Source organism: Dendrobates tinctorius, unplaced genomic scaffold (genome assembly GCF_039654945.1).
Source record: "Dendrobates tinctorius isolate UK_male_01 unplaced genomic scaffold, ASM3965494v1 ptg000160l, whole genome shotgun sequence".
Classification (NCBI taxonomy): Eukaryota; Metazoa; Chordata; class Amphibia; order Anura; family Dendrobatidae; genus Dendrobates; species Dendrobates tinctorius.
In genome coordinates, this window is record NW_027361827.1 from 29,373,974 (window position 1) to 29,446,062 (window position 72,089).

Below are 72,089 nucleotides of genomic sequence, written 5' to 3' on the forward strand. Positions count from 1 at the left end.
GATACGGTACCCTTTCTCACCTTTGTGCAATCACGTGTAATCCATACTGGGCCTGACACCGTTTGAGCCTGCCTCCTGATCTATAGACATATATTTTGAATGTGTACACTATGCTATCCATACATGTTATCCGGTGATACGGTACCCTTTCTCACCTTTGTGCAATCACGTGTAATCCATACTGGGCCTGACACCGTCTGAGCCTGCCTCCTGATCTATAGACATATATTTTGAATGTGTACACTAACTATGCCATCCATACATGTTATCCGGGGATACGGTACCCTTTCTCACCTTTGTGCAATCACGTGTAATCCATACTGGGCCTGACACCGTTTGAGCCTGCCTCCTGATCTATAGACATATATTTTGAATGTGTACACTATGCTATCCATACATGTTATCCGGGGATACGGTACCCTTTCTCACCTCTGTGCAATCACGTGTAATCCATACTGGGCCTGACACCGTCTGAGCCTGCCTCCTGATCTATAGACATATATTTTGAATGTGTACACTATGCTATCCATACATGTTATCAGGGGATACGGTACCCTTTCTCACCTTTGTGCAATCACGTGTAATCCATACTGGGCCTGAGAACGGCTGGCGAGCTGTTAAGCAAGCTACAGCACCTGTGGTTTGCACACGTAAGTTTTTCATTTTTTCAGGAATGACGGTTAGGCCTAATTCCGGAACTGCGGTTGACCTGCACTTTCTGGAAATCATCGTTCGCGGGTAATAATTGTAATCCCAGATCCCCATCACTAACGTTGTTCAGCGGGTTATCTGCACCTGTAAGCGACAAACGCTGGCCTTTTCAGTGTAGTGCACATGCAGCCACGGACATGTAAGGGCATGACACACCAGTTATTGGCCAATCTCACGTGCCCCCCTCGCGTGGGGGCGACACAAGTGCACTGATGCCCAGCCACTGCTCGATGAATCTGCTGGTACATTGACCCAGACCACTACATTCCCCTTGCACGCTACACGGCCTGAATCTGACCCTGAGGAAACTCAGGTTACCCTTCCCATATACAGTTCCATCTTACACGGTGACAAAGAGGAAGCTGCAGATGAAAGTGCAGGTTCGGCCCACCCACCGTCAGACACACTACCGTACTATCAGGGGCCCTGTGCCAGTGCCGTCGCCAATGAGTGGGCCCCCCCTGCTTGCTCAGGATCACAGCACTTGCAAGGTTGAAATACTGTGCAGTGAGATGGAAGATGGGGAAGACGAGGAGTCCAGACTAGTACAGGGATTCCCTAGCGAGGAGACTTATTTCATTGTTTTCAATGTTGGGACAGCAATTTTTGGGGAGCACTATACTCTGGAGAATGATAGATGGGGCCCACCATACACTGGAACATTCCAAAGGTGGACATCAGACACTGGAGCAGCATATACAGGGCCCATTACACACTAGAGAATTAGAAATGGGGCCCGTTATGTTTGGAGCATTATTTGGGCCCATAAGACAGTGGAGCTTCATCCATGGGGACCAACATATACTGTAGCATTATGTGGAGCTCATCATATACTGTTTCAAACATTATATGGGACCAATGATTCTGTATGGAGAAATAGATGGGCCTCGTCTTGAGATGTAAAAAGTGATGTATTTTTCATTGTACTATACCGCTATTTCTCTGCCGTATCGGAGCATCATGAGTTGTGGTATGTGTTAAAGGGGCGCTCTTTCGTCCAGGGCACATGAAAACCTGGAGCCAGCCCTACCCCCCCACAACTTTAGCCAAATAACCCCCATTTTTCAGTGTGTAACTAGTATTATGAAGTAAATTAAGGTTGACAAGCTTAAGTAATAAGAATTGATGCTTTTGGCATTTAAATGGGCACTGTAGGTGTGTTTCCTGTCCTCCTCTCACTGCCGACTTTAATTCCCCATCGACTTTTCCCTATAGTCGGCCGATTTTGCTCGACCCGACTTTTGGAAAAGTCGGGTTTCATGAAACGAAACTCGACCCTAAAAAAGCAAAAGTCGCTCAAAACTAGTGTTCACTATTTTTTTTAAATGTGGAGACTCCAAGTTAGGTCTCCATCTGGTAGGTTGCCTGTAATGGAAGGGGTGCCAGAAGCCCCTTATACTATTTCTACTAAGGGAAAATTCGTGACACTATAGTGGTGTGTGACAATTTTTTTTTAAATATGGACACTCCAAGTTGGGTTTCCATCTCGTGGTTTGCTTGTGATGGAAGGGGTGTCAGAGGCCCATTACCCTATTTCTATTATGGGGAAATTGATGCCACTTTATTGATGTGTGGAAATATTTTATTTTAAATGTTTGCACTACAAGTTGGGTCTCCTTCATGTGTGTTGCATGTAGCAGTAGGGCTCCCAGACTGGCAGGCCTGCACTTACTTTCAGTCAACTACCTGTATTACTATCCTTAAATTCAAAGCTCTAAATGATGCCCCAGACCCTGACACCTCATGCATGGCCCATCGCTGACTGCTCCTGTGCCATTAACAAATTTTTATTGTGGGTCAATTGATGCCACTTTTCCTGGTGTCTGCCCCTAATTTATTTGGAAAGGTTTAGACTCCAAGTTGGGTCTCTTTCATGTGTGTTGCCTTAATTTGGCAGGGCTCTCAGAGCACCAGGCCTACACCTCTCATTTTACCTTTATATCCTTTATTATATTTTTGTGCCTATTGTCTTTTGCTCTATTTGAAACATTCTCTACAATTGAGTCCTTCTACAGATGAATCCCTGGTTAAAAAAGAGAATCCAGACGTCATCACAACTTCTTCTGCGTTCCACTATGCGTGTCACCGGTACTTCCGGCCGCGGCCATTTTACCATGACGCACTTCCGGTTGTGCGTTCCACCCTGCATTCCACAGGGATGCATCCATCACAAGCAGACACACTTCTGGGAAGCCGACACATGTGACCCTGGGCGCACACTCTATCCCTTACACACGACCGATATATAAGTCCGAACACTGGCACTTTCACTTTAGTGACCTCTATACCTGCAGCAGACACCCGCATTTCTGACAGGCTCCGTTATCACAGACACCCCGTTTCTTGCGCTTATATGGTAAGCTGAATATGTTTTTTCACAGGCACACTATGCTGGGCTCCTTTTGCCTATGTTAGTATTAAGCATGTCATTACCTCTTATCAGTGCCATGATAGGCGATTTCACCTACTAATTATACAAGGGAACACACGGGGCATCTCTGTAGGTTTATAAGGGTAAGAGGCATTAGAATTTTTTCGTCTTATTTTCCCCATTTTTATTTTCATTTTTTTATATATTTTTTTCTGGCTAGAAACGCCTCACTTTTTCTTTTTCTTTTCATCAGCCATACAATACTACATATCTTTGTGATTCTGATACATGCTGATGCTATATTTAATTTTTCCATACCCCTCTATTAGTATTACTCTATTAAATTTTAAGTCAAATTGTACATAGTGTTTATATTTAAACTAGATTATGGCCCGATGCTATCGCATCGGGAGGATGCGATAGCATCACACCTCTTGCCATGTTAACCCTCAACACACACACTCCTCAACACACACTCCTCTCACCTTTCACCATCTCCACTCACTCTTTCACTCCACATACGACCCCTTCTCTCACTCTGTCTCTCATACTCACGCCGTCATCGCCGCTGCTCCACGATCCCCGACATCATCTTCCGCCGGCGCCATCTTGAATCCAGACGTTGTCCACGCCGGCGACATGTTCTTGCGGCGACGCCATCTTGAGTATCGTGAAATCCCGCGATAGTCAAGATAGCGTCGCCGGAAGAACATGTCGCCGGCGTGGACGACGTCGGGATCCAAAATGGCGTCGGCGAAATCTCGCGAGTTTTCGCCGACGCCATTTTGGATCCCGACGTCGTCCTCGCCGGCGACATGTTCTTGCGGCGACGCCATCTTGACTATCGCGGGATTTCGCCGATCCAAAATGGCGTCGCCGCAAGAACATGTCGCCGGCGTGGACGACATCGGGATCCAAAATGGCGTCGGCGTAATCTCGCGAGATTTCACCGACGCCATCTTTTTGGATCCCGAGTCGTCCACGCCAGCGACATGTTCTTGCGGCGACGCCATCTTGAATCTCGCGGGATTTCACGAAATCCAAGATGGCGTCGCCGCAAGAACATGTCGGCGGCCTGGAGAACGTCTGGATCCAGGATCACGGCGGCGGAGGAAGATGTCGGGGCAGCGACGACGACGGTGTGAGTATGAGAAACGGAGTGAGAGAAAGGAACGTATGTGGAGTGAAAGAGTGAGTGGACGTGAGTGGAGGTGAAAGGTGAGAGGAGTGTGTGTTGAGGCGGTGTGGTGTGTTGAGGGTTAACATGTGCGTGTGTGTGGTGACGTCACCGGTTACAACTGAACGGAAGTTGTTACAACCGGAAGCTGCTTAGGGCATTTATTATTATAGATGATGAGGAAGAAGCCGTCTGTTGTTGGCGGTGATGGCGTGAAGAGGCTTCTTCAGCCAATGTAATAGATTTAGAGTTAGGGGATTCGTGTGTGAGACAACGGCGTTTATAAGCCTTAATCTTGTCAAGTCGATGCTGTTTTTCCTCAGGAGTCTCATTAGCACGGCGTTGTTTTTGTCGTAGTGCTAAAGCTGCTTTACTTTCACTGGCATTGGCATACTGTGCATCGGTATTGAATGGTGGTATTGATAGGGCAGAAACAGATTGCTGATTAGTTATGTCAGTGAACGGCATATGGGATGAAGTGTAGCAGTAAATTGTTCCACATGCTGATGTGGAAGCATCCTGTTGTGAGTCTAATAATAATGATGAAGAAGAGGCCGTCTGTTGTCGGCGGTGACGGCGTGCAGAGGCTTCTTCAGCCAATCTTATGGATTTAGAGTTAGGGGATTCGTGTGTGAGGCGACGGCGTTTAAAAGCCTTAATCTTCTCAAGGCGATGGTGTTTTTCCTCAGGAGTCTCATTAGCACGGCGTTGTTTTTGTCATAGTGCTAAAGCTGCTTTCCTTTCACTGGCATTGGCATACTTTTTGTTATGTCTCATGTTGGCACAGGTAAAGGAGTCTATTTGGCAGTTATCTGGCAGTGAAGAAGGCGTCCTGGAGTATTGTAGAGTAAACAGATACTAATTGACCCTGTAATTGCCCAGCAGTAGTTTATGAAGTGGTAGTGGCAAATTGGCCCTGTAGTTAGACACCGGCAGAGGAGCAAGGCAGCAGTAGTTATGGCGGTAGAGGCAAATTGGCCCTGTAATTAGACACCGGCAGAGGAGCAAGGCAGCAGTAGTTATGGCGGTAGAGGCAAATTGGCCCTGTAATTAGACCCCGGCAGAGGAGCAAGGCAGCAGTAGTTATGGCGGTAGAGGCAAATTGGCCCTGTAATTAGACACAGGCAGTGAACAGTCAGAGGAGCAAGGCAGCAGTACTTATGGCAGTAGAGGCAAATTGGCCCTGTAATTAGACACCGGCAGAGGAGCAAGGCAGCAGTAGTTATGGCGGTAGAGGCAAATTGATCCTGTAATTAGACACCAGCAGAGGAGCAAGGCAGCAGTAGTTATGGCGGTATTGGCAAATTGGCCCTGTAATTAGACACCAGCAGAGGAGCAATGCAGCAGTAGTTATGGCGGTAGAGGCAAATTGATCCTGTAATTAGACACCGGCAGAGGAGCAAGGCAGCAGTAGTTATGGCGGTAGAGGCAAATTAGCCCTGTAATTAGACACCGGCAGAGGAGCAAGGCAGCAGTAGTTATGGCGGTAGAGGCAAATTGATCCTGTAATTAGACACCGGCAGAGGAGCAATGCAGCAGTAGTTATGGCGGTAGAGGCAAATTAGCCCTGTAATTAGACACCGGCAGAGGAGCAAGGCAGCAGTAGTTATGGCGGTAGAGGCAAATTAGCCCTGTAATTAGACACCGGCAGAGGAGCAAGGCAGCAGTAGTTATGGCGGTATTGGCAAATTGGCCCTGTAATTAGACACCAGCAGAGGAGCAATGCAGCAGTAGTTATGGCGGTAGAGGCAAATTGATCCTGTAATTAGACACTGGCAGAGGAGCAAGGCAACAGTAGTTATGGCGGTAGAGGCAAATTGGCCCTGTAATTAGACACCGGCAGAGGAGCAAGGCAGCAGTAGTTATGGCGGTAGAGGCAAATTGATCCTGTAATTAGACACCGGCAGAGGAGCAATGCAGCAGTAGTTATGGCGGTAGAGGCAAATTAGCCCTGTAATTAGACACCGGCAGAGGAGCAAGGCAGCAGTAGTTATGGCGGTATAGGCAAATTGGCCCTGTAATTAGACACCGGCAGAGGAGCAATGCAGCAGTAGTTATGGCGGTAGAGGCAAATTAGCCCTGTAATTAGACACCGGCAGAGGAGCAAGGCAGCAGTAGTTATGGCGGTATAGGCAAATTGGCCCTGTAATTAGACACCGGCAGAGGAGCAATGCAGCAGTAGTTATGGCGGTAGAGGCAAATTAGCCCTGTAATTAGACACCGGCAGAGGAGCAAGGCAGCAGTAGTTATGGCGGTAGAGGCAAATTAGCCCTGTAATTAGACACCGGCAGAGGAGCAAGGCAGCAGTAGTTATGGCGGTATTGGCAAATTGGCCCTGTAATTAGACACCAGCAGAGGAGCAATGCAGCAGTAGTTATGGCGGTAGAGGCAAATTGATCCTGTAATTAGACACTGGCAGAGGAGCAAGGCAGCAGTAGTTATGGCGGTAGAGGCAAATTGGCCCTGCAATTAGACACCGGCAGAGGAGCAAGGCAGCAGTAGTTATGGCGGTAGAGGCAAATTGATCCTGTAATTAGACACCGGCAGAGGAGCAATACAGCAGTAGTTATGGCGGTAGAGGCAAATTAGCCCTGTAATTAGACACCGGCAGAGGAGCAAGGCAGCAGTAGTTATGGCGGTATAGGCAAATTGGCCCTGTAATTAGACACCGGCAGAGGAGCAATGCAGCAGTAGTTATGGCGGTAGAGGCAAATTAGCCCTGTAATTCGACACCGGCAGAGGAGCAAGGCAGCAGTAGTTATGGCGGTATAGGCAAATTAGCCCTGTAATTAGACACCGGCAGAGGAGCAATGCAGCAGTAGTTATGGCGGTAGAGGCAAATTAGCCCTGTAATTCGACACCGGCAGAGGAGCAAGGCAGCAGTAGTTATGGCGGTAGAGGCAAATTAGCCCTGTAATTAGACACCGGCAGAGGAGCAATGCAGCAGTAGTTATGGCGGTAGAGGCAAATTAGCCCTGTAATTAGACACCGGCAGAGGAGCAAGGCAGCAGTAGTTATGGCGGTATAGGCAAATTAGCCCTGTAATTAGACACCGGCAGAGGAGCAATGCAGCAGTAGTTATGGCGGTAGAGGCAAATTAGCCCTGTAATTAGACACCGGCAGAGGAGCAAGGCAGCAGTAGTTATGGCGGTAGAAGCAAATTAGCCCTGTAATTAGACACCGGCAGAGGAGCAAGGCAGCAGTAGTTATGGCGGTAGAGGCAAATTAGCCCTGTAATTAGACACCGGCAGAGTAGCAAGGTAGCAATAGTTATGGCAGTATAGGCAAATTGGTCCAGTAATTAGACACCGGCAGTAAACAGGCATAGGACCAAGGCAGCAGTAGTTATGGTGGTACAGGCAATGCCAAGCGTCCGCACAGCAAGTCTGCGTGAGGTAAATGACGCAATTTCACGAATGCAAGATGGCGTCGGCGAAATCTTGCGAGATTTTGCCGACGTCGTTAAGGCTGTGTGCACACGCTGCGGATTAGGTGCGGATTCATCCGCGCGGATTTTGTAAAATCCGCAGGTGAAACCGCAGGTCAAAAGACCTGCGGTTTTACCTGCGGACTGCTCTGCGGTTTTGCCCTGCGGTTTTTCATCTCCTCAATAGAGGAGATGGCAAACCGCAGGAGAATCCACAGAAAGAATTGACATGTCAATTATTTCTGCGGATTGAAAACCGCAGATAATTTGCGCGGAAAATTCCGCACCGTCTGCACTGTGGTTTTTGATTCCCATAGGGAATCATGGTACTGTACACCGCAGCAAAAACTGCTGCGGGTCCGCAGTGGCCAAAACCGCTGCGGAACCGCAGCAAAATCCGCAGCGTGTGCACACAGCCTCACACCTCTTGCCATGTTAACCCTCAACACACCACACCGCCTCAACACACACTCCTCTCACCTTTCACCTCCACTCATGTCCACTCACTCTTTCACTCCACATACGTTCCTTTCTCTCACTCCGTTTCTCATACTCACACCGTCATCGTCGCTGCCCCGACATCTTCCTCCGCCGCCGCGATCCAGGATCCAGACGTTCTCCAGGCCGCCGACATGTTCTTGCGGGACGCCATCTTGGATTTCGTGAAGTCCCGCGATATTCAAGATGGCGTTGCCGCAACAACATGTCGCTGACATGGGCGACATCGGGATCCAAAATGGCGTCGGCGTAATCTCGCGAGATTTCGCCGACGCCATCTTTTTGGATCCCGATGTCGGCGGCCTGGAGAACGTCTGGATCCTGGATCGCGGCGGCGGAGGAAGATGTCGGGGCAGCGACGATGACGGTGTGAGTATGAGAAACGGAGTGAGAGAAAGGAACGTATGTGGAGTGAAAGAGTGAGTGGACATGAGTGGAGGTGAAAGGTGAGAGGAGTGTGTGTTGAGGCGGTGTGGTGTGTTGAGGGTTAACGTGCGTGTGTGTGTGGTGACGTCACCGGTTACAACTGGACGGAAGTTGTTACAACCGGAAGCTGGTTAGGGCATTTATTATTATAGATTATGTAGTGCTATATCTCAGATTGATCATTTTTCCTTAATATGTACTATGCGTGAAAGGCTTATCATTTATTATATATTTTGTCTTGTGATATATTTGTTTTTTTTCTTTATGACATAGAGATACCTCTCTTTTTGGGTTTAGCAGCCATCTTTTCTGCTTCTATGTACTATAGTCTTTGATGCATTATGTGTATGTAAACCAGTTCACATTGACTGACTATGTACTTTGTTTTTTTTTTCTGTTTATTAAGTCTGAAGAAGGTCCTAATTGAGACCGAAACATTACATTATTATAAACCTTTCTGGATTCCTATCTTATGAATAAAGAAATAACTTTTCTCCTGCAAAGAGAGTGCCGGAATATTTTTTCTATACATACACCCAGGGGTGGGATTTGGCCGGTTCTCCCTGGTTCGATGGAACCGCTTGTTAAAAAAGCAGCCGATTCCCCGAACCGGGGAGATTCAGAGCTGCGATCTGGTACTGCCATGGGGGGCCCTGCAGGGCAGTGGGCAGGGAGCGATCAAAGTAGCTCTGCTGCCTGCAAAAGAAAATAGCAGCGGAGCTGCAAGGATCCATCCTGCTTCCTGCCCGCCGCCCGCACTTCCTGACACAGAGGAGCGCTGTGCCAGAGCGTGGATAGGAAGGGCGGGCGGCAGGCAGGCGAGAGGTGCTGCTGTGTGGGCGTGCGCACGCTCCCTTGGGAGAAGAATCATGCGAAACACGCGTCAGGGGTGCCATGGCTCATTGGAAGTATGACGTATTGCATTCAGCTGCCAATTTTTACTTATCTCTCAGACTGCTCTCTGTGCTTTTTCTTTACCGCATCACTTGAGTCTATTTTGGGACACTCGGATATTGAAGCAATTGTTTTTTAGGCAATAGAGCTGATTGCTCCTAATATGGTTCACATATGGATAATATATTTTTGCCACTACTATTGTATATAGTATGTGCCCTCTCTACATAATGAGCATTATAAAGTTGGTTACTGTTTTTTTAAGCACTGTGCACTTTGCTAGCAGGCCCTCTGGCTGCTTGATATGTATATATATGTGTATTACTCGCATTGTGAGATTAATTCATACAACCTATTATTTGCTTATTAGTGCATACCATCTTGCTTTTTCATTCCTCCAATAGCCGTACTTTTTTGCATTGTTTGTCCCCATTTTTTTAACTTTTTAGTAGGTTCATTGTATCATTTTAATACTACCTAATAAAAATTTATATTTTTATGGCAATATGACTTCCTGATTTTTCTTATATGATAATTTGATATTTGGAGGTTGCCACAGGACTTGGCATCTTGTTGTTTTTTTATAACTGCCACAATGTCCATCATTAAGAACCACGGCCTATACCATGGTTGCCCCCTGTCCACTGCTTTCCCTTGCACTCTCTATATCTCCATACTGTCCCCTGCTATGCTAACCTTTGTCCATACTGTGCACCATTTCACGCTGTCCCCTTTCCATATCCATTTTGTGCCTTCTCTTTACACTATGCCCTCATACTGCTCACCATTTTGTCCTCTCCAAACTGTACCACTACACAGCAAGATGGTCACCACAGCTACCCATACAGTATATACACAACAACTTCCAAATATACACTATGATGTCAACCACAGCCCCCTATGCAGTATGATGTGCACCACAGCCCCCATTATATAGTATGGTCACCAGCACAGCCCTTAACATACAGTATAATGCCCCCAACAGCCTCCCATATGATATGATGTCCCCCAGAGCCCCTCTTGTAATGTCCCCAAAGCCAGCCCCTTGTAATGTTCCCACAGTCAGCCCCTCTTGTAATGTGCCCACAACCAGACCCTCATAATGTCGCCAAATCCACATTATAATTCACTGCTTCATAGTCCTCCATGTAGTAAAATGGACCCCATAGTCCTACATACAGTATAATGCACTGCCTATAGTTGTCCATGTAGTATAATGCACCCCCATAGTTCTCCATACAGTATTCTGGCCACCATAAAGTTATGATTAAAAAAACAAACTCATTTATCCTTCTCATTCACCCACTGCTGTGGTCTCTGCAGTAAGCTCTCTTTTAATCAGTACAATTAGACCAGACTTATTATTATCAGACTTAATATCAGACTTATTATTCCCAGATCAGTAGATCTTGGAATAATAATAAGTTCTACAATTGGATGTCTTTTAAAAAAAATGTTTCTGTACCAAGATAATCTTATAAATGTGCCCCTGCTGTGTACTGTGTAATGGCCGTGTCTGACCATACAGGAACATGGTCTGATCATACCATAGCTCCTCGGCTGGGGGGGAAGCAAAAGAGAGTATACAGACATTACAGCATTGGATCAGAGATAAAGCATTTCCCTGCCTATTTTTTAAAAAAAATTTACCTCAAAGAAAGAATTTACAATCCTGTACTGTAAAGGCCCCGTCACACATAGCGATATCGCTAGCAATATCGCTATAACGTCACTGGTTTTGTGATGCAGCAGCGATATCGCTATGTGTGATACTTACCTCCAACCGGCTCCCCCGCTGATTTTCGCTGATCGCGCGAGAACGGCCTAAGCCATTTCTCGTCGTCAGCTTCCTGCTGTGGAGACGAGCGATGCGTCGACGCGGGCGGGAGGACGTCTTCATCGCCTCGTCTGACAGGTAAGTAGCGACCCCTGACCCCTGCTATGTCGCTGGTGAGATCTGCCTGTTTGGCAGCTCACTAGCGACCACTTAACGATGCACCAGCGATCCTGACCGGGTCATATCGTTGTCGGGATCACTGGTGCATCGCTAAGTGTGACGGTACCTTAATGTCTGTATACTCTCTTGGCTTCCTCCCTTGCCCAGGAGCTGTGGTATGATCAGACCATGTTCCTGCACGGTCAGACACAGCCATTACACAGTACACATCAGGGGCACATTTATAAGATTATCTCAGCACAGGAACATTTCATTTAAACACATCCAATTGTGGAAATTATTAATATTCCGAGATCTATTGATTAAAATGAACTTTGTTTGTGGGACAACCCCTTTAAGTAGAGTTCGCGATTTTAGATATTATCAGATTCAACAAGCGGTGAAGAGTATGAAGGAATCAAATAACTTTCACATGAACACTCAGAGGAATGGATTACTTATTGATCATTTGCCACACTAAAAAAATCTAATAATTATAACCTTGTATATAACATACAATATGCTATAATGTAATAAATACATTTATACACTAATAACTGGGGAGATTACATGCATAATTTTATCTTTGAGAGTTAGATTAATGTATGGAGAAAATATTAGAGTCATTATATATACATATATTTACATATAAGTGGGATGTCAATCAATAAATTCATAAATTGACCCAGTTGATCCATTGGTCCCATTATTTTCACCAAGCACTATACAGAATGCAGAAGAAAGCGGACAATACTTGTAAACTGTGTAAGGAACATGGGCAGATCTGATACATTTATCAGAGGGTATGAAGATATAGATTGGAAACTGGGGACTCAGATCTCCATTGAGATCAAGTCAACAATTGTAAAATGCTCTTTGGAGCGGAAGAGATGAAATGAGGAAGAAGAGTCTTAAGTAGGCGGCTTTATATAGGAAGAGTGGATTTCATTTGGAAATGGATAAGGAAAAAATGGAGTATTACACAAGAGAAGAAATTACTTAAGAGAGTTACAAAATATGACAGGGTCTGGTTTTGCTCCTCAGAGAATTTTGAAAATTGGGAGAACAATTGGAAAAAGATGTAGTGGAGAGCATTAAAACACGGAGAAAGGGATAATCAACAGCTTAAACATTAGTGGGGTTTCTTTATTTTTTTATGTTGATTTATGTGTTTTTTAATTATTATATATTTCTGAACAATTGGAAAAAGGTCGGGAGTGAAGGAATTAGGAAGATTGTTGTTTTTATCTGATTTCCTTTTTTTGTATTTGTACAGTATGTTTTGTACTTTTAATGCTGTAAAATACAAAAAAATGAGCAAACAATTGCAGCATTCTAATGATGTCACAATTGGCTGGAGGCTATAGAACGCTCCGTCATCCAGGATTCCGTTGAGGGTTTTTGTAGGCGTTTGTGGAGAGAGGAGTGTTGTGAGTGACTTGTGCTAATATGATGCGAAAAAAGCGATTTAAGCGAATTATAGTTCTCTCTGACAGTGAGGACAGCAGTGATGATGACAAGTTCCATCAGGTATCATTTTATATTCTTAAATTACTAAAATATATTTGGGACAAATGTTCCAGAAAAAGATGTTGGGACCAAAAATATAGCTTCAAGTAGATGGGGTGATACTTTGGATCATGTTTGCAGAGTAAAGACTGCCCTCACTTGTAATATTTGTGACAATATGTCCATGTACAGGATACATAATAATATTATATGAAGACACATAAATGTCACCATCGCCCCTATCCATAGCTAACCATAAGTGTACGGTACACCCTTTACACTCTGTATATGAAATAAGCACAGGCCAATGGAAACCAAATCCATATCTGTGTCTACCTGTAATCAGTGGAATATGGAGAAATATTATAGATTGGAGAAGTTCATGGTTATAGATTCTATCTGACATGTTTGCCATTTTTTCAGTATCATCCAAGAAAGAAGCCAATTCCTAGGTCTCAAGGCCAAGATAACATCACTGGCTTCAATTCGGGCCCGACTCCGAGTTTACCAGGTACTGTATCCCTAATCCAGAGTAAAGGCTCTGATACATATCGATGCCATATTGTAGTCATTGGGTGCAGATCACGTGCACATTGTGGTCAGGGCTTGGATTTATTTCTATTGGAAGCCTACAGTAAATGAGCTCATATTAACCATTTCTTTTCAGCATTTGGTCAGGAATATTCATGCAGGAGTTATGAAGTCAGACAGAAGTGGGATTTGGGGAATGCTTCTCATGGTGGCCATGTACAGGGCAGATTACTGCAGCTGAATGCATTTTTTGCCCCATGTACATATAGAAGTACACTGGATACTTTATTAGGATTTATTTCTTTTGATATTGAGCCTCAGTCATTGCTATTACAATATTCTAATAAGAGGTTTATGTTGTGTTGCCCCCACAGATCTGAGTTTACCACCATCAGATCATGGTCCGGACAGTACCACCTGGTAAGACACACGTCTCCTCCATTACTAAGTACATGATGGGGATTAATGATTAATGGTGGCTCATTACCTGTTACATTTATTTCACAGTTCCGATGACATCGATCTTAATGATGATGACAATGATTCCAATAGGGCAGGAACTTCCACGTATAATAGTAAGTTATCATTTCTAGATAACATCCGGGGTTATTGTAGAAAGAACACTGAACCTTCTGTACTGTCACAGATCAGTTTCCAAATGTAACAATTAAAGGTAAATTATAGAAGGGTCTGTGCATTTTTAAATTAAAGATACATTAAAGGGGTAATCCTATTTTAGTCAAGCTTTATTGGTGTAGGTCCACCACCACCATTTTCACAATGTTGTCAGGAACATTATTCATACATTCGCTCTTAAGTCAGCCAGAAATGAGATTTGGGGATTTCTTCTGATGGTGGCCATGCACAGTGTGAGTTACTGTAGCTGAATGTGATTTTTCGCCCCATGTACATATAGGAGTACACTGCATAATTTATTAGAATGTATTTATTTGATATTGAGCCTCAGTCGTTGCTATTACAATAGTCTAAAAAGGGATTTATGTTGTGTTGCCCCCACAGATCTGATTTCACCATCATCAGATGATACGGACAGTTCCACCTGGTAAGGCTTACACCTCCTCCATTACTAGATAGTCCATGATGGGGATTAATGACTAATGGTGGCTCATATTCTGTTACACTCATTTCACAGCTCCGATGACATCAGTAGTATTGATGATGACGAATCAAATACTAGAGGAACTTTCACATACAATAGTAAGTTATCATTTCTAGACACAATCCAGGTTTATGTTATTGTAGAAATAACAATGACTTTTTGGTACTATCACTGGTCAGTTTCCAAATCTAACAATTACAAGGGCACTGATCACGAGTTGGAACAGTGAGCCACTTGGGAAATGTGCTGTAAATGCCACTGTCAGAGAATGACTGTAGCATTTAACAGGTTAACAGAAGCAGGCAGAGCTCTAATCTACTCTCGACTGTCAGAGGCAGATGATGGCTGAATGACAAAACCATCATCTGCCGGGAAAGAGTCGGGCTCAACTCCAGAGACCTCTCCATTCATTCTCTACTGACGAGCGCCGTACATAGGTGTTAAGGGGTTAAATTAAAGATACCTTACAGAGGTAATCCTATTTTACACATGCTTGATTGGTGTGGGTCCTATATCTCAGACACTTCCATATTGGGAGAACAACTCACCGCCATGTTGACTTATGGCCATTGCTGTCCCTATAGAATTTATTACAGATGTGCAATACATTTGCTTTTCTCTTTTCATAAATCCAATATACATCAATAGAGAAAGCCCTGCACAAGGAATCCCACATCTCCATTAAACCCAATGGAGGCTACCATAAATCAGGAAATAAGGTGATAGGACATCTAGTCTTATTTTACATGAAGGCCCCAGAGAACAGACCCTTACCATTTGAGGGTCCACCCTCCAGTCATTGAGGACACGTTCACTTCTGATCTTTTACTGAACACATACAACATTAATAAGGATCGATTAGCTGAGCAATAGGTGGAATAGACGTCTGAGAGTTTATAGGCCCTGTTGTTGTTGAACCCCATTATAATTTCAGAACCTGATCCCAATGGATGATCCTGTGGACTTCTGGTGGTCTGGTCAGCTACGTGTTCTGCTTTGGTCAGATCCCATAATCATAGTCTTATCAGTGGTCTATACTCTATATAATCTATAGACCTCTCTCTGGTACGGACCTGCATACTAACATGTCTGATTTGAACCTTATAAAAAGTATTTTCACGCTTCAATATTTCTGTACAGATAATTCACCATCTGACAGCGAGGAGAGCTCTGATACAGAGGAGAGGTAAGTTATGCCAGGTGCATCTACCTCTATATAAAGCCATGAACTAGGCAAGATGTTTCCTGTGGATTTATATATGATTCCTTATCTTACCCAGGACACCACTATGTAACATCCCCAGCTGTTTCCTGGAAGAGATTATTTCTCCCACCTCCATCTATGTTACCAACTTCCAGGAAACAAAGAATGAGCTGGTGGAGCGACTGTACAATCTGTACAACAGGACAGTCTTCAGGAATAAGGTATCACATCTTTTCATCGGTTTCTGGGTGATACATGACTTCTCTATTATCTCCCCCATTAAACAACAAATTCCAAGAAAAATATCTATAACTTTCTGAAGGGTATCATAACCTCTTTGTCATGTTTCTGTAATATAGTTATGGAATATATCAGGTAAATCTCACTTAGTTTGGTAAATGTCATCACCTTCTTCTTATCTGTGGGATGAGAAGATACCTTAGATGATCCACCGCGCAGAGACAAAAAGATTAGCAACTTTTGGCTTGAAGTTCGCAGGATTTTTACATATATAAAAACCATTTAGTTGATATTTGGACATTTTCAAAAAAGTTTATTTTTATTTTTGTTCTCACATCTTGGATCTCTCGGTAGACCCCATGCCCCATACAAGTAGACCAGTGCTGTAAATCACACATGAGAGTTGGGGACTTTGTAAGACTGGGGTCAAAGAGTTTAATGATGTAATGGAATTTGTTTCCTCTATTTTAGCTCCCTATGAAAATGGACATTTCATGGAGCAAGAGGCTGACATCAACATCCGCTCAGTGCTGGAACAAGCTGGATAACAACCGCCGAGTCTCAGTTATTGAGCTTTCTGAGAAAGTCTTGGATTCTGCCGGTAGGTTTCACATCACATCCATCCTGCGGCTTCATAAGACAATCTGTATACAGAGCAAAAAACTGCTGCTTGTGATGTAATACATCTTATAAGATCACTGTACATACTGTCATAAGAAAAACTAAGTACACCCTCTATGAATTCTAATATTTTACATATCAGGAGAAAATAAAAAAAAAGTATCAGGTCCTTAGAAAGTCCTAAAAGTAGGAAAATTCAATCTCAGAAAACAACATGATAAATAAATAATGATGTAGTGGGTTTTTTTTTCTTTAAAAACTTAGTCAAAATTCCAGAGCAATGTGTGATAAATTAAGTACACCATTGATGCAACTTCAAATTATTGCTGCTAAAGATGATTCTAAAAGCTATTGATTCATGGGGTGTACTTATTTTTCACTCTCTGCTACTGCATTTGTAAGTATTTTTCTGTAACTAATGGCACGGTTGACTTGTCATGTGTTGCTCATATCAGGATGTATTTTGTCTTGCTATGTAAAACCAAACAGTTCAATCAGGGTGTACTCAGATTTTCTCATAACTGTATAACCTCTTGTTTTAGTGCGAGTACGATCCACACTTGTGCACGAGTTGTGCCATGCGGCCTGTTGGATAATCATCGGTGAACAAAGAGACAACCACGGCCCGTGGTGGCAGGCTCTCACCAGGAGGGTAAATCGTATCCATCCCGAGCTGCCAAAAGTGACAGAACATCACAGTTATACCATCCACTATAAGTACAAGTATAAATGCGACCTGTGTGATAAAGAGTAAGTGGATTTTATGATTTATCTCCTCATGACACACAATCACTGCGGAGACGTCCGTGCGGTTCTGTTGGTAGAATGCTTCTATACTTTACTACTATCAGAGTGGACTGACCTTGGAGCCGTAGGGTTTAGGATGTTACATGTTCTATTTTCTGTGCTGGGGCCAGATCTTAATATATTGGTTTCAATTTGTTCTTTTTAATTAAATCCATGGTATAAGTGAACATTCATTCCACTCCGGTAACCAATATTCCTCTTATCTTTGCAGAATTGGGCGTTTTCAAAAAATAGCCGACAACAAATGTTTCTGTCGCCGATGCGGAGGACGATTACGTCAACTGTCCATCAGCTAAACATGTAACTATTCTTCAGAATATTCAGTCTCTAATTTTGTTTCTTTATAATTTAAAGTTCAGACACTTTTATATATTTTCCCTGAGTAGTGAGACATTGAATATCTGTGTTCATCACCAGCAATTAGCAGTAAATATCCGGAATCCGTCCTCATAGGTTACCAGATAAACCCCGGTTACATTTTCCATAACTGGCTGGATATGGAATGATTGACAATTCCCAGCATCTATCTACAATGCTTTGGAAAAGCTTCTATGAGTTTAAGCTTTGTTGGATGTAATTATTTTTCTTTATATTTTCAGGCTTATTATTTGAATAATGAGACTTATCTAAATATCGTCATCTCATCTACCTGTGATGGAGGTAAGAACGGAGCCTCCACTATCGTCAGCAATCTATTATAAGTGATTTTTAAAATATTGAGAGTCTTGAGTCTCTAATTTAGTCTCTTATTGAGTTTTGTCATTTAAAATTTAAATGTTTTTATATACTTTGCCTTTTTTTCCCCACGTAGGGAGACAATCAGTTTACATCTTCTCACAAGCAGCTAACAGCAAATGTTCAGAATCCACCTATTCTGATTGACACAAAGCTTCCACCATGTATTTTCCAGGTAAATATTTCTGTGGTTTTCCTCCATTTATATATGTTCTTCATGTCAATACTAAATCATTGTAAGTAACAATCATTCTTGTTTTCAAGAAGAGCAACAGCGAGGACATGATAGTGTAAGCAAGGTGTAATAATAGAAGAAATGTAAAACAGTTTTTATTACTGTATTTCTTATAATTATGTTTTCTTGCTGTACAATTTTTTAATTCTGGTTGAGAAAAGCAGGAAATAATGAAAGTTATCAGCCTACTGCTGCGGAAGAATCGCCAACACACAATCTGACGGGCGAGATAAGTCCCTCAGACATTACAAGCCGTACAGATCTATTGTGAGTGCTCTCACCAGTCATATGGCTCATATTGCATTTTTCTATCATTACACTAATATTGGCAACTTCCTTTTTTCAATTTCCAGATTGGCCCTTTTTGCAGACAATATATAATGCAATATTTCATGTCGATTTCAACTTCAGCTGATGACCAGAAATATAATGCTGAAGTTGCCTTTGCTGAGTTTGTTTCATTTGATAACCAGTGCATATTGTCTAGTTTTTTTAAAACATGCCTTTTAATTGTTTTCAGGTTAATGAGAAAGGCGACTTATCGCTTCTATACAGGCATGACACATCTCGGAAGAAAAAGGTGAATATCTGCACTGACCTGCGCTGAGAACATGAGCAGATGCAGTTTCCAAGACCTGGAGAATCTCTACAAGTGTTTTTTTCAGAGCTGCCTAGCAATGGATATGGCGTTGGACATTTGAACTTTAATATTCATAAATTGTTGATAAACATATTACAATCAATGTTGTCTACTTGTGTTATTCAACCATCATCTGCCTCGAACAGCCGAGAGGAGCGTGGTTCTGTCAGCGGCTGTTAAACTGTTAAATGCCGCTGTCAATCTGTGACAGTAGCATTTAATGTGCAGGTGGACTAACCGTTCTGTGTGTCCATTGGTGCCGCAGTGAAATGATCGTGGTTCGCTGATAGGTTGCCATTATGACCAGAAGTCTGCTGATGACCCGCGTGGCTGTCATAATGGTACTCCTGTGAAAACCAGTTTGTGACTGCCATTCATAGGGGACCATGATATTTGTTATATACAGCAATCCTGTGGCAATACGGTGCATAGCACGAGTGATCAGATGATCGCAAGTTTTGCAGTAGCCACAAAATATGGTCTGGTCCTGTTTCGGAACAATTACAATTAGGGAGGCCCACTTACTTTTGGACTTTCGTCTTACCCCCAGTTTCAATATTTCCTCTGTTTCCCACTGAATATCTGCCTTTACCTGTAAAGAAACCCGGTATACTGACTATCTGATGGTTGGGGTTGCCTTTGTTTACTTGATGAACGGCCAGGGAAGTCCTTCCTGATGAATATGTCTAGATAGAGAGCCATTATATCACACAATTAGGACCTCTGTTCTGATGATAATTGGGGATTAATTTGAGCATCTTCAAGCGGTCATGCCTCCTGGGTAAAGATGAGCGAACTTTTCAAGGTTCAGATCAATGAACACCCTGATGTTCACCGAACATGTTCGCTGTACGGTTCAACGAATATATCCGAACCCCAAGTAATACAATAGAAGGCAAAACCAAACACATAGACAACGCCTTCATTGAGGCCAAAAATATTTCAAAACAGCTCAAACTAGAGGTTAATACCAGGAAATGTGGCATCAATTGACCCAGAGTACAAATAGTATAATTGTGCAGCATGAATGCATGGGACAGGGCTTGGGCCAGCATTTTTGGCTTTAACATTGATCAGTAACAGATGAATGAATGACAAACGTAGTCCTGGTGCTCTGACCATCACTGAACCCATGGATACATTTAGTGAAGCCAGGATTTGGACCCACCAGTCACCTGAGCCCGATGGATACGTTTGGGAAAGCCAGGTTTGGGGTCCACCGGTCACCTGTCTCCATGGAGATCTTTGGAGAAGACAGGTTGTGACCCTCTGGTCACCTGGCCTCATACCTCAGTAGACCGTCAGCTTCCTAAGCTTGTCATTACCTCCTCTCTGTGTATGTAACAGGTGGGGGTAGCCAGCCCTGGAAGTCGCAGCTGCTTTAATCTCGGCGAGTCAACAGAAGGCTGAGACTCTGTTATTATGGACCATCTTGGGTATTTTGCTGGGCCTGTTCTATGTGTTGCTGTCTGTTCGTGGTTCAATTAAGTATTACTGCACTGTTTTACCCTCACTCTGTGTTATCTGAGTAATATTATGCTCAGAGTAAAAGGTGAGCAGGCATTCAGTGGGATGATCCCTGGTACATGCGGTCGTGGGCCAGTGGACTACAGCACCAGTTGATCCCCCCCATGTCTCCACATTTTGGTGGTAGCAGCGGGATACTACTCAGCCCGACGGATATGGAGAGCTGCAGGGGACTGATGTTCATAGACACCATCCCAGGGCTCCAAAGCCAGGAAGGCATACAGATACAAAAAGACCCAGCAGACCATAGGTGAGGCATGCACACCAGGTTTCATATGCCACTATGTCAAACCCCACCAGCTCTGCCTTGGGAAGAGGACCAGAGTGGATGTATAACTGCAACAAAAAGCTGCAACTATAAAAGAAATGGCAACTAAAGGTGCTGTGCCATCTTTAAGAGAATACCAGGCCACTGACACTTGATCGGATTTAATCCAGAAACCACTTGATGTGGAGGACACCATGTGTTGACACAATGGATACGAGTCGGTTCTCATCAATTACGTGCAGAGTTTATTCGCAAAGTAAAACATGAAATATGCTCTGAGGAAACTGCATGATATGTGTAATCATGTCTGTGCTTCAAGACATGCTGATGGATAGTCGCCGGTAAGTAGAGAAGGATGATTGAAAGTCTATCACATCTGGCTAATTAAGATGGGGGAGCAATGTGACAACACAGCATTTCTTCTTAATTATGTCAGATGTAAGTTTAAGTAAGCAAGTATGCATAGACTTTTATCTTTATGCTGACTTTTGAATTTATGTGTTTGCCTTTGGTTGGTCAAGAAGCAAAGACTATTGTTCGTATGAACCTGGATGTTGACGTTTGAGTTACTTTTTGTTGTAACTTATTCTCTGTTATTTCTGCAAGACAAGGGTGTGGTGCCATTGAACAGTGTTTGATAATATGCTGATTGACTATTGTGGCTCCATGTAGATGTTGAGAGAAGTCAGGTCACTTGGCCTCGTACCTCAATGGACTGTCAGCTTCCTAAGCTTGTTGTTACCTGTTGTTACCTTCTCTCTGTGCGTGCCATGGGTAGAGGTAGTTGGCGCTTGAAGTCGCAGCTGCTTTAATCTGGGCGAGTCAGTGGAAGGGTGAAATTCTGTAAATTTGGACCATTTAGGGTATTTTGTTGGGACAGTTCTATGTGTTATTATCTGCTTGTGGTTCAATATAGTATTACCACACTGTTTTACTCTAACCCTGTGTTGTCTGAGTAGTATTATACCCATGGTAAAAAAAAAAAAGTGGGCGTTCAGTGGGATGATCCCTGGTCCATGCAATCTTGAGCCAGTGTGTAAGGATTCCGGACTTCCTTGCACCTGTTCGCCCTGATCCAAGATGGAGTCTTGGATCTCGTCCTGTCATGGAACTTCTTGTCTGTCCTGATTATTTAAGTCCGGGTCATGTGCTCTCCTGTCCTGAGTATTTTGTGGCTGCCTGGCTCCTGCCCATCTGCTAGCGGACTCCCTGCTGTGGCTGCTGCTCGTTACTCGGTGCTCTTCCCCTCTACATTCTGCTGCCTACTGCCCTGCAAGCAGTGGCGGATTAAGTGGACTATGGGCCCGGGGCTGTTCATAAAACCTGGGCCCCTGTACCCCCCTTCCCACCTGAGCGCTGCGGTCCCCGTGCGGGAATTGACAGCCGTACAGACCGCAGCACTTGGTTTGCTGCGGGTCCATACGGAAAACCGACAACATTCCACCACGTGTAGACATGGCCTAAAAAGACATTGCACATAAGCTGTAGTCCTACGGCCAATACGCACAAAATCGACCAACGTGATCCTGGCCATAGGGGATCCACTTTAATGTCCACACTTTAATTTGAAGTCCCCTTACTTCATCCATTGCAGTCCCCTATCACCCACTCACTTCATCTGCAGTGCCGCTTCATCATTTGCAGCCCCTTATCCCCCCTTCCATTTCATCATGTGCAGTCCCCTTCCCCCCAACTTCATGTGCAGCCCCACTCCCCCATCATCATGTGCAGTTAATTTTACCCCACATAATGTGCAGTCCCCCTTACCCCCACTTCATGTGCAGTGCCCCTTACCCCCACTTCATCATGTGCAGTCCCCCTTACCCCCAATTCATCATGTGCAGTCCCTCTTACCCCAAATTCATCATGTTCAGTCCCACTTACCCCTTAATTCATCATGTGCAGTTCCCCTTACCCCCAATTCATCATGTGCAGTCCCACTTACCCCTTAATTCATCATGTGCAGTCCCACTTACCCCTTAATTCATCATGTGCAGCCCCACTTATCCCCCACTTCATCATGTTCAGCCCCACTCACCCCCCCTTCATCATATGCAGCCCCACTCACCCCCCCTTCATCATGTGCAGCCCCACTCACCCCCCTTCATCATGTGAAGCCCCCACTCATCCCCCCTTCATCCTGTGAAGCCCCCACTCACCCCCTTCATCCTGTACAACCCCAGTCACCCCCTTCATCCTGTACAGCCCCACTCACCCCCTTCATCATGTGAAGCCCCCACTCACCCCCTTCATCATGTGAAGCCCCCACTCACCCCCTTCATCCTGTACAACCCCACTCACCCCCTTCATCATGTCTAGCCCCACTCAACCCCCTTCATCATGTGTAGCCCCGACTCACCCCCTTCATCCTGTGTAGCCCCACTCACCCCCCTTCATCATGTGAAGCCCCCACTCATCCCCCCTTCATCCTGTGAAGCCCCCACTCACCCCATTCATCCTGTACAACCCCAGTCACCCCCCTTCATCCTGTACAGCCCCACTCACCCCCTTCATCATGTGAAGCCCCCACTCACCCCCTTCATCATGTGAAGCCCCCACTCACCCCCTTCATCCTGTACAACCCCACTCACCCCCTTCATCATGTCTAGCCCCACTCAACCCCCTTCATCAAGTGTAGCCCCGACTCACCCCCTTTATCCTGTGTAGCCCCACTCACCCCCCTTCATCATGTGAAGACCCCACTCACCCCCCTTCATCATATACAGCCCCCAGTCACCCCCCTTCATCATATACAGCCCCCAGTCACCCCCGTCATCATATACAGGCCCCAGTCACCCCCCTTCATCATGTACAGCCCCAGTCACCCCCCTTCATCATATACAGGCCCCAGTCACCCCCCTTCATCATATACAGGCTCCAGTCACCCCCCTTCATTGTGTACAGCCCCCAGTCACCCCCCCTTCATCATATACAGGCCCCAGTCACCCCCCCTTCATCATGTACATCCCCAGTCACCCCCCCTTCATTGTGTACAGCCCCCACTCACCCCCTCCCCCATTTAATTCATTTTATAAATAAAAAAAATAAAAACAGTTCCCCATACTTACCTCTCAGCCGGCTCGCTCCCCAGCAGCGCCTCTGCTTTCAGCATCCTCTGGGACATGTCGGCGCGTGCACGATGACGTCATCGCGCACGCCCGACATCTGACCCGGAAGTACAGCCGGAGGGAGCCGGAGCTGAGTAGCCGTCAAGGTGACGGCCGTGCACAGCTCCCGGCCCCTCATAGAATGTGATGCAGGCGGCTGTCTGCTGCCGGCGGCATCACAGCACAGGGCACGGCCGGCCCTGTACAGGTGCTGGGGGAGCGGTCCGGGGGGCATTTGCCTCTCTGCCACCCGGCCCAGCCCGCCCCTGCCCCTGGGCCCCCAAAAAACCTTGGGCCCGGGGCGACCGCCCCATCCGCCCCTATTAAGATCCGCCATTGCCTGCAAGAATCAACTACTGTGTGGAATTCTGGTGTGGAGATGATCACCCTTGGAGCTGCTGTGGCCATTATGGAATCATGACTTTTGCCATCTCCTTTGTGTCTGAGTCTGTTGGGGCTGCGTTGCTGGACTTGTGCAGGACTTTCAGCCCTATAGGTACATATAGCGACCTTCTCCTGTTTTGCTTCTCCTGGGTCACGCTGGGCTTCTATGTTTGAATACCGTGTGCATTTCACCCTTATGTTAGATGGACTTATGCACCCTAGTACTGTGTGCATGCTGATTTACTACATCGTGGGACTGCCTCATTAATACGTTGTACTTCCTTACATACATATGCCACTTTAGTGGTGTTCACTATTTTTTTTAAATGTGGAGACTCCAAGTTAGGTCTCCATCTGGTAGGTTGCCTGTAGTGGAAGTTGTGTCAGTGGTCCATTACACGGTTTATACTCTGTGAAATATGATGCAACTTAAGTGGTGTGTGACAATCATTTTTTTAAATGTTGGTACTCCAAGTTGGATCTTCATTGGGTTGTTGGGTTGCCTGTAGTGAAAGGGGCATCAGAGGCCCATTATACTATTTCTACTCTGGGAAACTGATGCCACTTTAGGGATGTGTGACAATAATTTTTTGAAATGTGGAGATTCCAAGTTGGGTCTCCATCTGGTGGGTTGCCTGTAGTGGAAGGGGTGCCAGAAGCCCCTTATACTATTTCTACTAAGGGAAAATTCATGACACTATAGTGGTGTGTGACAATTTTTTTTTAAATATGGACACTCCAAGTTGGGTTTCCATCTCATGGGTTGCTTGTAGTGTAAGGGGTGTCAGAGGCCCATTACCCTATTTCTATTATGGGGAAATTGATGCCACTTTATTGATGTGTGGAAATATTTTATTTTTCAAATGTTTGCACTACAAGTTGGGTCTCCTTCATGTGTGTTGCATGTAGCAGTAGGGCTCCCAGACTGGCAGGCTTGCACTTACTTTCAGTCAACTACCTGTATTACTATCCTTAAATTTTTCTAACACTTGTGGTCTAAAAAGCTGACATTTGTGCCACCCAAGTGTGGTTAAAAAAAGCAATTTGAGCTGTTGCATGATGTATCAGGGCTCCCAGAAAAGAAGGCTCACATCGGTCCCTCACCCACCTCATATTAGTTTAAACTTAAATTCAAAGCTCTAAATGATGCCCCAGACCCTGACACCTCATGCATGGCCCATCGATGACTGCTCCTGTGCCATTAACAAATTTTTACTGTGGGTCAATTGATGCCACTTTTCCTGGTGTCTGCCCCTAATTTATTTGGAAAGGTTTAGACTCCAAGTTGGGTCTCTTTCATGTGTGTTGCCTTAATTTGGCAGGGCTCTCAGAGCACCAGGCCTACACCTCTCATTTTACCTTTATACCCTTTATTATATTTTTGTGCCTATTGTCTTTTGCTCAATTTGAAACATTCTCTACAATTGACTCCTTCTACAGATAAATCCCTGGTTAAAAAAGAGAATCCAGATGAGCACACTCTATCCCTGACACACGACCGATATATAAGTCCGAACACTGGCACTTTCACTTTAGCGACCTCTCCACCTGCAGCGGACACCCGCATTTCTGACAGGCGCCGTTATCACAGACACCCCGTTTCCTGCACTTCTGTGGTAAGCTGAATATGTTTTTTCACGGGCACACTATGCTGGGCTCCTTTTGCCTATGTTAGTATTAAGCATGTCATTACCTCTTATCAGTGCCATGATAGGCGATTTCACCTACTAATTATACAAGGGAACACACGGGGCATCTCTGGAGGTTTATAAGGGTAAGAGGCATTAGAATTTTTTGTCTTATTTTCCCCATTTTTATTTTCATTTTTTTATTTATTTTTTTCTGGCTAGAAATGCCTCGCTTTTTCTTTTTCTTTTCATCAGCCATACAATACTACATATCTTTGTGATTCTGATATATGCTGATGCTATATTTAATTTTTCCATACCCCTCTATTAGTATTACTCTATTAAATTTTAAGTCAGATTGTACATAGTGTTTATATTTAAACTATGTAGTGCTATATCTCAGATTGATCATTTTTCCTTAATATGTACTATGTATGAAAGGCTTATCATTTATTATATATTTTTTCTTGTGATATATTCGTGCTTTTTTCTTTATGACATAGAGATACCTCTCTTTTTGGGTTTAGCAGCCATCTTTTCTGCTTCTATGTACTATAGTCTTTGATGCATTATGTGTATGTAAACCAGTTCACATTGACTGACTATGTACTTTGGTTTTTTTTTCTGTTTATTAAGTCTGAAGAAGGTCCTAATTGAGACCGAAACGTTACATTATTATAAACCTTTCTGGATTCCTATCTTGTGAATAAAGAAATAACTTTTCTCCTGCAAAGAGAGTGCCGGAATATTTTTTTCTATACATACACCCAGGGGTGGGATTTGGCCGGTTCTCCCTGGTTCGATGGAACCGCTTGTTAAAAAAGCAGCCGGTTCCCCGAACCTGGGAGATTCAGAGCTGCGATCCGGTACTGCCATTGGGGACCCTGCAGGGCAGCGGGCAGGGAGCGATCAAAGTAACTCTGCTGCCTTCAAAAGAAAATAGCAGCGGATCTGCAAGGATCCGTCCTGCTTCCTGCCCGCGCTTCCTGACACAGAGGAGCGCCGCTGAATGACGTCATCATTCAGCGGCCGCTGCTGTGCCAGAGCGTGGATAGGAAGGGCGGGTGGCAGGCAGGCGAGAGAGGTGCTGCTGTGTTTGTGTGCGCATGCTCCCTTGGAAGAAGCATCACGCGAAACACGCGGTGGGGGGTGTCATGGCTCATTGAAGGTACGACGTATTGCATTCAGCTGCCAATTTTTACTTATCTCTCAGCCTGCTCTCTGTGCTTTTTCCTTACCGCATCACTTGAGTCTATTTTGGGACACTCGGATATTGAAGCAATTGTTTTTTAGGCAATAGAGCTGATTGCTCCTAATATGGTTCACATATGGATAATATATTTTCGCCACTACTATTGTATATAGTATGTGCCCTCTCTACATAATGAGCATTATAAAGTTGGTTACTGTTTTTTTAAGCACTGTGCACTTTGCTAGCAGGCCCTCTGGCTGCTTGATATGTATATATATGTGTATTACTCGCATTGTGAGACTAATTCATACAACCTATTATTTGCTTATTAGTGCATACCATCCGGCTTTTTCATTCCTCCAATAGCCGTTCTTTTTTGCATTGTTTGTCCCCATTTTTTTTACTTTTTAGTAGGTTCATTGTATCATTTTAATACTACCTAATAAAAATTTATATTTTTATGGCAATATGACTTCCTGATTTTTCTTATATGATAATTTGATATTTGGAGGTTGCCACAGGTCTAGGCATCTTGTTGTTTTTTATAACTGCCACAATGTCCATCATTAAGAACCACGGCCTATACCATGGTTGCCCCCTGTCCACTGCTTTCCCTTGCACTCTCTATATCTCCATACTGTCCCCTGCTATGCTAACCTTTGTCCATACTGTGCACTAGAGATGAGCGAAACGGGTCGAAAAATTTCAAAAGTCGCCGACTTTTGGTAAAGTTGGGTTTCATGAAACGAAACCTGACCCTAGGGTGAGGTCAGCCACGAGCTCGGCGACTTTAGCGCCAAAGTCGCGTTTCAAAAGTTTGTTTTCCGCCCTTTTTCAGCCAATCAGGATCCACGGACACTGTGGGCAACGTGATGACATAGGCAGGAGTTACCACCATCTTTGAGAAGGGCATGCAAGTGATTGGCTTGGTTTGGGGGGCGTCACAGGGGGTATAAAAAGGCGTGTACGCCGACCGCCATGTTACTAATGCTGATCTCAGAATAGGGAGAGCTGCTGCTGCTGATGATTCTGTAGGGAGAGCGTTAGGCAGAGAAGAAGACACCAAAAACTGCTTCTGCTGCTAGCAATTTTGCCTGTACAACACACCAGTCACTGTTTGTGCAGTGCAAGTGGAGGCTATATTTTGCTGGATCAGCTGTGTTGGTTGTTAGGCTGCCTTATAAGGCTTCCTGATAGCTGCATTGCTGTTTTCCCACTGTTCTGCAAACTGCTTTTTTAAAAGCAATCCAAATTTTTTTTTTGTCCTGGTGAGGTACTGAGCGTGCATTTTTTCACACCATACAGCGGTGTATGCTCCTCACACAGTACCGTGTAACGGCTGTTATCACGGCCACAGTGAAGCAATCTGTGTGTGACTCTGTAAGAATAAGTCGAGGACATGTTCCGTTCTTACAGACCTCCACCTTCTAGTTTTGTCTGCTTTTCAAACAGTTAAGTATATTTGCTGTTTGATCACATTCAAAACTATAGAGAGACAGCGTGTGTCAGTCCGTATACTTAAAAAACACGGAGATTAACAATTTTACGGACATCGGACAGCGGTGTACGTGCACGCTCCTCTCTCAGTACCGTGTAACGGCTGTTATCACGGCCACAGTGAAGCTATCTGTGTGTGACTCTGTAAGAATAAGTCGAGGACATGTTCCGTTCTTACAGACCTAGACTCTAGGGAGATTCCTATTCTGCCCAATTCTATGTACACCTTGTAGTTTGTCATACACTAGCCAATTTCTGCCTGTGACATAGCGGTGTGATATTAACTGGGCCTCACACAACAGTGTCCACAAGTGTGCTCAGAAATTCTACATCTCCCCTGTCCTATAGTGACATTTTTCACACCTGCGACATTGAGCCTGTGACATAGCGGTGTGATATTAACTGGGTCTCACACAATCCAACAGTGTCCACAAGTGTGTTCAAAAATTCTACATCTCCCCTGTCCTATAGTGACATTTTTCACACCTACGACATTGAGCCTGTGACATAGCGGTGTGATATTAACTGGGCCTCACACAACAGTGTCCACAAGTGTGTTCAGAAATTCTACATCTCCCCTGTCCTATAGTGACATTTTTCACACCTGCAACATTGAGCCTGTGACATAGCGGTGTGATATTAAATGGGCCTCACACAACAGTGTCCACAAGTGTGTTCAGAAATTCTACATCTCCCCTGTCCTATAGTGACATTTTTCACACCTGCGACATTGAGCCTGTGACATAGCGGTGTGATATTAACTGGGCCTCACACAATCCAACAATGTCCACAAGTGTGTTCAGAAATTCTACATCTCCCCTGTCCTATAGTGACATTTTTCACACCTATGACATTGAGCCTGTAACATAGCGGTGTGATATTAACTGGGCCTCACACAATCCAACAGTGTCCACAAGTGTGTTCAGAAATTCTACATCTCCCCTGTCCTATAGTGACATTTTTCACACCTGCGACATTGAGCCTGTGACATAGAGGTGTGATATTCACTGGGCATCACACAATCCAACAGTGTCCACAAGTGTGTTCAGAAATTCTACGTCTCCCCTGTCCTAGAGTGACATTTTTCACACCTACGACATTGAGCCTGTGACATAGCGGTGTGATATTAACTGGGCCTCACACAATCCAACAGTGTCCACAAGTGTGTTCAGAAATTCTACATCTCCCCTGTCCTATAGTGACATTTTTCACACCTGCGACATTGAGCCTGTGACATAGCGGTGTGATATTCACTGGGCCTCACAATCCAACAGTGTCCACAAGTGTTTTCAGAAATTCTACGTCTCCCCTGTCCTATATACACCTTGTACCTTGTTTTACATTACTATATAGTTTGTGGGATTTTGTGTATATTTTTACCAAAAATGAGGAAGGCTGGTGGAATAGGCCATGGAATTGGGCTGGGGTTGCCAGCTGGTAATGATGGCGTTGGTGGTGGATCTGATGGTAGTGGCAAAAGCAAAATAGGACCGAATGCAGGAGGTGTTGAGCCTGCGTCATCGTCTGGCTCCACAAGGCCTCGAAGGCTTAGTTTTCTAGGAGTTGGCAAACCGCTTTTAAAGCCAGAGCTTCAGGAAAAAGTTTTGGCTTACATTGCTGACTCAGCCTCCAGCTCTATCGCCTCCTCTTCTGAAGTTGTAAAAAATAAAAGCACTGAGTCGTCATTGGAGGCTCATGTTCATGAACCACACCTTTCCTTGTGTCCTTCACCCCAACCAAGTTTGAAGGATGACGCAGGCCATACAACTGATTACTCCATGGAGCGGTTTTCACATACCATGCCTGGGTTATCAAGTGAAATGGTGAATTACCCAGGCCAAGATGAATCTGACATGGAGTGCACTGATGCACAGCCACTGATAGATGATTCTGCTGGTACATTCACTCAGAGCACTACATTGTCCTCGCAGTGTAATGAGACAGATTCTGACCCTGATAAGACTCAGGTGCCCCTTCCCGCATACTATACCACCATACACGGTGACACAGAGGAAGGTGCACATGCCATTGAAGAGGAGGTGATGGATGACCCAGTTGTTGACCCAGATTGGCATCCATTGAGGGAAGAGGGTGCTGCTTCCAATAGCTCAGATGAGGAGGAGGAGCATCCACAGCCGACATCGACATCGCAACAGCTGTTATCTGGCAGGCCCGGAGCACTCCAAAAACAGGTTCGAAAAATCAAAAGAGTTGCTGGACAGCTTGTCCAAACGGTCAAAATAACACAGCGTGCTAGGCCGCAAAATGTCTTCCAAAGTAGGAAGAGTGCAGTGTGGCACTTTTTTGAACAAAATCCTCATGATCAGGCCAAGGTTATCTGTAAGAAGTGCGCAAAGACCTTAAGCCGAGGGAAAAATCTGAAAAATTTGAATACCAGTTGCAAGCTTAGACATTTAACCAGCATGCACTTGCAAGCATGGACACAACACCAAACCTCAAGTACCACATGTGCAACTGATCACAAAGAAGGTAGTCAGCAACGCTACATGGTTTCCCCCACTGTGAGCCCACCGGTTATCACAGCAGCAAATGTTGAGGTGTCATTGCAAGGCCAAAGCAGTCAGGGAATCCCACTGTTATATCAACGAAAGACTGAATCTAGGCCATCAGAAAGAACACCAACTCCATCACCATCATCAACCCTCTCTCAGTCCGCCCTGTCCACCGCTACTTCCACCATATGCAGCTCTCAAGTCCAGCTCACCCTCCCAGACACTATGAGTAGGTCAAGAAAGTACTCAGTCTCTCATCCGCGTACACTGGGTTTGAACGCCCACATTGCCAAACTAATCTCGTTAGAGATGATGCCCTATCAGTTGGTGGAAAGCGCAGCTTTCCGCAAACTCATGGCCTATGCAGTACCACGCTATGACCTACCCAGTCGCCACTTCTTCTCTCGCAAAGCCATCCCAGCCCTCCACCATCATGTGAAAGACTGCATTGTCCATGCACTCAAGCAGTCAGTGAGTGGAAAGGTGCAACTCACAACAGATGCATGGTCCAGTCGGCATGGCCAGGGCCGTTACGTGTCCATCACTGCGCACTGGGTCAATGTGGTGGATGCAGGGTCCCCAGGGGACAGCTGTGATGGCACAGTGCTGCCTAGCCCACGGTATAGGAAACAGTTGGCTGTAGGCGTTCGACCCTCCTCCTCCTCCAGAAGCGAAAGCTCGTCCACAGAGCGCAGTCGTACGAGCACTCCATCTGCAGCTGCCACTGTTGCACACGAGGTGTCCCCCTATCGAGCAGCTAGTGGAAAGCGTCAGCAGGCTGTGTTGCAGATAATGTGTTTGGGCGACAGACACACCGCGGAGGTGCTGGCCGAGTACTTTCAGCGACAAACTGAGTCATGGCTGGGCAGTATACATCTTGAGGCAGGCAAGGTAGTTAGTGATAACGGCCGTAATTTTGTGGCAGCCATAGCCCTTTCAAAACTCAGCCACATACCTTGCTTGGCTCACACCTTGAACCTGGTGGTGCAGTGCTTCCTCAACAATTATCCGGAGTTAACAGCCCTGCTCCAGAAGGTGCGAAGACTGTGCGCGCACATCCGCCGGTCGCCTGTACACTCCATTCATATGCAGAAGCTGCAGCCATTGCTCCACCTTCCCAACCACGGCCTCATTATGGACATTGCAACAAGGTGGAACTCCACCCTGCACATGGTTGAGCGGCTGTGCGAACAGAGGCAGGCCATAATGCATTTGTGGGAGGATACACGGCCAGGCACTTTGAGAGCAGACATGGAGTTGACAGGTGTGCAGTGGTCGAAGCTGAAAGACCTCTGTAAAGTCCTTCAGTGTTTTGAGGAATGCACACGGCTGGTAAGCGCAGACGACCCCATCCTAAGCATGAGCATCCCACTTATGCGTCTGCTCATGCAAACTTTGACGCACCTTAAGGAGCAGGAGTCTGCAGCCAATGTTGACGAGGAGGAAGAGGAGGAGGGAATCCTTGATGACATTCAGCCATTGTCTGCTCAGGGACCTCTTCTGGACGAGGTGGAGGAAGAAGAGGAGGACGAGGATGATGATGGGGATGATTACTTAGGGGAGGAGGATGCATCTCGTGGGGCAAGTGAAAATGTTGGCGTGGCAAGGTCTGGTACAGGGTTTGTGCGTGACTGGAGGGATGTGGATTTGCCAGAAAGTGCTCTTCCAACCAGCACTCGCAGTGCATCATTGACACCGGGAACATTGGCCCACATGTCAGATTATGCCTTGCAGATCCTAAAAAGGGACCCCTGCATTGCCAAAATGATGAACGATGACGACTACTGGTTGGCCAGCATCCTGGATCCACGCTATAAAGGCAAATTACAAAACATCATGCCACAGGAGAACCTTGACCTAATATTGGCTAATAAACAAGCAACTCTGGTAAACCGGTTGGTTGAGGCATTCCCAGCACACAGCAGCGGTGATGGTTCTCACACGAGCCATACAGGCCGGGGGCAGCTTGGCAGAGGTGTTCGTGGTGCACACAGCAGAAGTGGTGTTGGAGACAGGGGTTTCATGACAATGTTGTGGACTGATTTTTCAAGTACCGCTCACACAACTGGTAATACTGCATCGATGGAAAGTGACGGGAGACAGCAGTTTTCAACTATGGTTACAAACTACTTTTCCTCCCATATCGATGTTCTCCCGCACAGGTCATTCCCCTTTGACTATTGGGCCGCTAAACTGGACACCTGGCCTGAATTGGCACAATATGCCTTACAGGAGCTCGCTTGCCCAGCTGCAAGTGTGCTATCGGAAAGAGTCTTCAGTGCAGCTGGATCAATCCTGACAGAAAAAAGGACCCGTCTGTCAACCCAAAATGTGGATGATCTAACCTTCATTAAAATGATCATGCATGGGTTTCCAAGGATTTTGTCCCACCTTCCCCTGATGACACATAGGGTGACAGAAAAATGGCTTGCTTTGGTCCTCCTCTTCCTGGGACTTGAACAATTTCGCCTTTTGCATCAGCTAAATGTCCAACATCAACATATGCCACTTTCTAAAACTCCCTAACTGTGCTGCATCCCCCCCCATGGCCAGGGTCACCACCTAGCGCACGAAACCGTGCAAGTGCCGTTGCCCTGGACAGGTGGGTAGGCCGACTCTTGGGCGCGGGCACTGGCACAAGGTCCCTCATAGTGCAATCAAGTGTCTCTGACGGTGGTGGTGCACACCCGCCGTCAGACACACCGCCGTACTACGAGGGGCCCAGTGCCAGTACCGACGCCCACGAGTGGGCCCCCCTTGCTTGAGCAGGGCCCCAGCATTTGCAATCTTTACCTCTCCCTGCTCCTCCGCTGTGTAGTCTGGGCCGTCAAATCCATACTGGGCCTGACACCGTCTGAGCCTGCCTCCTGATCTATAGACATATATTTTGAATGTGTACACTATGCTATCCATACATGTTATCCGGGGATATGGTACCCTTTCTCACCTTTGTGCAATCACATGTAATCCATACTGGGCCTGACACCGTTTGAGCCTGCCTCCTGATCTATACACATATATTTTGAATGTGTACACTATGCTATCCATACATGTTATCCGGGGATACGGTACCCTTTCTCACCTTTGTGCAATCACGTGTAATCCATACTGGGCCTGACACCGTTTGAGCCTGCCTCCTGATCTATAGACATATATTTTGAATGTGTACACTATGCTATCCATACATGTTATCAGGGGATACGGTACCCTTTCTCACTTTTGTGCAATCACGTGTAATCCATACTGGGCCTGACACCGTTTGAGCCTGCCTCCTGATCTATAGACATATATTTTGAATGTGTACACTATGCTATGCATACATGTTATCCGGTGATGCGGTACCCTTTGTCACCTTTGTGCAATCACGTGTAATCCATACTGGGCCTGAGAACGGCTGGCGAGCTGTTAAGCAAGCTACAGCACCTGTGGTTTGCACACGTAAGTTTTTCATTTTTTCAGGAATGACGGTTAGGCCTAATTCGGGAACTGTGGTTGACCTGCACTTACTGGGAAATCATCGTTCGCGGGTAATAATTGTAATCCCAGATCCCCATCACTAACGTTGTTCAGCGGGTTATCTGCACCTGTAAGCGACAAACGCTGGCCTTTTCAGTGTAGCGCACATGCAGCCACGGACATGTAAGGGCATGACACACCAGTTATTGGCCAATCTCACGTGCCAGAGCCTCGCGTGTCCCTCTAGTAAGCCGGACTCGGACCGCGGGGCATGACGGAGTCTCGTTCGTTAACGGAATTAAGCTTGCAATGTGTGCATCTTTTTTGTTGCTGGATGGTTGAGGTTGCCCGTGTTGAGTCAAATTATGCCGTAGGCTCCACTCCTGGTGGTGCCCTTCTGGACATTCCTTTAAGGTTCAGCTTTGCAACCATACTGCCCACGTAAAACAAACACTTTGCCTTCATGAACGCTGTTTGGAGGGTCGTGACTCGTGGGAATAACGCCGCCCAATCAGTTAACCTGCTAGAGAGATCCTTCGTTGCTCCCAAGCATGACATCACACTACCTAGGAGGAAGATAATGCCACTGTGGTGGCCGTACTTCTGGGGGCAACACAAGTGCACTGATGCCCAGCCACTGCTCGATGAATCTGCTGGTACATTGACCCAGACCACTACATTCCCCTTGCACGCTACACGGCCTGAATCTGACCCTGATGAAACTCAGGTTACCCTTCCCATATACAGTTCCATCTTACACGGTGACAAAGAGGAAGCTGCAGATGAAAGTGCAGGTTCGGCCCACCCGCCGTCAGACACACTACCGTACTATCAGGGGCCCTGTGCCAGTGCCGTCGCCAATGAGTGGGCCCCCCCACTTGCTCAGGATCACAGCACTTGCAAGGTTGAAATACTGTGCAGTGAGATGGAAGATGGGGAAGACGAGGAGTCCAGACTAGTACAGGGATTCCCTAGCGAGGAGACTTATTTCATTGTTTTCAATGTTGGGACAGCAATTTTTGGGCAGCACTATACTCTGGAGAATGATAGATGGGGCCCACCATACACTGGAACATTCCAAAGGTGGACATCAGACACTGGAGCAGCATATACAGGGCCCATTATACACTAGAACATTAGAAATGGGGCCCATTATGTTTGGAGCATTATTTGGGCCCATAAGACAGTGGAGCTTCATCCATGGGGACCAACATATACTGTAGCATTATATTGGACCAATGATTCTGTATAGAGAAATGTATGGGCCTCGTCATGAGATGTAAAAAGTGAAGTATTTTTCATTGTACTATACCGCTATTTCTCTGCCGTATCGGAGCATCATGAGTTGTGGTATGTGTTAAAGGGGCGCTCTTTCGCCCAGGGCACATGAAAACCTGGAGCCAGCCCTACCCCCCTACAACTTTAGCCAAATAACCCACATTTTTCAGTGCGTAACTAGTATTATGAAGTAAATTAAGGTTGACAAGCTTAAGTAATAAGAATTGATGCTTTTGGCATTTAAATGGGCACTGTAGGTGTGTTTCCTGTCCTCCTCTCACTGCCGACTTTAATTCCCCATTGACTTACATTGGGTTTCGTGTTTCGGTCGGACCCCCGACTTTTCCCTATAGTCGGCCGATTTTGCTCGACCCGACTTTTGGAAAAGTCGGGTTTTATGAAACGAAACTCGACCCTAAAAAAGCAAAAGTCACTCAAAACTAGTGTTCACTATTTTTGTTAAATGTGGAGACTCCAAGTTAGGTCTCCATCTGGTAGGTTGCCTGTAGTGGAAGTTGTGTCAGTGGCCCATTATACGGTTTATACTATGTGAAACATGATGCAATTTTAGTGGTGTGTGACAATCATTTTTTTAAATGTTGGTACTCCATGTTGGATCTTCATTGGGTTGTTGGGTTGCCTCTAGTGGAAGGGGCATCAGAGGTCCATTATACTATTTCTACTCTGGGAAACTGATGCCACTTTAGGGGTGTGTGACAATAATTTTTTGAAATGTGGAGATTCCAAGTTGGGTCTCCATCTGGTGGGTTGCCTGTAATGGAAGGGGTGCCAGAAGCCCCTTATACTATTTCTACTAAGGGAAAATTCGTGACACTATAGTGGTGTGTGACAATTTTTTTTTAAATGTGGACACTCCAAGTTGGGTTTCCATCTCGTGGTTTGCTTGTGATGGAAGGGGTGTCAGAGGCCCATTACCCTATTTCTATTATGGGGAAATTGATGCCACTTTATTGATGTGTGGAAATATTTTATTTTAAATGTTTGCACTACAAGTTGGGTCTCCTTCATGTGTGTTGCATGTAGCAGTAGGGCTCCCAGACTGGCAGGCCTGCACTTACTTTCAGTCAACTACCTGTATTACTATCCTTAAATTCAAAGCTCTAAATGATGCCCCAGACCCTGACACCTCATGCATGGCCCATCGCTGACTGCTCCTGTGCCATTAACAAATTTTTACTGTGGGTCAATTGATGCCACTTTTCCTGGTGTCTGCCCCTAATTTATTTGGAAAGGTTTAGACTCCAAGTTGGGTCTCTTTCATGTGTGTTGCCTTAATTTGGCAGGGCTCTCAGAGCACCAGGCTTACACCTCTCATTTTACCTTTATATTCTTTATTATATTTTTGTGCCTATTGTCTTTTGCTCTATTTGAAACATTCTCTACAATTGACTCCTTCTACAGATGAATCCCTGGTTAAAAAAGAGAATCCAGTCGTCATCACAACTTCCTCTGCGTTCCACTATGCGTGTCACCGGTACTTCCAGCCGTGGCCATTTTACCATGACGCACTTCCGGTTGTGCGTTCCACCCTGCATTCCACAGGGATGCATCCATTACAAGCAGACACACTTCTGGGAAGCCGACACATGTGACCCTGGGCGCACACTCTATCCCTTACACACGACCGATATATAAGTCCGAACACTGGCATTTTCACTTTAGCGACCTCTATACCTGCAGCAGACACCCGCATTTCTGACAGGCGCAGTTATCACAGACACCCCGTTTCCTGCGCTTATATGGTAAGCTGAATATGTTTTTTTCACAGGCACACTATGCTGGGCTCCTTTTGCCTATGTTAGTATTAAGCATGTCATTACCTCTTATCAGTGCCATGATAGGCGATTTCACCTACTAATTATACAAGGGAACACACGGGGCATCTCTGTAGGTTTATAAGGGTAAGAGGCATTAGAATTTTTTGGTCTTATTTTCCCCATTTTTATTTTTATTTTTTTATTTATTTTTTTCTGGCTAGAAACACCTCACTTTTTCTTTTTCTTTTCATCAGCCATACAATACTACATATCTTTGTGATTCTGATATATGCTGATGCTATATTTAATTTTTCCATACCCCTCTATTAGTATTACTCTATTAAATTTTAAGTCAGATTGTACATAGTGTTTATATTTAAATTATGTAGTGCTATATCTCAGATTGATCAGTTTTCCTTAATATGTACTATGCGTGAAAGGCTTATCATTTATTATATATTTTGTCTTGTGATATATTTGTTTTTTTTCTTTATGACATAGAGATACCTCTCTTTTTGGGTTTAGCAGCCATCTTTTCTGCTTCTATGTACTATAGTCTTTGATGCATTATTTGTATGTAAACCAGTTCACATTGACTGACTGTGTACTTTGGTTTTTTTTTCTGTTTAATAAGTCTGAAGAAGGTCCTAATTGAGACCGAAACGTTACATTATTATAAACCTTTCTATCTTATGAATTAAGAAATAACTTTTCTCCTGCAAAGAGAGTGCCGGAATATTTTTTCTATACATACACCCAGGGGTGGGATTTGGCCGGTTCTCCCTGGTTTGATGGAACCGCTTGTAAAAAAAGCAGCCGATTCCCCGAACCGGGGAGATTCAGAGCTGCGATCTGGTACTGCCATGGGGGGCCCTGCAGGGCAGTGGGCAGGGAGCGATCAAAGTAGCTCTGCTGCCTGCAAAAGAAAATAGCAGCGGAGCTGCAAGGATCCGTCCTGCTTCCTGCCCGCCGCCCGCGCTTCCTGACACAGAGGAGCGCCACTGAATTACATCATCATTCAGCGGCTGCTGCTGTGCCAGAGCGTGGATAGGAAGGGCGGGCGGCAGGCAGGCGAGAGGTGCTTCTGTGTGGGCGTGCGCACGCTCCCTTGGAAGAAGAATCATGCGAAACACGCGTCAGGGGTGCCATGGCTCATTGGAGGTATGACGTATTGCATTCAGCTGCCAATTTTTACTTATCTCTCAGACTGCTCTCTGTGCTTTTTCCTTACCGCATCACTTGAGTCTATTTTGGGACACTCGGATATTGAAGCAATTGTTTTTTAGGCAATAGAGCTGATTGCTCCTAATATGGTTCACATATGGATAATATATTTTCGCCACTACTATTGTATATAGTATGTGCCCTCTCTACATAATGAGCATTATAAAGTTGGTTACTGTTTTTTTAAGCACTGTGCACTTTGCTAGCAGGCCCTCTGGCTGCTTGATATGTATATATATGTGTATTACTCGCATTGTGAGATTAATTCATACAACCTATTATTTGCTTATTAGTGCATACCATCTTGCTTTTTCATTCCTCCAATAGCCGTTCTTTTTTGCATTGTTTGTCCCCATTTTTTTAACTTTTTATTAGGTTCATTGTATCATTTTAATACTACCTAATAAAAATTTATATTTTTATGGCAATATGACTTCCTGATTTTTCTTATATGATAATTTGATATTTGGAGGTTGCCACAGGACTTGGCATCTTGTTGTTTTTTATAACTGCCACAATGTCCATCATTAAGAACCACGGCCTATACCATGGTTGCCCCCTGTCCACTGCTTTCCCTTGCACTCTCTATATCTCCATACTGTCCCCTGCTATGCTAACCTTTGTCCATACTGTGCACCATTTCACTCTGTCCCCTTTCCATATCCATTTTGTGCCTTCTCTTTACACTATGCCCTCATACTGCTCACCATTTTGTCCTCTCCAAACTGTACCACTACACAGCAAGATGGTCACCACAGCTACCCATACAGTATATACACAACAACTTCCAAATATACACTATGATGTCAACCACAGCCCCCTATGCAGTATGATGTCCACCACAGCCCCCATTATATAGTATGGTCACCAGCACAGCCCTTAACATACAGTATAATGCCCCCAACAGCCTCCCATATAATATGATGTCCCCCAGAGCCCCTTGTAATGTAATCTGATTCCCAGATCAGTAGATCTTGGAATAATAATAAGTTCTACAATTGGATGTCTTTTAAAAAAAATGTTTCTGTACCAAGATAATCTTATAAATGTGCCCCTGCTGTGTACTGTGTAATGGCCGTGTCTGACCATACAGGAACATGGTCTGATCATACCATAGCTCCTCGGCTGGGGGGGAAGCAAAAGAGAGTATACAGACATTACAGCATTGGATCACCTCTAATTCTTTTTGTGAGATAAAGCATTTCCCTGCCTATTTTTTAAAAAAGATTTACCTCAAAGAAAGAATTTACGATCCTGTACTGTAAAGGCCCCGTCACACATAGCGATATCGCTAGCAATATCGCTATAACGTCACTGGTTTTGTGACGCAGCAGCGATATCGCTATGTGTGATACTTACCTCCAACCGGCTCCCCCGCTGATTATCGCTGATCGCGCGAGAATGGCCTAAGCCATTTCTTGTCGTCAGCTTCCTGCTGGGCTTCCTGCTGTGGAGACGAGCGATGCGTGGACGCGGGCGGGAGGACGTCTTCATCGCCTCGTCTGACAGGTAAGTAGCGACCCCCGACCCCTGCTATGTCGCTGGTGAGATCTGCCTGTTTGGCAGCTCACTAGCGACCACTTAACGATGCACCAGTGATCCTGACCGGGTCATATCGTTGTCGGGATCACTGGTGCATCGCTAAGTGTGACGGTACCTTAATGTCTGTATACTCTCTTGGCTTCCTCCCTTGCCCAGGAGCTGTGGTATGATCAGACCATGTTCCTGCACGGTCAGACACAGCCATTACACAGTACACATCAGGGGCACATTTATAAGATTATCTCAGCACAGGAACATTTCATTTAAACACATCCAATTGTGGAAATTATTAATATTCCAAGATCTATTGATTAAAATGAACTTTGTTTGTGGGACAACCCCTTTAAGTAGAGTTCACGATTTTAGATATTATCAGATTCAACAAGAGGTGAAGAGTATGAAGGAATCAAATAACTTTCACATCAACACTCAAAGGAATGGATTACTTATTGATCATTTGCCACACAAAAAAAATCTAATAATAATAACCTTGTATATAACATACAATATGCTATAATGTAATAAATACATTTATACACTAATAACTGGGGAGATTACATGCATAATTTTATCTTTGAGAGTTAGATTAATGTATGGAGAAAATATTAGAGTCATTATATATACATATATTTACATATAAGTGGGATGTCAATCAATAAATTCATAAATTGACCCAGTTGATCCATTGGTCCCATTATTTTCACCAAGCACTATACAGAATGCAGAAGAAAGCGGACAATACTTGTAAACTGTGTAAGGAACATGGGCAGATCTGATACATTTATCAGAGGGTATGAAGATATAGATTGGAAACTGGGGACTCAGATCTCCATTGAGATCAAGTCAACAATTGTAAAATGCTCTTTGGAGCGGAAGAGATGAAATGAGGAAGAAGAGTCTTAAGTAGGCGGCTTTATATAAGAAGAGTGAATTTCATTTGGAAATGGATAAGGAAAAAATGGAGTATTACACAAGAGAAGAAATTACTTAAGAGAGTTACAAAATATGACAGGGTCTGGTTTTGCTCCTCAGAGAATTTTGAAAATTGGGAGAACAATTGGAAAAAGATGTAGTGGAGAGCATTAAAACACGAAGAAAGGGATAATCAACAGCTTAAACATTAGTGGAGTTTCTTTATTTTTTATGTTGATTTATGTGTTTTTAATTATTATATATTTCTGAACAATTGGAAAAAGGTCGGGAGTGAAGGAATTAGGAAGATTGTTGTTTTTATCTGATTTCCTTTTTTTGTATTTGTACAGTATGCTTTGTACAATTAATGTTGTAAAATACAAAAAAATGAGCAAACAATTGCAGCATTCTAATGATGTCACAATTGGCTGGAGGCTATAGAACGCTCCGTCATCCAGGATTCCGTTGAGGGTTTTTGTAGGCGTTTGTGGAGAGAGGAGTGTTGTGAGTGACTTTTGCTAATATGATGCGAAAAAAGCGATTTAAGCGAATTATAGTTCTCTCTGACAGCGAGGACAGCAGTGATGATGACGACTTCCATCAGGTATCATTTTATATTCTTAAATTACTAAAATATATTTGGGACAAATGTTCCAGAAAAAGATGGTGGGACCAAAAATATAGCTTCAAGTAGATGGGGTGATACTTTGGATCATGTTTGCAGAGTAAAGACTGCACTCACTTGTAATATTTGTGACAATATGTCCATGTACAGGATACATAATAATATTATATGAAGACACATAAATGTCACCACCGCCCCTATCCATAGCTAACCATAAGTGTCCGGTACACCCTTTACACTCTGTATATGAACTAAGCACAGGCCAATGGAAACCAAATCCATATCTGTGTCTACCTGTAATCAGTGGAATATGGAGAAATATTATAGATTGGAGAAGTTCATGGTTATAGATTCTATCTGACATGTTTGCCATTTTTTCAGTATCATCCAAGAAAGAAGCCAATTCCTAGGTCTCAAGGCCAAGATAACATCACTGGCTTCAATTCGGGCCTGACTCCGAGTTTACCAGGTACTGTATCCCTAATCCAGGGTAAAGGCTCTGATACATATCGATGCCATATTGTAGTCATTGGGTGCAGATCACGTGCACATTGTGGTCAGGGCTTGGATTTATTTCTATTGGAAGCCTACAGTAAATGAGCTCATATTAACCATTTCTTTTCAGCATTTGGTCAGGAATATTCATGCAGGAGTTATGAAGTGGGATTTGGGGAATGCTTCTCATGGTGGCCATGTACAGGGCAGATTACTGCAGCTGAATGCATTTTTTGCCCCATGTACATATAGAAGTACACTGGATACTTTATTAGGATTTATTTCTTTTGATATTGAGCCTCAGTCATTGCTATTACAATATTCTAACAAGAGATTTATGTTGTCTTTCCCCCACAGATCTGAGTTTACCACCATCAGATCATGGTCCGGACAGTACCACCTGGTAAGACACACGTCTCCTCCATTACTAAGTACATGATGGGGATTAAGGATTAATGGTGGCTCATTACCTGTTACATTTATTTCACAGTTCCGATGACATCATTCTTAATGATGATGACAATGATTCCAATAGGGCAGGAACTTCCACGTATAATAGTAAGTTATCATTTCTAGATAACATCCGGGGTTATTGTAGAAAGAACACTGAACCTTCTCTACTGTCACAGATCAGTTTCCAAATGTAACAATTAAAGGTAAATTATAGAAGGGTCTGTGCATTTTTAAATTAAAGATACATTAAAGGGGTAATCCTATTTTAGTCAAGCTTTATTGGTGTAGGTCCACCACCACCATTTTCACAATGTTGTCAGGAACATTATTCATACATTCGCTCTTAAGTCAGCCAGAAATGAGATTTGGGGATTTCTTCTGATGGTGGCCATGCACAGTGTGAGTTACTGTAGCTGAATGTGATTTTTCGCCCCATGTACATATAGGGGTACACTGCATAATTTATTAGAATGTTTTTATTTGATATTGAGCCTCAGTCGTTGCTACTACAATAGTCTAATAAGGGATTTATGTTGTGTTGCCCCCACAGATCTGATTTCACCATCATCAGATGATACGGACAGTTCCACCTGGTAAGGCTTACACCTCCTCCATTACTAGATAGTCCATGATGGGGATTAATGAATAATGGTGGCTCATATTCTGTTACACTCATTTCACAGCTCCGATGACATCAGTAGTATTGATGATGACGAATCAAATACTAGAGGAACTTTCACATACAATAGTAAGTTATCATTTCTAGACACAATCCAGGTTTATGTTATTGTAGAAATAACAATGACTTTTTTGTACTGTCACTGGTCAGTTTCCAAATCTAACAATTACAAGGGCACTGATCACGAGTTGGAACAGTAAGCCACCTGGGAAATGTGCTGTAAATGCCACTGTCAGAGAATGACAGCAGCATTTAACAGGTTAACAGAAGCAGGCAGAGCTCTAATCTACTCTCGACTGTCAGAGGCAGATGATGGCTGAATGACAAAACCATCATCTGCCGGGAAAGAGGCGGGCTCAACTCCAGAGACCTCTCCATTCATTCTCTACTGACGAGCGCCGTACATAGGTGTTAAGGGGTTAAATTAAAGATACCTTACAGAGGTAATCCTATTTTACACATGCTTGATTGGTGTGGGTCCTATATCTCAGACACTTCCATATTGGGAGAACAACTCACCGCCATGTTGACTTATGGCCATTGCTGTACCTATAGAATTTATTACAGACGTGCAATACATTTGCTTTTCTCTTTTCATAAATGCAATATACATCAATAGAGAAAGCCCTGCACAAGGAATCCCACATCTCCATTAAACCCAATGGAGGCTACCATAAATCAGGAAATAAGGTGATAGGACATCTAGTCTTATTTTACATGAAGGCCCCAGAGATCAGACCCTTACCATTTGAGGGTCCACCCTCCAGTCATTGAGGACACGTTCACTTCTGATCTTTTACTGAGCACATACAACATTAATAAGGATCGATTAGCTGAGCAATAGGTGGAATAGACGTCTGAGAGTTTATAGGCCCTGTTGTTGTTGAACCCCATTATAATTTCAGAACCTGATCCCAATGGATGATCCTGTGGATTTCTGGTGGTCTGGTCAGCTACGTGTTCTGCTTTGGTCAGATCCCATATTCATAGTCTTATTAGTGGTCTACACTCTATATAATCTATAGACCTCTCTCTGGTACAGACCTGCATACTAATATGTCTGATTTGAACCTTATAAAAAGTATTTTCACGCTTCAATATTTCTGTACAGATAATTCACCATCTGACAGCGAGGAGAGCTCTGATACAGAGGAGAGGTAAGTTATGCCAGGTGCATCTACCTCTATATAAAGCCATGAACTAGGCAAGATGTTTCCTGTGGATTTATATATGATTCCTTATCTTACCCAGGACACCACTATGTAACATCCCCAGCTGTTTCCTGGAAGAGATTATTTCTCCCACCTCCATCTATGTTACCAACTTCCAGGAAACAAAGAATGAGCTGGTGGAGCGACTGTACAATCTGTACAACAGGACAGTCTTCAGGAATAAGGTATCACATCTTTTCATCGGTTTCTGGGTGATACAAGACTTCTCTATTATCTCCCCCATTAAACAACAAATTCCAAGAAAAATATCTATAACTTTCTGAAGGGTATCATAACCCCTTTGTCATGTTTCTGTAATATAGTTATGGAATATATCAGGTAAATCTCACTTAGTTTGGTAAATGTCATCACCTTCTTATCTGTGGGAAGAGAAGATACCTTAGATGATCCACCGCGCAGAAACAAAAAGATTAGCAACTTTTGGCTTGAAGTTCGCAGGATTTTTACATATATAAAAACCATTTAGTTGATATTTGGACATTTTCAAAAAAGTTTATTTTTATTTTTGTTCTCACATCTTGGATCTCTCGGTAGACCCCATGCCCCATACAAGTAGACCAGTGCTGTAAATCACACATGAGAGTTGGGGACTTTGTAAGACTGGGGTCAAAGAGTTTAATGATGTAATGGAATTTGTTTCCTCTATTTTAGCTCCCTATGAAAATGGACATTTCATGGAGCAAGAGGCTGACATCAACATCCGCTCAGTGCTGGAACAAGCTGGATAACAACCGCCGAGTCTCAGTTATTGAGCTTTCTGAGAAAGTCTTGGATTCTGCCGGTAGGTTTCACATCACATCCATCCTGCGGCTTCATAAGACAACCTGTATACAGAGCAAAAAACTGCTGCTTGTGATGTAATACATCTTATAAGATCACTGTACATACTGTCATAAGAAAAACTAAGTACACCCTCTATGAATTCTAATATTTTACATATCAGGAGAAAATTAAAAAAAAGTATCAGGTCCTTAGAAAGTCCTAAAAGTAGGGAAATTCAATCTCAGAAAACAACATGATAAATAAATAATGATGTAGTGTTTTTTTTTTCTTTAAAAACTTAGTCAAAATTCCAGAGCAATGTGTGATAAATTAAGTACACCATTGACGCAACTTCAAGTTATTGCTGCTAAAGATGATTCTAAAAGCTATTGATTCATGGGGTGTACTTATTTTTCACTCTCTGCTACTGCATTTGTAAGTATTTTTTGGTAACTAATGGCACGGTTGACTTGTCACGTGTTGTTCATATCAGGATGTATTTTGTCCTGATATGTAAAACCAAACAGTTCAATCAGGGTGTACTCAGATTTTCTCATAACTGTATAACCTCTTGTTTTAGTGCGAGTACGATCCACACTTGTGCACGAGTTGTGCCATGCGGCCTGTTGGATAATCATCGGTGAACAAAGAGACAACCACGGCCCGTGGTGGCAGGCTCTCACCAGGAGGGTAAATCGTATCCATCCCGAGCTGCCAAAAGTGACAGAACATCACAGTTATACCATCCACTATAAGTACAAGTATAAATGCGACCTGTGTGATAAAGAGTAAGTGGATTTTATGATTTATCTCCTCATGACACACAATCACTGCGGAGACGTCCGTGCGGTTCTGTTGGTAGAATGCTTTTATACTTTACTACTATCAGAGTGGACTGACCTCGGAGCCGTAGGGTTTAGGATGTTACATGTTATATTTTCTGTGCTGGGGCCAGATCTTAATATATTGGTTTCAATTTGTTCTTTTTAATAAAATCCATGGTATAAATGAACATTCATTCCACTCCGGTAACCAATATTCCTCTTATCTTTGCAGAATTGGGCGTTTTCAAAAAATAGCCGACAACAAATGTTTCTGTCGCCGATGCGGAGGACGATTACGTCAACTGTCCATCAGCTAAACATGTAACTATTCTTCAGAATATTCAGTCTCTAATTTTGTTTCTTTATAATTTAAAGTTCAGACACTTTTATATATTTTCCCTGAGTAGTGAGACATTGAATATCTGTGTTCATCACCAGCAATTAGCAGTAAATATCCGGAATCCGTCCTCATAGGTTACCAGATAAACCCCGGTTACATTTTCCATAACTGGCTGGATATGGAATGATTGACAATTCCCAGCATCTATCTACAATGCTTTGGAAAAGCTTCTATGAGTTTAAGCTTTGTTGGATGTAATTATTTTTCTTTATATTTTCAGGCTTATTATTTGAATAATGAGACTTATCTAAATATCGTCATCTCATCTACCTGTGATGGAGGTAAGAACGGAGCCTCCACTATCGTCAGCAATCTATAATAAGTGATTTTTAAAATATTGAGAGTCTTGAGTCTCTAATTTAGTCTCTTATTGAGTTTTATCATTTAAACTTTAAATGTTTTTATATACTTTGCCTTTTTTTCCCCACGTAGGGAGACAATCAGTTTACATCTTCATCACAAGCAGCTAACAGCAAATGTTCAGAATCCACCTATTCTGATTGACACAAAGCTTCCACCATGTATTTTCCAGGTAAATATTTCTGTGGTTTTCCTCCATTTATATATGTTCTTCATGTCAATACTAAATCATTGTAAGTAACAATCATTCTTGTTTTCAAGAAGAGCAACAGCGAGGACATGATAGTGTAAGCAAGGTGTAATAATAGAAGAAATGTAAAACAGTTTTTATTACTGTATTTCTTATAATTATGTTTTCTTGCTGTACAATTTTTTAATTCTGGTTGAGAAAAGCAGGAAATAATGAAAGTTATCAGCCTACTGCTGCGGAAGAATCGCCAACACACAATCTGACGGGCGAGATAAGTCCCTCAGACATTACAAGCCGTACAGATCTATTGTGAGTGCTCTCACCAGTCATATGGCTCATATTGCATTTTTCTATCATTACACGAATATTGGCAACTTCCTTTTTTCAATTTCCAGATTGGCCCTTTTTGCAGACAATATATAATGCAATATTTCATGTCGATTTCAACTTCAGCTGATGACCAGAAATATAATGCTGAAGTTGCCTTTGCTGAGTTTGTTTCATTTGATAACCAGTGCATATTGTCTAGTTTTTTTAAAACATGCCTTTTAATTGTTTTCAGGTTAATGAGAAAGGCGACTTATCGCTTCTATACAGGCATGACACATCTCGGAAGAAAAAGGTGAATATCTGCACTGACCTGCGCTGAGAACATGAGCAGATGCAGTTTCCAAGACCTGGAGAATCTCTACAAGTGTTTTTTTCAGAGCTGCCCAGCAATGGATATGGCGTTGGACATTTGAACTTTAATATTCATAAATTGTTGATAAACATATTACAATCAATGTTGTCTACTTGTGTTATTCAACCATCATCTGCCTCGAACAGCCGAGAGGAGCGTGGTTCTGTCAGCGGCTGTTAAACTGTTAAATGCCGCTGTCAATCTGTGACAGTAGCATTTAATGTGCAGGTGGACTAACCGTTCTGTGTGTCCATTGGTGCCGCAGTGAAATGATCGTGGTTCGCTGATAGGTTGCCATTATGACCAGAAGTCTGCTGATGACCCGCGTGGCTGTCATAATGGTACTCCTGTGAAAACCAGTTTGTGACTGCCATTCATAGGGGACCATGATATTTGTTATATACAGCAATCCTGTGGCAATACGGTGCATAGCACGAGTGATCAGATGATCGCAAGTTTTGTAGTAGCCACAAAATATGGTCTGGTCCTGTTTCGGAACAATTACAATTAGGGAGGCCCACTTACTTTTGGACTTTCGTCTTACCCCCAGTTTCAATATTTCCTCTGTTTCCCACTGAATATCTGCCTTTACCTGTAAAGAAACCCGGTATACTGACTATCTGATGGTTGGGGTTGCCTTTGTTTACTTGATGAACGGCCAGGGAAGTCCTTCCTGATGAATATGTCTAGATAGAGAGCCATTATATCACACAATTAGGACCTCTGTTCTGATGATAATTGGGGATTAATTTGAGCATCTTCAAGCGGTCATGCCTCCTGGGTAAAGATGAGCGAACTTTTCAAGGTTCAGATCAATGAACACCCTGATGTTCACCGAACATGTTCGCTGTACGGTTCAACGAATATATCCGAACCCCAAGTAATACAATAGAAGGCAAAACCAAACACATAGACAACGCCTTCATTGAGGCCAAAAATATTTCAAAACAGCTCAAACTAGAGGTTAACACCAGGAAATGTGGCATCAATTGACCCAGAGTACAAATAGTATAATTGTGCAGCATGAATGCATGGGACAGGGCTTGGGCCAGCATTTTTGGCTTTAACATTGATCAGTAACAGATGAATGAATGACAAACGTAGTCCTGGTGCTCTGACCATCACTGAACCCATGGATACATTTAGTGAAGCCAGGATTTGGACCCACCAGTCACCTGAGCCCGATGGATACGTTTGGGAAAGCCAGGTTTGGGGTCCACCGGTCACCTGTCTCCATGGAGATCTTTGGAGAAGACAGGTTGTGACCCTCTGGTCACCTGGCCTCATACCTCAGTAGACCGTCAGCTTCCTAAGCTTGTCATTACCTCCTCTCTGTGTGTGTAACAGGTGGGGGTAGCCAGCCCTGGAAGTCGCAGCTGCTTTAATCTCGGCGAGTCAACAGAAGGCTGAGACTCTGTAATTATGGACCATCTTGGGTATTTTGCTGGGCCTGTTCTATGTGTTACTGTCTGTTCGTGGTTCAATTAAGTATTACTGCACTGTTTTACCCTCACTCTGTGTTATCTGAGTAATATTATGCTCAGAGTAAAAGGTGAGCAGGCATTCAGTGGGATGATCCCTGGTACATGCGGTCGTGGGCCAGTGGACTACAGCACCAGTTGATCCCCCCATGTCTCCACATTTTGGTGGTAGCAGCGGGATACTACTCAGCCCGACGGATATGGAGAGCTGCAGGGGACTGATGTTCATAGACACCATCCCAGGGCTCCAAAGCCAGGAAGGCATACAGATACAAAAAGACCCAGCAGACCATAGGTGAGGCATGCACACCAGGTTTCATATGCCACTATGTCAAACCCCACCAGCTCTGCCTTGGGAAGAGGACCAGAGTGGATGTATAACTGCAACAAAAAGCTGCAACTATAAAAGAAATGGCAACTAAAGGTGCTGTGCCAGCTTTAAGAGAATGCCAGGCCACTGACACTTGATTGGATTTAATCCAGAAACCACTTGATGTGGAGGACACCATGTGTTGACACAATGGATACGAGTCGGTTCTCATCAATTACGTGCAGAGTTTATTCGCAAAGTAAAACATGAAATATGCTCTGAGGAAACTGCATGATATGTGTAATCATGTCTGTGCTTCAAGACATGCTGATGGATAGTCGCCGGTAAGTAGAGAAGGATGATTGAAAGTCTATCACATCTGGCTAATTAAGATGGGGGAGCAATGTGACAACACAGCATTTCTTCTTAATTATGTCAGATGTAAGTTTAAGTAAGCAAGTATGCATAGACTTTTATCTTTATGCTGACTTTTGAATTTATGTGTTTGCCTTTGGTTGGTCAAGAAGCAAAGACTATTGTTCGTATGAGCCTGGATGTTGACGTTTGAGTTACTTTTTGTTGTAACTTATTCTCTGTTATTTCTGCAAGACAAGGGTGTGGTGCCATTGAACAGTGTTTGATAATATGCTGATTGACTATTGTGGCTCCATGCAGATGTTGAGAGAAGTCAGGTCACCTGGCCTCGTACCTCAATGGACTGTCAGCTTCCTAAGCTTGTTGTTACCTGTTGTTACCTTCTCTCTGTGCGTGCCATGGGTAGAGGTAGTTGGCGCTTGAAGTCGCAGCTGCTTTAATCTGGGCGAGTCAGTGGAAGGGTGAAATTCTGTAATTTTGGACCATTTAGGGTATTTTGTTGGGACAGTTCTATGTGTTATTATCTGCTTGTGGTTCAATATAGTATTGCCACACTGTTTTACTCTAACCCTGTGTTGTCTGAGTAGTATTATACCCATGGTAAAAAAAAAAAAGTGAGCGTTCAGTGGGATGATCCCTGGTCCATGCAATCTTGAGCCAGTGTGTAAGGATTCCGGACTTCCTTGCACCTGTTCGCCCTGATCCAAGATGGAGTCTTGGACCTCGTCCTGTCATGGAACTTCTTGTCTGTCCTGATTATTTAAGTCCGGGTCATGTGCTCTCCTGTCCTGAGTATTTTGTGGCTGCCTGGCTCCTGCCCATCTGCTAGCGGACTCCCTGCTGTGGCTGCTGCTCGTTACTCGGTGCTCTTCCCCTCTACATTCTGCTGTCTACTGCCCTGCAAGCAGTGGCGGATTAAGTGGACTATGGGCCCGGGGCTGTTCATAAAACCTGGGCCCCTGTACTCCCCTTCCCACCTGAGCGCTGCGGTCCCCGTGCGGGAATTGACAGCCGTACGGACCGCAGCACTTGGTTTGCTGCGGGTCCATACGGAAAACCTGCCACCATTCCACCACGTGTAGACATGGCCTAAAAAGACATTGCACATAAGCTGTAGTCCTACGGCCAATACGCACAAAATCGCCCAACGTGATCCTGGCCATAGGGGATCCACTTTAATGTCCCCACTTTAATTTGAAGTCCCCTTACTTCATCCATTGCAGTCCCCTATCACCCACTCACTTCATCTGCAGTGCCGCTTCATCATTTGCAGCCCCTTATCCCCCTTCCATTTCATCATGTGCAGTCCCCTTCCCCCCCAACTTCATGTGCAGCCCCACTCCCCCATCATCATGTGCAGTTAATTTTACCCCACATAATGTGCAGTCCCCCTTACCCCCACTTCATGTGCAGTGCCCCTTACCCCCACTTCATCATGTGCAGTCCCCCTTACCCCCAATTCATCATGTGCAGTCCCTCTTACCCCAAATTCATCATGTTCAGTCCCACTTACCCCTTAATTCATCATGTGCAGTTCCCCTTACCCCCAATTCATCATGTGCAGTCCCACTTACCCCTTAATTCATCATGTGCAGTCCCACTTACCCCTTAATTCATCATGTGCAGCCCCACTTATCCCCCACTTCATCATGTTCAGCCCCACTCACCCCCCCTTCATCATATGCAGCCCCACTCACCCCCCCTTCATCATGTGCAGCCCCACTCACCCCCCTTCATCAAGTGAAGCCCCCACTCATCCCCCCTTCATCCTGTGAAGCCCCCACTCACCCCCTTCATCCTGTACAACCCCAGTCACCCCCCTTCATCCTGTACAGCCCCACTCACCCCCTTCATCATGTGAAGCCCCCACTCACCCCCTTCATCATGTGAAGCCCCCACTCACCCCCTTCATCCTGTACAACCCCATTCACCCCTTTCATCATGTCTAGCCCCACTCAACCCCCTTCATCATTTGTAGCCCCGACTCACCCCCTTCATCCTGTGTAGCCCCACTCACCCCCCTTCATCATGTGAAGCCCCCACTCATCCCTCCTTCATCCTGTGAAGCCCCCACTCACCCCATTCATCCTGTACAACCCCAGTCACCCCCCTTCATCCTGTACAGCCCCACTCACCCCCTTCATCATGTGAAGCCCCCACTCACCCCCTTCATCATGTGAAGCCCCCACTCACCCCCTTCATCCTGTACAACCCCACTCACCCCCTTCATCATGTCTAGCCCCACTCAACCCCCTTCATCAAGTGTAGCCCCGACTCACCCCCTTCATCCTGTGTAGCCCCACTCACCCCCCTTCATCATGTGAAGACCCCACTCACCCCCCTTCATCATATACAGCCCCCAGTAACCCCCCCGTCATCATATACAGGCCCCAGTCACCCCCCTTCATCATGTACAGCCCCAGTCACCCCCCTTCATCATATACAGGCCCCAGTCACCCCCCTTCATCATATACAGGCTCCAGTCACCCCCCTTCATTGTGTACAGCCCCCAGTCACCCCCCCTTCATCATATACAGGCCCCAGTCACCCCCCCTTCATCATGTACATCCCCAGTCACCCCCCCTTCATTGTGTACAGCCCCCACTCACCCCCTCCCCCATTTAATTCATTTTATACATAAAAAAAAATAAAAACAGTTCCCCATACTTACCTCACAGCCGGCTCGCTCCCCAGCAGCGCCTCTGCTTTCAGCATCCTCTGGGACATGTCGGCGCGTGCACGATGACGTCATCGCGCACGCCCGACATCTGACCCGGAAGTACAGCCGGAGGGAGCCGGAGCTGAGTAGCCGTCAAGGTGACGGCCGTGCACAGCTCCCGGCCCCTCATAGAATGTGACGCAGGCGGCTGTCTGCTGCCGGCGGCATCACAGCACAGGGCACGGCCGGCCCTGTACAGGTGCTGGGGGAGCGGTCCGGGGGGCATTTGCCTCTCTGTCACCCGGCCCAGCCCGCCCCTGCCCCTGGGCCCCCAAAAAACCTTGGGCCCGGGGCGACCGCCCCATCCGCCCCTATTAAGATCCGCCATTTCCTGCAAGAATCAACTACTGTGTGGAATTCTGGTGTGGAGATGATCACCCTTGGAGCTGCTGTGGCCATTATGGAATCATAACTTTTGCCATCTCCTTTGTGTCTGAGTCTGTTGGGGCTGCGTTGCTGGACTTGTGCAGGACTTTCAGCCCTATAGGTACATATAGCGACCTTCTCCTGTTTTGCTTCTCCTGGGTCACGCTGGGCTTCTATGTTTGAATACCGTGTGCATTTCACCCTTATGTTAGATGGACTTATGCACCCTAGTACTGTGTGCATGCTGATTTACTACATCGTGGGACTGCCTCATTAATACGTTCTACTTCCTTACATACATATGCCACTTTAGTGGTGTTCACTATTTTTTTTAAATTTGGAGACTCCAAGTTAGGTCTCCATCTGGTAGGTTGCCTGTAGTGGAAGTTGTGTCAGTGGTCCATTACACGGTTTATACTCTGTGAAATATGATGCAACTTAAGTGGTGTGTGACAATCATTTTTTTAAATGTTGGTACTCCAAGTTGGATCTTCATTGGGTTGTTGGGTTGCCTGTAGTGAAAGGGGCATCAGAGGCCCATTATACTATTTCTACTCTGGGAAACTGATGCCACTTTAGGGATGTGTGACAATAATTTTTTGAAATGTGGAGATTCCAAGTTGGGTCTCCATCTGGTGGGTTGCCTGTAGTGGAAGGGGTGCCAGAAGCCCCTTATACTATTTCTACTAAGGGAAAATTCATGACACTATAGTGGTGTGTGACAATTTTTTTTTAAATATGGACACTCCAAGTTGGGTTTCCATCTCATGGGTTGCTTGTAGTGTAAGGGGTGTCAGAGGCCCATTACCCTATTTCTATTATAGGGAAATTGATGCCACTTTATTGATGTGTGGAAATATTTTATTTTTCAAATGTTTGCACTACAAGTTGGGTCTCCTTCATGTGTGTTGCATGTAGCAGTAGGGCTCCCAGACTGGCAGGCTTGCACTTACTTTCAGTCAACTACCTGTATTACTATCCTTAAATATTTCTAACACTTGTGGTCTAAAAAGCTGACATTTGTGCCACCCAAGTGTGGTTAAAAAAAGCAATTTGAGCTGTTGCATGATGTATCAGGGCTCCCAGAAAAGAAGGCTCACATCGGTCCCTCACCCACCTCATATTAGTTTAAACTTAAATTCAAAGCTCTAAATGATGCCCCAGACCCTGACACCTCATGCATGGCCCATCGATGACTGCTCCTGTGCCATTAACAAATTTTTACTGTGGGTCAATTGATGCCACTTTTCCTGGTGTCTGCCCCTAATTTATTTGGAAAGGTTTAGACTCCAAGTTGGGTCTCTTTCATGTGTGTTGCCTTAATTTGGCAGGGCTCTCAGAGCACCAGGCCTACACCTCTCATTTTACCTTTATACCCTTTATTATATTTTTGTGCCTATTGTCTTTTGCTCAATTTGAAACATTCTCTACAATTGACTCCTTCTACAGATAAATCCCTGGTTAAAAAAGAGAATCCAGATGAGCACACTCTATCCCTGACACACGACCGATATATAAGTCCGAACACTGGCACTTTCACTTTAGCGACCTCTCCACCTGCAGCGGACACCCGCATTTCTGACAGGCGCCGTTATCACAGACACCCCGTTTCCTGCACTTCTGTGGTAAGCTGAATATGTTTTTTCACGGGCACACTATGCTGGGCTCCTTTTGCCTATGTTAGTATTAAGCATGTCATTACCTCTTATCAGTGCCATGATAGGCGATTTCACCTACTAATTATACAAGGGAACACACGGGGCATCTCTGGAGGTTTATAAGGGTAAGAGGCATTAGAATTTTTTGTCTTATTTTCCCCATTTTTATTTTCATTTTTTTATTTATTTTTTTCTGGCTAGAAATGCCTCGCTTTTTCTTTTCATCAGCCATACAATACTACATATCTTTGTGATTCTGATATATGCTGATGCTATATTTAATTTTTCCATACCCCTCTATTAGTATTACTCTATTAAATTTTAAGTCAGATTGTACATAGTGTTTATATTTAAACTATGTAGTGCTATATCTCAGATTGATCATTTTTCCTTAATATGTACTATGTATGAAAGGCTTATCATTTATTATATATTTTTTCTTGTGATATATTCGTGCTTTTTTCTTTATGACATAGAGATACCTCTCTTTTTGGGTTTAGCAGCCATCTTTTCTGCTTCTATGTACTATAGTCTTTGATGCATTATGTGTATGTAAACCAGTTCACATTGACTGACTATGTACTTTGTTTTTTTTTTCTGTTTATTAAGTCTGAAGAAGGTCCTAATTGAGACCGAAACGTTACATTATTATAAACCTTTCTGGATTCCTATCTTGTGAATAAAGAAATAACTTTTCTCCTGCAAAGAGAGTGCCGGAATATTTTTTTCTATACATACACCCAGGGGTGGGATTTGGCCGGTTCTCCCTGGTTCGATGGAACCGCTTGTTAAAAAAGCAGCCGGTTCCCCGAACCGGGGAGATTCAGAGCTGCGATCCGGTACTACCATGGGGGACCCTGCAGGGCAGCGGGCAGGGAGCGATCAAAGTAACTCTGCTGCCTTCAAAAGAAAATAGCAGCGGATCTGCAAGGATCCGTCCTGCTTCCTGCCCACGCTTCCTGACACAGAGGAGCGCCGCTGAATGACTTCATCATTCAGCGGCCGTTGCTGTGCCAGAGCGTGGATAGGAAGGGTGGGTGGCACACAGGCGAGAGAGGTGCTGCTGTGTTTGTGTGCGCATGCTCCCTTGGAAGAAGCATCACGCGAAACACGCGGTGGGGGGTGTCATGGCTCATTGAAGGTACGACGTATTGCATTCAGCTGCCAATTTTTACTTATCTCTCAGCCTGCTCTCTGTGCTTTTTCCTTACCGCATCACTTGAGTCTATTTTGGGACACTCGGATATTGAAGCAATTGTTTTTTAGGCAATAGAGCTGATTGCTCCTAATATGGTTCACATATGGATAATATATTTTCGCCACTACTATTGTATATAGTATGTGCCCTCTCTACATAATGAGCATTATAAAGTTGGTTACTGTTTTTTTAAGCACTGTGCACTTTGCTAGCAGGCCCTCTGGCTGCTTGATATGTATATATATGTGTATTACTCGTATTGTGAGACTAATTCATACAACCTATTATTTGCTTATTAGTGCATACCATCCGGCTTTTTCATTCCTCCAATAGCCGTTCTTTTTTGCATTATTTGTCCCCATTTTTTTTACTTTTTAGTAGGTTCATTGTATCATTTTAATACTACCTAATAAAAATTTATATTTTTATGGCAATATGACTTCCTGATTTTTCTTATATGATAATTTGATATTTGGAGGTTGCCACAGGTCTAGGCATCTTGTTGTTTTTTATAACTGCCACAATGTCCATCATTAAGAACCACGGCCTATACCATGGTTGCCCCCTGTCCACTGCTTTCCCTTGCACTCTCTATATCTCCATACTGTCCCCTGCTATGCTAACCTTTGTCCATACTGTGCACTAGAGATGAGCGAAACGGGTCGAAAAATTTCAAAAGTCGCCGACTTTTGGTAAAGTTGGGTTTCATGAAACGAAACCCGACCCTAGGGTGAGGTCAGCCACGAGCTCGGCGACTTTAGCGCCAAAGTCGCGTTTCAAAAGTTTGTTTTCCGCCCTTTTTCAGCCAATCAGGATCCACGGACACTGTGGGCAACGTGATGACATAGGCAGGAGTTACCACCATCTTTGAGAAGGGCATGCAAGTGATTGGCTTGGTTTGGGGGGCGTCACAGGGGGTATAAAAAGGCGTGTACGCCGACCGCCATGTTACTAATGCTGATCTCAGAATAGGGAGAGCTGCTGCTGCTGCTGATTCTGTAGGGATAGTGTTAGGCAGGTAAGAAGACACCAAAAACTGCTTCTGCTGCTAGCAATTTTGCCTGTACAACACACCAGTCACTGTTTGTGCAGTGCAAGTGGAGGCTATATTTTGCTGGATCAGCTGTGTTGGTTGTTAGGCTGCCTTATAAGGCTTCCTGATAGCTGCATTGCTGTTTTCCCACTGCTCTGCAAACTGCTTTTTTAAAAGCAATCCAAATTTTTTTTTTGTCCTGGTGAGTTACTGAGCGTGCATTTTTTCACACCATACAGCGGTGTACGCTCCTCACACAGTACCGTGTAACAGCTGTTATCACGGCCACAGTAAAGCTATCTGTGTGTGACTCTGTAAGAATAAGTCGAGGACATGTTCCGTTCTTACAGACCTCCACCTTCTAGTTTTGTCTGCTTTTCAAACAGTTAAGTATATTTGCTGTTTGATCACATTCAAAACTATAGAGAGACAGCGTGTGTCAGTCCGTATACTTAAAAAACACGGAGATTGACAATTTTACGGACATCGGACAGCGGTGTACGTGCACGCTCCTCTCTCAGTACCGTGTAACGGCTGTTATCACGGCCACAGTGAAGCTATCTGTGTGTGACTCTGTAAGAATAAGTCGAGGACATGTTCCGTTCTTACAGACCTACACTCTAGGGAGATTCCTATTCTGCCCAATTCTATGTACACCTTGTAGTTTGTCATACACTAGCCAATTTCTGCCTGTGACATAGCGGTGTGATATTAACTGGGCCTCACACAACAGTGTCCACAAGTGTGCTCAGAAATTCTACATCTCCCCTGTCCTATAGTGACATTTTTCACACCTGCGACATTGAGCCTGTGACATAGCGGTGTGATATTAACTGGGTCTCACACAATCCAACAGTGTCCACAAGTGTGTTCAAAAATTCTACATCTCGCCTGTCCTATAGTGACATTTTTCACACCTACGACATTGAGCCTGTGACATAGCGGTGTGATATTAACTGGGCCTCACACAACAGTGTCCACAAGTGTGTTCAGAAATTCTACATCTCCCCTGTCCTATAGTGACATTTTTCACACCTGCAACATTGAGCCTGTGACATAGCGGTGTGATATTAAATGGGCCTCACACAACAGTGTCCACAAGTGTGTTCAGAAATTCTACATCTCCCCTGTCCTATAGTGACATTTTTCACACCTGCGACATTGAGCCTGTGACATAGCGGTGTGATATTAACTGGGCCTCACACAATCCAACAATGTCCACAAGTGTGTTCAGAAATTCTACATCTCCCCTGTCCTATAGTGACATTTTTCACACCTACGACATTGAGCCTGTAACATAGCGGTGTGATATTAACTGGGCCTCACACAATCCAACAGTGTCCACAAGTGTGTTCAGAAATTCTACATCTCCCCTGTCCTATAGTGACATTTTTCACACCTGCGACATTGATCCTGTGACATAGAGGTGTGATATTCACTGGGCCTCACACAATCCAACAGTGTCCACAAGTGTGTTCAGAAATTCTACGTCTCCCCTGTCCTAGAGTGACATTTTTCACACCTACGACATTGAGCCTGTGACATAGCGGTGTGATATTAACTGGGCCTCACACAATCCAACAGTGTCCACAAGTGTGTTCAGAAATTCTACATCTCCCCTGTCCTATAGTGACATTTTTCACACCTGCGACATTGAGCCTGTGACATAGCGGTGTGATATTCACTGGGCCTCACAATCCAACAGTGTCCACAAGTGTTTTCAGAAATTCTACGTCTCCCCTGTCCTATATACACCTTGTACCTTGTTTTACATTACTATATAGTTTGTGGGATTTTGTGTATATTTTTACCAAAAATGAGGAAGGCTGGTGGAAGAGGCCATGGAATTGGGCTGGGGTTGCCAGCTGGTAATGATGGCGTTGGTGGTGGATCTGATGGTAGTGGCAAAAGCAAAATAGGACCGAATGCAGGAGGTGTTGAGCCTGCGTCATCGTCTGGCTCCACAAGGCCTCGAAGGCTTAGTTTTCTAGGAGTTGGCAAACCGCTTTTAAAGCCAGAGCTTCAGAAAAAAGTTTTGGCTTACATTGCTGACTCAGCCTCCAGCTCTATCGCCTCCTCTTCTGAAGTTGTAAAAAATAAAAGCACTGAGTCGTCATTGGAGGCTCATGTTCATGAACCACACCTTTCCTTGTGTCATTCACCCCAACCAAGTTTGAAGGATGACGCAGGCCATACAACTGATTACTCCATGGTGCGGTTTTCACATACCATGCCTGGGTTATCAAGTGAAATGGTGAATTACCCAGGCCAAGATGAATCTGACATGGAGTGCACTGATGCACAGCCACTGATAGATGATTCTGCTGGTACATTCACTCAGAGCACTACATTGTCCTCGCAGTGTAATGAGACAGATTCTGACCCTGATAAGACTCAGGTGCCCCTTCCCGCAGACTATACCACCATACACGGTGACACAGAGGAAGGTGCACATGCCATTGAAGAGGAGGTGATGGATGACCCAGTTGTTGACCCAGATTGGCATCCATTGAGGGAAGAGGGTGCTGCTTTCAATAGCTCAGATGAGGAGGAGGAGCATCCACAGCCGACATCGACATCGCAACAGCTGTTATCTGGCAGGCCCGGAGCACTCCAAAAACAGGTTCCAAAAATCAAAAGAGTTGCTGGACAGCTTGTCCAAACGGTCAAAATAGCACAGCGTGCTAGGCAGCAAAATGTCTTCCAAAGTAGGAAGAGTGCAGTGTGGCACTTTTTTGAACAAAATCCTCATGATCAGGCCAAGGTTATCTGTAAGAAGTGCGCAAAGACCTTTAGCCGAGGGAAAAATCTGAAAAATTTGAATACCAGTTGCAAGCTTAGACATTTAACCAGCATGCACTTGCAAGCATGGACACAACACCAAACCTCAAGTACCACATGTGCAACTGATCACAAAGAAGGTAGTCAGCAACGCTACATTGTTTCCCCCACTGTTAGCCCACCGGTTATCACAGCAGCAAATGTTGAGGTGTCATTGCAAGGCCAAAGCAGTCAGGGAATCCCACTGTTATATCAACGAAAGACTGAATCTAGGCCATCAGAAAGAACACCAACTCCATCACCATCATCAACCCTCTCTCAGTCCGCCCTGTCCACTGCTACTTCCACCATATGCAGCTCTCAAGTCCAGCTCACCCTCCCAGACACTATGAGTAGGTCAAGAAAGTACTCAGTCTCTCATCCGCGTACACTGGGTTTGAACGCCCACATTGCCAAACTAATCTCGTTAGAGATGATGCCCTATCAGTTGGTGGAAAGCGCAGCTTTCCGCAAACTCATGGCCTATGCAGTACCACGCTATGACCTACCCAGTCTCCACTTCTTCTCTCGCAAAGCCATCCCAGCCCTCCACCATCATGTGAAAGACTGCATTGTCCATGCACTCAAGCAGTCAGTGAGTGGAAAGGTGCAACTCACAACAGATGCATGGTCCAGTCGGCATGGCCAGGGCCGTTACGTGTCCATCACTGCGCACTGGGTCAATGTGGTGGATGCAGGGTCCCCAGGGGACAGCTGTGATGGCACAGTGCTGCCTAGTCCACGGTATAGGAAACAGTTGGCTGTAGGCGTTCGACCCTCCTCCTCCTCCTCCTCCAGAAGCGAAAGCTCGTCCACAGAGCGCAGTCGTACGAGCACTCCATCTGCAGCTGCCACTGTTGCACACGAGGTGTCCCCCTATCGAGCAGCTAGTGGAAAGCGTCAGCAGGCTGTGTTGCAGATAATGTGTTTGGGCGACAGACACACCGCGGAGGTGCTGGTCGAGTACTTTCAGCGACAAACTGAGTCATGGCTGGGCAGTATACATCTTGAGGCAGGCAAGGTAGTTAGTGATAACGGCCGTAATTTTGTGGCAGCCATAGCCCTTTCAAAACTCAGCCACATACCTTGCTTGGCTCACACCTTGAACCTGGTGGTGCAGTGCTTCCTCAACAATTATCCGGAGTTAACAGCCCTGCTCCAGAAGGTGCGAAGACTGTGCGCGCACATCCGCCGGTCGCCTGTACACTCCATTCATATGCAGAAGCTGCAGCCATTGCTCCACCTTCCCAACCACGGCCTCATTATGGACATTGCAACAAGGTGGAACTCCACCCTGCACATGGTTGAGCGGCTGTGCGAACAGAGGCAGGCCATAATGCATTTGTGGGAGGATACACGGCCAGGCACTTTGAGAGCAGACATGGAGTTGACAGGTGTGCAGTGGTCGAAGCTGAAAGACCTCTGTAAAGTCCTTCAGTGTTTTGAGGAATGCACACGGCTGGTAAGCGCAGACGACCCCATCCTAAGCATGAGCATCCCACTTATGCGTCTGCTCATGCAAACTTTGACGCACCTTAAGGAGCAGGAGTCTGCAGCCAATGTTGACGAGGAGGAAGAGGAGGAGGGAATCCTTGATGACATTCAGCCATTGTCTGCTCAGGGACCTCTTCTGGACGAGGTGGAGGAAGAAGAGGAGGACGAGGATGATGATGGGGATGATTACTTAGGGGAGGAGGATGCATCTCGTGGGGCAAGTGAAAATGTTGGCGTGGCAAGGTCTGGTACAGGGTTTGTGCGTGACTGGAGGGATGTGGATTTGCCAGAAAGTGCTCTTCCAACCAGCACTCGCAGTGCATCATTGACACCGGGAACATTGGCCCACATGTCAGATTATGCCTTGCAGATCCTAAAAAGGGACCCCTGCATTGCCAAAATGATGAACGATGACGACTACTGGTTGGCCAGCATCCTGGATCCACGCTATAAAGGCAAATTACAAAACATCATGCCACAGGAGAACCTTGACCTAATATTGGCTAATAAACAAGCAACTCTGGTAAACCGGTTGGTTGAGGCATTCCCAGCACACAGCAGCGGTGATGGTTCTCACACGAGCCATACAGGCCGGGGGCAGCTTGGCAGAGGTGTTCGTGGTGCACACAGCAGAAGTGGTGTTGGAGACAGGGGTTTCATGACAATGTTGTGGACTGATTTTTCAAGTACCGCTCACACAACTGGTAATACTGCATCGATGGAAAGTGACGGGAGACAGCAGTTTTCAACTATGGTTACAAACTACTTTTCCTCCCATATCGATGTTCTCCCGCACAGGTCATTCCCCTTTGACTATTGGGCCGCTAAACTGGACACCTGGCCTGAATTGGCACAATATGCCTTACAGGAGCTCGCTTGCCCAGCTGCAAGTGTGCTATCGGAAAGAGTCTTCAGTGCAGCTGGATCAATCCTGACAGAAAAAAGGACCCGTCTGTCAACCCAAAATGTGGATGATCTAACCTTCATTAAAATGATCCATGCATGGGTTTCCAAGGATTTTGTCCCACCTTCCCCTGATGACACATAGGGTGACAGAAAAATGGCTTGCTTTGGTCCTCCTCTTCCTGGGACTTGAACAATTTCGCCTTTTGCATCAGCTAAATGTCCAACATCAACATATGCCACTTTCTAAAACTCCCTAACTGTGCTGCATCCCCCCCCATGGCCAGGGTCACCACCTAGCGCACGAAACCGTGCAAGTGCCGTTGCCCTGGACAGGTGGGTAGGCCGACTCTTGGGCGCGGGCACTGGCACAAGGTCCCTCATAGTGCAATCAAGTGTCTCTGACGGTGGTGGTGCACACCCGCCGTCAGACACACTGCCGTACTACGAGGGGCCCAGTGCCAGTACCGACGCCCACGAGTGGGCCCCCCTTGCTTGAGCAGGGCCCCAGCATTTGCAATCTTTACCTCTCCCTGCTCCTCCGCTGTGTAGTCTGGGCCGTCAAATCCATACTGGGCCTGACACCGTCTGAGCCTGCCTCCTGATCTATAGACATATATTTTGAATGTGTACACTATGCTATCCATACATGTTATCCGGGGATACGGTACCCTTTCTCACCTTTGTGCAATCACATGTAATCCATACTGGGCCTGACACCGTTTGAGCCTGCCTCCTGATTTATACACATATATTTTGAATGTGTACACTATGCTATCCATACATGTTATCCGGGGATACGGTACCCTTTCTCACTTTTGTGCAATCACGTGTAATCCATACTGGGCCTGACACCGTTTGAGCCTGCCTCCTGATCTATAGACATATATTTTGAATGTGTACACTATGCTATGCATACATGTTATCCGGTGATGCGGTACCCTTTGTCACCTTTGTGCAATCACGTGTAATCCATACTGGGCCTGAGAAAGGCTGGCGAGCTGTTAAGCAAGCTACAGCACCTGTGGTTTGCACACGTAAGTTTTTCATTTTTTCAGGAATGACGGTTAGGCCTAATTCGGGAACTGTGGTTGACCTGCACTTACTGGGAAATCATCGTTCGCGGGTAATAATTGTAATCCCAGATCCCCATCACTAACGTTGTTCAGCGGGTTATCTGCACCTGTAAGCGACAAACGCTGGCCTTTTCAGTGTAGCGCACATGCAGCCACGGACATGTAAGGGCATGACACACCAGTTATTGGCCAATCTCACGTGCCAGAGCCTCGCGTGTCCCTCTAGTAAGCCGGACTCGGACCGCGGGGCATGACGGAGTCTCGTTCGTTAACGGAATTAAGCTTGCAATGTGTGCATCTTTTTTGTTGCTGGATGGTTGAGGTTGCCCGTGTTGAGTCAAATTATGCCGTAGGCTCCACTCCTGGTGGTGCCCTTCTGGACATTCCTTTAAGGTTCAGCTTTGCAACCATACTGCCCACGTAAAACAAACACTTTGCCTTCATGAACGCTGTTTGGAGGGTCGTGACTCGTGGGAATAACGCCGCCCAATCAGTTAACCTGCTAGAGAGATCCTTCGTTGCTCCCAAGCATGACATCACACTCCCTAGGAGGAAGATAATGCCACTGTGGTGGCCGTACTTCTGGGGGCAACACAAGTGCACTGATGCCCAGCCACTGCTCGATGAATCTGCTGGTACATTGACCCAGACCACTACATTCCCCTTGCACGCTACACGGCCTGAATCTGACCCTGATAAAACTCAGGTTACCCTTCCCATATACAGTTCCATCTTACACGGTGACAAAGAGGAAGCTGCAGATGAAAGTGCAGGTTCGGCCCACCCGCCGTCAGAAACACTACCGTACTATCAGGGGCCCTGTGCCAGTGCCGTCGCCAATGAGTGGGCCCCCCCCGCTTGCTCAGGATCATAGCACTTGCAAGGTTGAAATACTGTGCAGTGAGATGGAAGATGGGGAAGACGAGGAGTCCAGACTAGTACAGGGATTCCCTAGCGAGGAGACTTATTTCATTGTTTTCAATGTTGGGACAGCAATTTTTGGGCAGCACTATACTCTGGAGAATGATAGATGGGGCCCACCATACACTGGAACATTCCAAAGGTGGACATCAGACACTGGAGCAGCATATACAGGGCCCATTATACACTAGAACATTAGAAATGGGGCCCATTATGTTTGGAGCATTATTTGGGCCCATAAGACAGTGGAGCTTCATCCATGGGGACCAACATATACTGTAGCATTATATTGGACCAATGATTCTGTATAGAGAAATGTATGGGCCTCGTCATGAGATGTAAAAAGTGAAGTATTTTTCATTGTACTATACCGCTATTTCTCTGCCGTATCGGAGCATCATGAGTTGTGGTATGTGTTAAAGGGGCGCTCTTTCGCCCAGGGCACATGAAAACCTGGAGCCAGCCCTACCCCCCCACAACTTTAGCCAAATAACCCCCATTTTTCAGTGCGTAACTAGTATTATGAAGTAAATTAAGGTTGACAAGCTTAAGTAATAAGAATTGATGCTTTTGGCATTTAAATGGGCACTGTAGGTGTGTTTCCTGTCCTCCTCTCACTGCCGACTTTAATTCCCCATTGACTTACATTGGGTTTCGTGTTTCGGTCGGACCCCCGACTTTTCCCTATAGTCGGCCGATTTTGCTCGACCCGACTTTTGGAAAAGTCGGGTTTCATGAAACGAAACTCGACCCTAAAAAAGCAAAAGTCACTCAAAACTAGTGTTCACTATTTTTTTTAAATGTGGAGACTCCAAGTTAGGTCTCCATCTGGTAGGTTGCCTGTAGTGGAAGTTGTGTCAGTGGCCCATTATACGGTTTATACTATGTGAAACATGATGCAATTTTAGTGGTATGTGACAATCATTTTTTTAAATGTTGGTACTCCATGTTGGATCTTCATTGGGTTGTTGGGTTGCCTCTAGTGGAAGGGGCATCAGAGGTCCTTTATACTATTTCTACTCTGGGAAACTGATGCCACTTTAGGGGTGTGTGACAATAATTTTTTGAAATGTGGAGATTCCAAGTTGGGTCTCCATCTGGTGGGTTGCCTGTAATGGAAGGGGTGCCAGAAGCCCCTTATACTATTTCTACTAAGGGAAAATTCGTGACACTATAGTGGTGTGTGACAATTTTTTTTTAAATATGGACACTCCAAGTTGGGTTTCCATCTCGTGGTTTGCTTGTGATGGAAGGGGTGTCAGAGGCCCATTACCCTATTTCTATTATGGGGAAATTGATGCCACTTTATTGATGTGTGGAAATATTTTATTTTAAATGTTTGCACTACAAGTTGGGTCTCCTTCATGTGTGTTGCATGTAGCAGTAGGGCTCCTAGACTGGCAGGCCTGCACTTACTTTCAGTCAACTACCTGTATTACTATCCTTAAATTCAAAGCTCTAAATGATGCCCCAGACCCTGACACCTCATGCATGGCCCATCGCTGACTGCTCCTGTGCCATTAACAAATTTTTACTGTGGGTCAATTGATGCCACTTTTCCTGGTGTCTGCCCCTAATTTATTTGGAAAGGTTTAGACTCCAAGTTGGGTCTCTTTCATGTGTGTTGCCTTAATTTGGCAGGGCTCTCAGAGCACCAGGCTTACACCTCTCATTTTACCTTTATATCCTTTATTATATTTTTGTGCCTATTGTCTTTTGCTCTATTTGAAACATTCTCTACAATTGACTCCTTCTACAGATGAATCCCTGGTTAAAAAAGAGAATCCAGACGTCATCACAACTTCCTCTGCGTTCCACTATGCATGTCACCGGTACTTCCAGCCGTGGCCATTTTACCATGACGCACTTCCGGTTGTGCGTTCCACCCTGCATTCCACAGGGATGCATCCATTACAAGCAGACACACTTCTGGGAAGCCGACACATGTGACCCTGGGCGCACACTCTATCCCTTACACACGACCGATATATAAGTCCGAACACTGGCACTTTCACTTTAGCGACCTCTATACCTGCAGCAGACACCCGCATTTCTGACAGGCGCAGTTATCACAGACACCCCGTTTCCTGCGCTTATATGGTAAGCTGAATATGTTTTTTTCACAGGCACACTATGCTGGGCTCCTTTTGTCTATGTTAGTATTAAGCATGTCATTACCTCTTATCAGTGCCATGATAGGCGATTTCACCTACTAATTATACAAGGGAACACACGGGGCATCTCTGTAGGTTTATAAGGGTAAGAGGCATTAGAATTTTTTCGTCTTATTTTCCCCATTTTTATTTTTATTTTTTTATTTATTTTTTTCTGGCTAGAAACACCTCACTTTTTCTTTTTCTTTTCATCAGCCATACAATACTACATATCTTTGTGATTCTGATATATGCTGATGCTATATTTAATTTTTCCATACCCCTCTATTAGTATTACTCTATTAAATTTTAAGTCAGATTGTACATAGTGTTTATATTTAAATTATGTAGTGCTATATCTCAGATTGATCAGTTTTCCTTAATATGTACTATGCGTGAAAGGCTTATCATTTATTATATATTTTGTCTTGTGATATATTTGTTTTTTTTCTTTATGACATAGAGATACCTCTCTTTTTGGGTTTAGCAGCCATCTTTTCTGCTTCTATGTACTATAGTCTTTGATGCATTATTTGTATGTAAACCAGTTCACATTGACTGACTATGTACTTTGGTTTTTTTTTCTGTTTATTAAGTCTGAAGAAGGTCCTAATTGAGACCGAAACATTACATTATTATAAACCTTTCTATCTTATGAATTAAGAAATAACTTTTCTCCTGCAAAGAGAGTGCCAGAATATTTTTTCTATACATACACCCAGGGGTGGGATTTGGCCGGTTCTCCCTGGTTTGATGGAACCGCTTGTTAAAAAAGCAGCCGATTCCCCGAACCGGGGAGATTCAGAGCTGCGATTTGGTACTGCCATGGGGGGCCCTGCAGGGCAGTGGGCAGGGAGCGATCAAAGTAGCTCTGCTGCCTGCAAAAGAAAATAGCAGCGGAGCTGCAAGGATCCGTCCTGCTTCCTGCCCGCCGCCCGCGCTTCCTGACACAGAGGAGCGCCACTGAATTACATCATCATTCAGCGGCTGCTGCTGTGCCAGAGCGTGGATAGGAAGGGCGGGCGGCAGGCAGGGGAGAGGTGCTTCTGTGTGGGCGTGCGCACGCTCCCTTGGAAGAAGAATCATGCGAAACACGCGTCAGGGGTGCCATGGCTCATTGGAGGTATGACGTATTGCATTCAGCTGCCAATTTTTACTTATCTCTCAGACTGCTCTCTGTGCTTTTTCCTTACCGCATCACTTGAGTCTATTTTGGGACACTCGGATATTGAAGCAATTGTTTTTTAGGCAATAGAGCTGATTGCTCCTAATATGGTTCACATATGGATAATATATTTTCGCCACTACTATTGTATATAGTATGTGCCCTCTCTACATAATGAGCATTATAAAGTTGGTTACTGTTTTTTTAAGCACTGTGCACTTTGCTAGCAGGCCCTCTGGCTGCTTGATATGTATATATATGTGTATTACTCGCATTGTGAGATTAATTCATACAACCTATTATTTGCTTATTAGTGCATACCATCTTGCTTTTTCATTCCTCCAATAGCCGTTCTTTTTTGCATTGTTTGTCCCCATTTTTTTAACTTTTTATTAGGTTCATTGTATCATTTTAATACTACCTAATAAAAATTTATATTTTTATGGCAATATGACTTCCTGATTTTTCTTATATGATAATTTGATATTTGGAGGTTGCCACAGGACTTGGCATCTTGTTGTTTTTTATAACTGCCACAATGTCCATCATTAAGAACCACGGCCTATACCATGGTTGCCCCCTGTCCACTGCTTTCCCTTGCACTCTCTATATCTCCATACTGTCCCCTGCTATGCTAACCTTTGTCCATACTGTGCACCATTTCACTCTGTCCCCTTTCCATATCCATTTTGTGCCTTCTCTTTACACTATGCCCTCATACTGCTCACCATTTTGTCCTCTCCAAACTGTACCACTACACAGCAAGATGGTCACCACAGCTACCCATACAGTATATACACAACAACTTCCAAATATACACTATGATGTCAACCACAGCCCCCTATGCAGTATGATGTCCACCACAGCCCCCATTATATAGTATGGTCACCAGCACAGCCCTTAACATACAGTATAATGCCCCCAACAGCCTCCCATATAATATGATGTCCCCCAGAGCCCCTCTTGTAATGTCCCCAAAGCCAGCCCCTTGTAATGTTCCCACAGTCAGCCCCTCTTGTAATGTGCCCACAACCAGACCCTCATAATGTCGCCAAATCCACATTATAATTCACTGCTTCATAGTCCTCCATGTAGTAAAATGGACCCCATAGTCCTACATACAGTATAATGCACTGCCTATAGTTGTCCATGTAGTATAATGCACCCCCATAGTTCTCCATACAGTATTCTGGCCACCATAAAGTTATGATTAAAAAAACAAACGCATTTATCCTTCTCATTCACCCATTGCTGTGGTCTCTGCAGTAAGCTCTCTTTTAATCAGTACAATTAGACCAGACTTATTATTATCAGACTTAATATCAGACTTATTATTCCCAGATCAGTAGATCTTGGAATAATAATAAGTTCTACAATTGGATGTCTTTTAAAAAAAATGTTTCTGTACCAAGATAATCTTATAAATGTGCCCCTGCTGTGTACTGTGTAATGGCCGTGTCTGACCATACAGGAACATGGTCTGATCATACCATAGCTCCTCGGCTGGGGGGGAAGCAAAAGAGAGTATACAGACATTACAGCATTGGATCACCGCTAATTCTTTTTGTGAGATAAAGCATTTCCCTGCCTATTTTTTAAAAAAGATTTACCTCAAAGAAAGAATTTACGATCCTGTACTGTAAAGGCCCCGTCACACATAGCGATATCGCTAGCAATATCGCTATAACGTCACTGGTTTTGTGACGCAGCAGCGATATCGCTATGTGTGATACTTACCTCCAACCGGCTCCCCCGCTGATTATCGCTGATCGCGCGAGAATGGCCTAAGCCATTTCTTGTCGTCAGCTTCCTGCTGGGCTTCCTGCTGTGGAGACGAGCGATGCGTGGACGCGGGCGGGAGGACGTCTTCATCGCCTCGTCTGACAGGTAAGTAGCGACCCCCGACCCCTGCTATGTCGCTGGTGAGATCTGCCTGTTTGGCAGCTCACTAGCGACCACTTAACGATGCACCAGCGATCCTGACCGGGTCATATCGTTGTCGGGATCACTGGTGCATCGCTAAGTGTGACGGTACCTTAATGTCTGTATACTCTCTTGGCTTCCTCCCTTGCCCAGGAGCTGTGGTATGATCAGACCATGTTCCTGCACGGTCAGACACAGCCATTACACAGTACACATCAGGGGCACATTTATAAGATTATCTCAGCACAGGAACATTTCATTTAAACACATCCAATTGTGGAAATTATTAATATTCCAAGATCTATTGATTAAAATGAACTTTGTTTGTGGGACAACCCCTTTAAGTAGAGTTCACGATTTTAGATATTATCAGATTCAACAAGAGGTGAAGAGTATGAAGGAATCAAATAACTTTCACATCAACACTCAAAGGAATGGATTACTTATTGATCATTTGCCACACAAAAAAATCTAATAATAATAACCTTGTATATAACATACAATATGCTATAATGTAATAAATACATTTATACACTAATAACTGGGGAGATTACATGCATAATTTTATCTTTGAGAGTTAGATTAATGTATGGAGAAAATATTAGAGTCATTATATATACATATATTTACATATAAGTGGGATGTCAATCAATAAATTCATAAATTGACCCAGTTGATCCATTGGTCCCATTATTTTCACCAAGCACTATACAGAATGCAGAAGAAAGCGGACAATACTTGTAAACTGTGTAAGGAACATGGGCAGATCTGATACATTTATCAGAGGGTATGAAGATATAGATTGGAAACTGGGGACTCAGATCTCCATTGAGATCAAGTCAACAATTGTAAAATGCTCTTTGGAGCGGAAGAGATGAAATGAGGAAGAAGAGTCTTAAGTAGGCGGCTTTATATAAGAAGAGTGAATTTCATTTGGAAATGGATAAGGAAAAAATGGAGTATTACACAAGAGAAGAAATTACTTAAGAGAGTTACAAAATATGACAGGGTCTGGTTTTGCTCCTCAGAGAATTTTGAAAATTGGGAGAACAATTGGAAAAAGATGTAGTGGAGAGCATTAAAACACGGAGAAAGGGATAATCAACAGCTTAAACATTAGTGGAGTTTCTTTATTTTTTATGTTGATTTATGTGTTTTTAATTATTATATATTTCTGAACAATTGGAAAAAGGTCGGGAGTGAAGGAATTAGGAAGATTGTTGTTTTTATCTGATTTCCTTTTTTTGTATTTGTACACTATGCTTTGTACAATTAATGTTGTAAAATACAAAAAAATGAGCAAACAATTGCAGCATTCTAATGATGTCACAATTGGCTGGAGGCTATAGAACGCTCCGTCATCCAGGATTCCGTTGAGGGTTTTTGTAGGCGTTTGTGGAGAGAGGAGTGTTGTGAGTGACTTGTGCTAATATGATGCGAAAAAAGCGATTTAAGAGAATTATAGTTCTCTCTGACAGCGAGGACAGCAGTGATGATGACGACTTCCATCAGGTATCATTTTATATTCTTAAATTACTAAAATATATTTGGGACAAATGTTCCAGAAAAAGATGGTGGGACCAAAAATATAGCTTCAAGTAGATGGGGTGATACTTTGGATCATGTTTGCAGAGTAAAGACTGCACTCACTTGTAATATTTGTGACAATATGTCCATGTACAGGATACATAATAATATTATATGAAGACACATAAATGTCACCATCGCCCCTATCCATAGCTAACCATAAGTGTACGGTACACCCTTTACACTCTGTATATGAAATAAGCACAGGCCAATGGAAACCAAATCCATATCTGTGTCTACCTGTAATCAGTGGAATATGGAGAAATATTATAGATTGGAGAAGTTCATGGTTATAGATTCTATCTGACATGTTTGCCATTTTTTCAGTATCATCCAAGAAAGAAGCCAATTCCTAGGTCTCAAGGCCAAGATAACATCACTGGCTTCAATTCGGGCCTGACTCCGAGTTTACCAGGTACTGTATCCCTAATCCAGGGTAAAGGCTCTGATACATATCGATGCCATATTGTAGTCATTGGGTGCAGATCACGTGCACATTGTGGTCAGGGCTTGGATTTATTTCTATTGGAAGCCTACAGTAAATGAGCTCATATTAACCATTTCTTTTCAGCATTTGGTCAGGAATATTCATGCAGGAGTTATGAAGTCAGACAGAAGTGGGATTTGGGGAATGCTTCTCATGGTGGCCATGTACAGGGCAGATTACTGCAGCTGAATGCATTTTTTGCCCCATGTACATATAGAAGTACACTGGATACTTTATTAGGATTTATTTCTTTTGATATTGAGCCTCAGTCATTGCTATTACAATATTCTAACAAGAGATTTATGTTGTCTTTCCCCCACAGATCTGAGT